The sequence below is a fragment of the Chanos chanos genome, chromosome 8 (assembly GCF_902362185.1).
Source record: "Chanos chanos chromosome 8, fChaCha1.1, whole genome shotgun sequence".
Lineage (NCBI taxonomy): Eukaryota > Metazoa > Chordata > Actinopteri > Gonorynchiformes > Chanidae > Chanos > Chanos chanos.
The window spans coordinates 8,733,750-8,805,021 of NC_044502.1; the positions used below are offsets into that span (position 1 = coordinate 8,733,750).

The 71,272-nt window shown below is 39.6% G+C and overlaps 3 protein-coding genes across 4 annotated transcripts; all 3 read left to right on the forward strand.

The window, feature by feature from the left end:
• The first annotated feature begins 17,827 nt into the window (after nt 1–17,827).
• cacng5a (calcium channel, voltage-dependent, gamma subunit 5a) lies at nt 17,828–24,976 on the forward strand. 2 transcript variants are annotated; one of them, XM_030782553.1, is made up of 6 exons: nt 17,828–18,023; nt 19,082–19,123; nt 21,678–21,764; nt 23,777–23,917; nt 24,126–24,271; nt 24,719–24,976. In XM_030782553.1, the coding sequence occupies exons 1-6, from the start codon at nt 17,828–17,830 to the stop codon at nt 24,974–24,976; spliced, it is 870 nt and encodes a 289-aa protein (XP_030638413.1). The 2 variants fall into 2 exon arrangements, with proteins under 2 accessions (XP_030638413.1, XP_030638414.1); XM_030782554.1 differs by lacking the exon at nt 19,082–19,123.
• A 7,838-nt stretch (nt 24,977–32,814) lies between these two features.
• On the forward strand, nt 32,815–38,956 carry cacng4a (calcium channel, voltage-dependent, gamma subunit 4a). The gene is made up of 4 exons (XM_030782128.1): nt 32,815–33,037; nt 37,277–37,360; nt 38,148–38,288; nt 38,421–38,956. Exons 1-4 carry the CDS (start codon nt 32,815–32,817, stop codon nt 38,954–38,956), a joined length of 984 nt encoding a protein of 327 aa, XP_030637988.1.
• Nucleotides 38,957–43,702: 4,746 nt separating this feature from the next.
• Nucleotides 43,703–51,658, forward strand: cacng1a (calcium channel, voltage-dependent, gamma subunit 1a). The gene is made up of 4 exons (XM_030782129.1): nt 43,703–43,937; nt 48,575–48,649; nt 50,899–51,036; nt 51,426–51,658. Exons 1-4 carry the CDS (start codon nt 43,703–43,705, stop codon nt 51,656–51,658), a joined length of 681 nt encoding a protein of 226 aa, XP_030637989.1.
• Nucleotides 51,659–71,272: the final 19,614 nt, after the last annotated feature.

Genomic DNA, 71,272 nt, shown 5'->3' on the forward strand with positions numbered 1-71,272 from the left:
TAATCACAGTCCGCATTAGTCCATCTGCTCACTGTTAGGAATATTAGCATCCGGACATTGTAATGACACTACGTCGCAGTGAAGCATAAGTTCCATAAAACACTTCCATGCATAAATACACACACACACACACACACTCGACGTAGCATAATGTACCTCTCAAATGCTGCACTCAAGTTCATAAACGCTAAAACACACACACTCTCTCTCTCTCTCTCTCTCTCTCTCTCTCTCTCTCTCTCTCTCTCTCTCTGTCACACACACAAACACACACACACAAAAACTCTCAAATATAAATCCATTATTGGCCCATATAAACATAAAAAATGGTTTCTGCAGAAAAATAATTATTATAGGAAATTACAACTAGGATTCTTGTAATGGACATCCCTCTCCTTGCTGACGGTTTATAGAAAACACTCTAGAATGCAGGTTTTTTTTGTTTTGGGGTTTTGGTTTTTTTTTTTAAAGAGAGAGTGAGAGAGAGAGGTTGTGGAAACGAAATGAGGTGTTTCATATGCATTCAGCCACATTCTGTTGCATGCTTCATATAATGTAACATGACATCATAATATAATGTAACATGACATCCTAACAGTGTAAAACTGAGTATTACACTATTTCACAAAATCATGTGTTCTGTACTCGTTGAAATAACAATATTATTTTAGATTTATTTGCATAATTCTCTGCCTCAGATAATATCATGGATTTCTGTTTTCATTTGACATGAATCTTTCACTGTAATATGGTACAGTGTGTTAACAACTATGTAAATATTCATGAGTTAAAAAAAAAAAACAAAGAGTAAAACAACTTGCAGTTTTTATACCAATGATTGAATGTGCTTTTATTACATAATTTAAGTGAAAATATTTCCATGTACTGTCTAAGTAGCCCCTCAAAACGCATTTTTTTTGTTGTATGCAAACTTTGGAGCAGTTGGTTAATATTCTTCACAAGAGTTGAAATCAGTTTTAACATCATACTTAACCATCAGCAGGTTTATCAAATGTTTTATCAACGTTTCAGCAGTAACCTTTTTTTTTTTTTTTTTCCGCGTCTCTAAAGAAACATATCTGGAGTTTTTTTGCGGTGAAGTGTGAGCTAGTCGAACTCTCTTATCCTGCTGGCTGTTGTCTCGATGCATCTTGGCTCTTGTTTGTGTGCATGCGGTGATAGGAAAACAATGCACGTGGAAAGCGCTGTATTCAATGCTGCATGGGAACCAGCACATTATCGAGCTTAACCCATTCTTAGACTTACAGCATGGGCTCAGTGTGGAAAAAATGGGATTTGGAACATATCTTCTCCTCTAACGTTTTCGGTGGTGATCCCGGTTGGGCTTTTAATCTTATCTTTGTTTGTTTATGTACGTAGAGTATTGTTTTATTTTTTTTTCTTTCTTTTCCTGTGCTAAGATATGACCAGTATGTTGATGGAAATATTATTTATTAAAAAAAAAACAAACATCCAAGGTTGTGTATCATACAAGTACAATAGGACAATCAACGGGGACAGGATCAGTTTTTGTTTTGCTGTAGGAACTTTCTAGAATGTTTCTGTTGATTACGCAGAAATTTATGAACTCAATGTAACTGCCAGTACAGAGGAGTGCATTCTCTTCAGAGCATAAGAGTCATGTGTGTTTTATCTGTTATAGTACTATATCCAAAATCATCAATCTTTCCAGTGCTTTGTTCAAAACCTACTATGATATATCAATTTCTTTGCCATTGCTATGATGTAACTCATCTCTCATTGTCTTTTTAGGGGTTTTTTTTGGCCCTTCCTGTTCTCTTTCTTTAGTGCCAAGCCAGTAATAAACCGAACCCGACAATAGCAGTGTTGCACTAACTGTGGTCACAACGATGACCGTGTTTACACACACACACACACACATACACAGACACACACACAAACATTATTCTGTATGTCATAGACTATAGGAGCCACATTTAGCCAGTCTGTAATATTCATGTGTTTAGTATGTGAGGTTATTACAGGAGTCAAATAGTGTCCCTCGGCATTTCCACAGCCCAAGTGGTGTAGCTCGTCTTCTGAACTATTGCAGGTCTCGCTCGCTTTGCTTGTTCCCCTTTTTTCAATTGCTCCTCTTCTGCCTTACCATACCTGCCTTCCCTAGCATCCCAGTGCCTCTCTACATAGATGGATGAGTGAGCAAATGAGTGCATATGTATATCCGCGCGTGTGTGTATGTATGTGTGTGTGTGTGTGTGTGTGTATGGTGTATATGTGTGTGTGGGTGAGAGAAAGAGAGAGAGAGAGAAAGCGCACGTGTGTGTGTGTGTGTGAGAGAGAGAGAGAGAGAGAGAGAGAGAGAGAGAGAGAGAGAGAGAGAGATAGTGAAGGTACGTTTGTTCGCCGGTTCAGTGAAAGACTGCATGTGGAAAACAAACGCAGGAGTCGGCGTGTGTCTTTATGCCTCAGGCTCTCAGCCTTCCTCCACTGAACCCTGTGTCCCCCTCCAGCTCCTTCTCAGTGCCAGGCCAATCAATCTCTGTCTCCACGGACAAACACTTCTGCTCTCTCCTTTTCACATCCAATCATTTCACAGAGTTTTTGTCAGGCTATTTCTAATCAAAAAATCAATAAGACGCAGTTATATCTTCTCTCTATTTCAGCTGTCAGAAGATAAAAAAAAATAAATAAATAAATTGCCATACAAGCTAAATGGTTCGCAATTACTATCAGAGTTTATGCTCTATATTGTTTCGAATATAGAAAAGCAAAGTGCAGGTCTCCCAGGTGTGAACCAGAAGAATCCCTCCAATGACCATCTTAATCTTTTACATTGTTGTTGATCTATCTTTGTTAAGCGTATGAAAGTAGTTGCCGCTTCCTAAACATTTATTCGTTATTCTTTCTGTGAAGTGATCCTCCTTTGTGACTCTTTTTTTTCTGTTCTTTTCTCTTTCAAGTACAAAGAACTAGAATCATATGAATAGGACCAGCAGTTTTTTTTTTTTTTTGTTGCTGTTGTTGTTGTTGTCGTTGTTTTTCTCTCATATGTCGAGCATAGGATCAACAGATATGCCTTATCTCTCTCTCTCTCTCTCTCTCTCTCTCTCTCTCATCATTGTCCTGTTCAAATCAAAAAGAAAACTCCATCTCTGTCCTTGTATATAAATACTATAGATGTCCATAGCCTGTAAAAGAAGGAATATATTGTATTTTGTAATGGTGTATGTTAGTACTCCCCTGTTCTCTTAATTGAGTCTACGCTTATTTTACCTTGTAACCGCGTCATTTGTACCTCATGTATCATACTGCAAATAAAGTAAGAGAAAAAAAAGCCTTTTGCTCATTTCTCTCCTCATTAATAAATGATCACAATACATAATTAAAAGCGGCATTACTATATCACATTTGTATGTAGAGTGCTTTAGGGCTAAGTTAATAGCGAGATCCAGCAAACATCTATTGACTTTATCTTCTCGGGTTCTTGAAGACATCTCTGTACTGTGAGCATGGTGAGATCACTCACAAGATGGATTATTAAGGAATACTTGTCATAATAATGATGACTATTTGCTCCTGTGTAATACAATATCCTCATATATTTATAGCACTGTCATAGCACAGGAGTAATTATTACTCAAGAAAGTGGGTCAGTGTGAATCATATATGCGCCCAAGGTAGAGATTGTAATATGACATTCAAGTGAACTCACAATGACATTTATGAACAAAACACCACGACTACAGACCACTATCACAGCGCCCTTGTGGCACTCAGACCTTTGTGCTGCAGGGGTAAAATTGAAAAAAAAAAAAAAAAAAAAAAAAAGAGATGACTTGCTGTCATGTGTCACAAGTGAGAAGAGAATAGGATAAATGCATAAAAATGAGGGGCTGAATAATCCAGAGCGCTGGCTTTGAGCTCTGCAGGAGGCTTTCCATGGATACGGTGTGCATTCCGGTTCTAAGGCAGGAGAGGGTACAAGTTTCCGTAGGACTGCGGGGCCGCTGAAGATCTGCCCTTCCCTGTGGTGAGGCTGAGAAATGTACCAGAATTGTAACAACTGTAGAGACACTGTTCCTTTGTATAGACGGAATAAAGTTTACGCTTGCACCTAGGACCGTGTGTGTGTGTGTGTGTGTGTGTGTGTGTGTGTGCAAGTGTATGTGTATGTTCATGTGTGTGTGTGTGAGAGAGAGAGAGAGAGAGAGAGAAGGAGAACCAGTGTGTGTGATGCCTGTCAGTAATATCCTGCCTCTCTCTCTCAGTGGGCTCCATTGTGTGAGATGGTATTGATGGCATGGTACACGTGTGATGATGGAAGCTGTCAGAGTCTATCAGACTCGTCAAAGCTGAGCAAGCACAATGAGCTGCTTTAGCGTCTGTCAGAGTCTACCTGCAGCTAAAGCAGCTCCGCATGAGATGACCCCAAGCCCCTTCCTCCTAATCAAAGACTCACCACCCTTCTTCAAAATGTCCCATGAAGCCCCCACACACAAGCAAACACATGAAGCAGCTGCAGCGCTGACCCCGTAAAAATAAATAAACAAATAAGTAAATACATTTAAACACATATAATACTGGTCTGTCTTTACCCCTGCTTCTGAGCTTCACTTGTGCTCTTCAAGTAATTTCAGGGACGGAAAGAAACAAATTAACAGTGTGTGTGTGTGTTTGGGTTCATGTGTGTATCTCTCTGTATTCGCTCTTGGTGGTTGTGTTTTTTCGGGAGGCATTGATTTGAATCCCATGTGTGGCTTTCATCTGCCAGTGATCCTGTTATTCCCAGCATCCTTGACTTCTCCTTTTCACACTTCAGTTTAATCCAATTTAAACATGAAGAGGAACTCCCCCATTTATGTTTCAGGACAATTAACCAACGTGGGAGGTTCTGACCATGTGCATACTCAGTGGCACTCACACTCTGTACTACTGACTGAGACAAACCTGTCAGGCCAGATTAGTTGTGTTCGGTGTGCAAAACTACTGATTTTACAGGTGGCTGAAATAGTAGCTATTTGCTGGTTATAGCCACGGTTTAAGCTGTGACTTAAAACCACGCTTAACGAATCACTCACTGCAGGGGGTTAAGGAACTAGCAAGTCTTGTCATGTGTTCTATTTGTTGTTTTCTACCCACACAGTTTTCTTTCTCTCTCTCTCTCTCTCTCTCTCTCTCTCTTTCCTGGGTTTCACTTACATATGGAAGCTTAATATGCCCCACAGACATTTCAGTCAAGGACTGTCCTCAATGACAAGTTTTACTTCTCAGTTAAGAGTTTCACTCCCTTTTGGTTATAGGAAATCATCTACCAGAGTAACAATCCCTATTTGGTTCAGTGCAGTGGGGTTACAGTATTATGTCTCAGGATGGAAATGAAACACAGACCCAGGTGGTCTCCGTTGATTCCTGAATATTTCTTTCAGTTCACTGGTCAGATGGCTGCTATTCTTATAGTCTCTATACGCAATAATACACCCATGATTTTAACCGCTCTTTTCCCTGGCTAACGTCCTGCTCTGGGTTATCTTCCACTGCAACAGAACTAATTCCAAAGGTTGTGGACAAAACATCAAACGTGGCTTAAGATAAATCATTTGTCATTCTGATGTCAGTAGATTCCAACAATATATGAATAAGCTTATTTTGGAGTATAAACTGAAATGGCACGTCTTGAAAGGCGGTGCGCCTTTCCACGCTGGATGACTGACTTTGTGTGGCCCACCATTCGCCGTATGTGACCAAAATATCCAGCCAACCTGATTGTACCTTTGAAAACAACATTAAATGTTTAAACTGGCAGGAAGACAGAGGAAGGTTATGAAAATAAACTTTTCGATTCAAACGGTTTTCATGATCCCAGTGTCAAGCCCTTTCTCTTTTGTTTATGCACATTGTAGCATGATCTACCATATGTTCGTAAATAACTGAATAAATGACCATATGCTGTTGTGTCTTATGGTCTGGAGCTAAATACAGAAACTCGACCTGTCATTATATTGTCTGAAAAAAGGCCTTTCTATAGTGTTTATGCCCGAATTGTGAACTACACTAACATTTGTTGAAAGGATTATACTTTCTACTAGGCTATACAAACAAAGGAACTCAAAAAAATGCTAAAATTATGACCACGTTTTACAAATTTCTCGGTCATCTAGGTGTGGACTTGTTTATAACTGCTTTTCTCGTAAACTTGTCAAGCGCCTGTGATCTTGTGCAGTCTCTCACCATCATGGATTTCAGTCACGTGAAAGCTAAAAGTCCTGATAGGTCTCATGCATGGAGTAGCTTCCTGTACGCACAGCTCACTCACTATTGACTGCAGCACTCTGTTCAGTCATAGCAGGGACGTGCATTGAGCGATTCTCTTCACTATTTTCGTTTAAGTCTCCTGTTGAATTGCTAGACCAATCTAGTAACTCTGGAAATACTGGAGTCGCTCCAGAGAGAATTTGCAGTCGCGATCAGCAAGCATAGCAGTGAGCGCGCGTCGAGCGCGTATTATCCTGTTGCAAGACACCGCGCGCACTCGATTCGTTGCTTTCTCTTATTATCCACTCAGAAAGTGAAGACAAATATAAAAGCTTACTACAGGAAGAAGTGCAGGACGCGCTAAGCAAGTGATAGACTACCTTGAGACTTCCTCGTGAAGGTAAGAAAACAGACTTGTGTTCTCGAGTCACAAAATTGGAACTGAGCAACAGTAAAACTGTGGGTGGCCAACTCTCGGTTGTTATTATACACTGGAAGATGTTTGTGACTGTTATCTATGCTGGGAATCTTATGGTAGCGTGTGGTCGTCGGAATTAGTCCAAATACCCACACTCATTCTATGCAGTCTCTGTTGAATTTATTTAATTACTGACAGCGTAGTTCTTCTCGCACAAAGGAGCATTCCTTCATACTTTATTATATTGTACACTGAAATATGTATCAAGAGTGCGTATGAGGTTTTTTTGTTTGTTTGTTTGTTTGTTTTTTTGAGAATCTATGGTTCGTTACTACATATTTTATTTTGACAACAGCTCAAAATTAACTCTGGAACAAACATAGACAAATGGATGGGGACCTTACCAAGGTGGATTTTTAAGAGTGTGTTGTAGAGATTTGTAATATTGCAATATGTTAAGTAGTTAAGCGTGAGAACGTTAAAGGGCAATTCACATTATAGTATCGTTTGAATGTAGCCTATATAACGGCTACGTGTGTATCTCGAAGAAGGTATAGCAGGATATGACTATTTTTGATGGACGTGAATTTCAGTGTTTCTCAGTTGGCCTTTTTGTTTTCCCTGGTAGTTTTCAACCAAATTGTCCTAGAGAAATCTCACGTTAGGTGTGTTAGTGGTGGTTTGTTATAGCCATCGTAAAGCCGGGCATACTTGTAGGATCACGTTGTAGTGCAGGTTAGTAGTGCAATTGGTTACTTCACCACCTCGAGTAGTGTATTAGCGAAAGTGTTTCAGCTAAGGCTTTGTGTTGGAGTCGATTTTGTTTGTCTGTGTTCTTATCACATATATTTACTATTTGTGTGATGCTGTCATTCAGAGTGCGAAATATTTTAAGTCTCCACGCGACAGCATTCGGTCATGGTTACACACGCTTCCTCTTCTTCAGGACCATGGACAGCGATAGCTATCGCGGCTTTGACACACGTCTACTAATTTATGACCAGAGTTGTTGCCCTTACAAGATGTTTGGGACAGCGGGGCTTCTGTGGCGGGTCGGTTGAAACACTTAGATTTTTTCGATTACTGTGGGAGTTATAGTTTGTATGTCTACATGTCCACAGTCACGTCACCTATAGCTCCTGTGAAACCCTTACCAATTCAAAGATCTTTTTTTTTTTTAACTTTTGAATACAGGTATGTTTTCGCGTCACATTTGTAAATTCCTACGCCGGGAGTGTGCTTAAACTCCTATGTCCTGGTTTAATGTCTTTGAGTCCAAACACTTATACTTTTCTTCACCTTTCTCGTCAATGACAGATTGCGTAGGCTAGTTTTTTAAATTGCAAAATGGCTTGCAGTTGCTGTAAGCCAAACAAAGCCGTGCCACTTTGGGGAGGTGTCAGTTCAACACAGTGTCACAGTTGACCTGCAACCAGAAATTCCAGACAACATGTTTTGCCAGCTTTCACTTCACAGAAGCAGAAATAGAAACAGACGGATAGGAATGAGTGGCCAGGGACCTTCTTGGATGTGCGATCAGTGATGTGGGTTCATCAGAAGTGTAGACAGGAGCCATGACATCTTCCATGTGCCGTTCATGTTCGATGCGCTGTCTAATATCGATATATGACAAGCCAAGTAATTTTATTCAGCAAAATGTTTGGTAGATTTTCATTAGCAAATGCATTAATCACGGTCTACTAAAAGGGTTCCTTCAGACCGATACATGACAATTTGGTGAGGAATACTGATGTTTTTAATAAATGATAAACGCAGTTGTTAAGATGTTTCTCACGTGTCAGACAATAATAAAGCATCTGAGATTGATTTTGATCGATACTTATTACATATTTTAAATGTAATCAGAGCTGTCCGATGTTAGAATAATGTTTGCTCCATTTCACGCTACAATGTGTTGAATTGGTTCTGAAGTTTGTTTTGCAGTCATGCTCCGCATTTCTCTTACACCACATTTGGTCTAATTGTTAATCAGTGGTTTATCACTAACACATGGTCAAAGTGTGTGTAATGATAGCAGAGGTGTGTAAGCTGGCCTTATATTACCATTACTATCAATATTATTTTAACTATAATCTGATAGTAGTTTGAAAATTACACAGAAGCAAAAAGTGCCCTGCTCTCTAATACAGTCTTCTCAGTTCTATCTGATATCAGTTTAATTCAGCAATTGGTCTCTCTATCATTTTTCATCAGTATTTGTAACTGTATGAGAGTTAAATATTGTTTCAATCAAATACCATCATCACAGCAAGGTGACAGTCAGTGTATTTGGCACTCAAACCTGTGAATATTGTGATGCAAAGTCAGTTTGTCAGATCCACAAGTCCAGATGTGTGTTGTTCTGCAACTGTAATCCCGTTCAGTATTACAGCTGTCATTTACGTTAAACTTTTCTAACGTTCATCCTTACCCCTCTCCTAAAAATAACTCCCCCTCCTAAAAGTTACCCCCTCCCCACCTCCTCCCATGCATTAAGACCATGTCTCGACTATGTCTCAACTATGTCTCAACTATTTTGTATCTCGTTTTTGATTACTGCACGTATAGACACATAAGCTGAGACTGCATTAAAAGAGTTCTCGGTCCCTCTCCAACAACTCTCTCTCTGGTCCTCTGAAGAGTCTGGGCGTGGAACAGGCTTGTAAATCTTGGGTGGATACTTGACAGGCCCATATGCACATTTAATGCAGGGTAAACTAAGCATGCTCTATTTAAGGCTGGCCATGACTAAGCAGTTTGCTATACCGGGGGGGCAGCAACATTTTAACTAGGGAGCGTTTCAGTTCCCGTTCATCTGGGACACTTGTGTCGTCAGTGTGAAATGGCTGGGTTGTGGACTTTGCAAGGGGTCGTTGTAGGTTCACAGGAACACTGTTCTTTCCATTCATTGGCTCCGGGGAGGGATTGGTTTTCCAACTGATGTGATCGGTTACAGAACACTCTAAAATCCACTTTTATCAAAATAAAGTTGGAATTTCTCACAGTTTTGTAGAGAAATGCACTATACGTTTAGATTTTAATTGTGAGGGCTTTTTTTATTTTTGGTTAGTTTGTTTTGTTATCAAGTATGGCAATTATTCAGTCAAACAGATTTTCATTTTTAACACTGATAAGCATGCAGCAGCTGTGAGTCACCTCACCACACTGTGAGGAAACAAGGGCTGAATCATCCAGTTTGCACATGGGGTGGGGGTGTGTGTGTTAGAAGGGGGGGGCATTAGGTGTCCAGAGTGACAGCTAAACTGAAGCTTTTTCTGGGACACTTTTTTTTTTTTTTTTTTACCCCTGTGACAGTCAGAACACATATAATCACATTTTACACTGATTCACCACAAAAGTTCTGTTCTGCTACACTGCCTGTTACAATATGCATTTGGCATTCACCAAATGTCTCTGCGGTCAAAACCTTTAAAGCTACACACCTACTTCTCCTGCTCATGACTTCGTGTCTGTACTGTAGCCACTTCCTGTCAGAGACATAGGGACGCAATACATCGCACAGCAATGCCTGTATGCCGTATTCAGAATCTTGTTGTTTTTTTTTTCCAGAATGCCTTAAAAGGACTGGTTAGCTTTGGAACTATGAATACAATTTCATATTTTGAGCAAGCACATCAATGTACTTTCATAATAGGGTCAAAGAACTGAGTCATTGTTTCACCTACGCTTGGCATGTAAAAGGTATTTTTCTGAAGACTCTTGTAAACATACAAAAAAGTGAAATGATGGAAATGAGACATTATTCAGCGTGACAAAACCCCATCCCCAAACCTCAGAGCGGTCATAAATCCGATGACTAATGGGTTAATATCCGACACGGCGCGGTAAGCATAAAGCAATTTAATATTCGAGCCTCATTTATTCCTATGAAAGTGTAGCATTATCATTAAAGAGAAATTTGAAACCTGTGAGAGGGGTAATGAGAGAGCGAGTCTGTGAAGGGCCATCAAGGAGCCTTTCGATGCGACGTATCTGGACGTGAATGTCTGCGCTGGGCTTGGGAAACCAGCCATCAATTCACAAACACCCTGTTACCGAGCGAGGCCCCTCTTGTCTGAAGCCAATTCACGGTTATACACAGGGGTGCTTTCAAACTGTCAGCGCGCGCACCACACTCTGGCTTGAAGTCCTCTTCCCTTCGCTTTGAAATGACTGCGGTTCCTGGGGTAGAGTTAGGAGAGCACAAACGTCAATGTTCAGAAAGAAGTAATTGGCAGTTCTTTCTTCATATTTTTTTTTTCTCTTCCTCTCGCTTTAGGCTACTTTTTGATCCAAAAAAAAAAAAAGAAAAAAAGGTTGTCTTAGATGCCAAGAAAAAAACCTATCCAAACTAACTACGTACAGATTAGTTAGACAGCCATTGTGCTGAAGCTGTACAAAACTAGTGGAACTAGTAATGCTTTATCACAGCAAAGCCACTCAGTTTCTTATGATCACACAATATGTACGTAAAGCATGTAGCACGTGGAGTAACACTACTTGTGAGGGCTGCATTTCCGATGCGGCTCCATGCACGTAAGAAGAACAGTGATTTTCCCAGTCCTCGGCCATGACATTGAATATCATTCATTCTCTTTACCGTCAGGTTGCTTCCAGGTGTTTCACTGTTCAGGAGCAAAGTCGGTCACGGTGAACTGTAATACTCAAAATTACAGGCTGTGAAGCTCAGACAAAGGCCTTGAGCGAGACTTCAGTGTCAGGTCTCTGTGTTACTGAGATGGCGTTCCTGAGTTCACATGCCCCGAAGTCACGACACCACCCTTTCCACCGCTGCAGGCCAAGGCTAGTGTGGCGAAAGCTTTTTCCTGAGAGATCAAGTCAATGCCCCCCCCCCCCACCCAAAAAAAAAGGGAGGAAATCTATCAGTGATCGGTTATGACTAGTGATATAAAAAAAAATTGTCTTGTGTTGAATTTTCTCTGGGCTAGTGTTTTTGTTTTTGTTTTTTCTTTTTCATATTTAGCCAATGAAACTCACATAGTTGGCACAAAAGGAAGGAATCATCTCTTGATTTCAGATTTAGGGTTTTTTCGGTGTTCTTTTTTATTAGTTTGTTTTGTTGATTTTTTTTTAGACCAAATGATAGGCTTGTCTGTCTACAATCAGACGACTCCCTGTCTGCTCAGAGTGAACAGTTTTTAGGAGAGATCTTAAACTTCAATGTTTCCGAGCTCAATGATCCATTTCTATCACAATGAGCAGCAATAACAGCAGCAATAAAATCATGAGAGGGTTTGAATGTGGCTTGTAACCTATAATTTTTTATATGTTCTCTGTTTGGATATTTACACAGCATGTATCTGCATCTAAACGCGACGCTGCGGGCAATTTAAGTGGCGTAGTCTAAATGCAGCACCACAATGAAAGCAGCTTTTATTTATTTTATTTTTGTTTTTTGTTTTTTTGGGTTTTTTTCTGTGAACGGTGACCGTGTTCAGTGGGACAGTCTCTCTGCGTTTTGTAGGTCAGGGAGACTGCCTCTGACAGATGCATGTTAACAAAGCCTTCTGGCACACAGGCCATGAAGGTACTTGACAGGGGACAGGATCCAACACGCACGCACACACACACACACACACACACACACACAGGACTTGGAAGGCGGCGTCTAGCGTTCTCAGCTTCAGGAAGTGGGTCAATGACTCAACTCTAGTACTTCCTGAACCATGAGGGGCACCAAAACAACGCTGCAAAACATCAGGGTTTGCTTTTTGCTTTCTTCTCATCTCCTTAAAATCTGCCTCTAATCTTAATCGCCAATGGGAAGGGACACCTCTAAACATTTAGCCACATACAAAATGAAATGCAACATATTGTGGTTTTTTTCTGTTTTTTTCTTTTTTTTTTTTTTTTTTTTGCAGAATACAACGTATAGATTATTTGCACTCACGGCTGTATGAGGCACTTGCAATATACTGGAATATATTCAGCGTAGGACAAGTGCCCCACAGTGTAAAACCTGAGTATGGGTGGATATAGACTTTATCCAGTGTCTCACACATCCATTAAAACTCTACACATTTGTGCCTAGTTGACTCAGCAGCTCTGTTATCATTCACTGCAGACGATTGTGGTCTGGCAAACCAAGATAAATTAAAAATATGTATATAGAATGACATTGCACATTTAAAATTTCAGTGCAGAGTAATTCAGTAACCAGCGTTTTTGTCAGCAAGCTGCCCTCTGCACGGATTCTGACTTAGGTAAATGGACAGTTTTAAGTTGTGTGTGTGTGTGTGTGTGTGTGTGTGTGTGTTTTTCCATCATTGATGTGGTGGGATTAAAATGTCCAGTTGTGCAAGGTGGTTTTGCTTTAACGGACACTGCTGAGGCTGGACATGTACTATTGAGCTGACAGAGGAGTGACCCAGTTTTATCCCTGCTCCAGAACCCTGTTAGAGACATGCTCTGACCACTGCCTCTCCTGCCCTGCACCGGACAATGTTCCCGCCGGTCACACGCTGTGTCCTGCAAAATCACTGCAGGATTATACAGCAGTATCTGATAAGAAATGAATAGCAGGTCAAAGCTGATGTGTTACTTCATTTTGACGCCTCAATTAATGAACTACCATATACTGTTAAATGTTCATAACAGCATCAGGTGATGTCCTCGTAAGGTGTTACAAGGGGAAATATATCTGTATATACCAGGAGAAGCTGAAGGTAATATTCATTGAGTGTTTGGGTAATTGACCTACTAACCAGAGAGGTGTGGGTTCAAACCCTGAGTGTGACAGTTCATTGATGATGTTCCCCTGGGCAAGGCTCAGAGGTATGTGACCTCTGTCATGGAAAATAGTAAAAATAAACTGCTCATTATAAGACTGTAATCTAAATGAACAAGCTTTAAGCATGTACCATATGATAGAATATGGATTTGTCCTGCTAGAGTTTTTTTAATGCAATGCTTGAATTTACTGCTTGTATTTGTGTTAAAAATACCTCTAACGTAATCATTTTTATTTATTTAATATTTATGTATTTTTATATAAATCTTTTACATAAACGATATTAATATTGTTCACAGACATCTCCCATCAAGTGTTTTTAACCTCTATACGGATAGAGCAACAGAGGATATTTGCAAGCGCAGTCACTGAATGGAACATGGGTGTAAATAGACCAGCCAGCACCTTGTCAATGTTTTTAGCATCTCTGTGCCTTGTTTAATAGCCTTCACGAATCCAGATGTGCTTTTAAAACTTAATTAGGCATACTTATTAACACAGTCCTATTCAAAACCATTCTCTCCTCTTCCCTCCGTTAAACAATGCCGTCTGAATTAGTATTCAGCCTGTGCCGTGCAGAGCTAGTTCCAGCTCTTTATGTCTGTGAATGCTCACTAAGGATCAAACTGACACACTTTGATTCTAAAATGTTGGAGGCAGTCCAGACGTTTTTTTTTTTCTTTTTTCTATCATTTCCTTTGAATTCTTTTGAAAATTCTGTCACGGTTATGCAGATGCACGAACGCAACTTTATGAAATCTCAAAACTTATACTGCTAGAGTCGTAGGCTGTCTGGACCGCGAATGATTAATTGTGACTAAGAATTTTGTATTACTTGACTCAACTGTTTATTCAAAACACGATTTTATTTGCAAACCTTTTAGCATAGTCTAAATTCAACTGAGGCAGAATGAAATATTTAAGACTTTAAATATTTAAGACCTTTTTTTTTTTCGTATCTGTCTGTTAGAATAGCAGCATATGGAACGGAGACTTTCGGATCTTGGGGACAGAACTCATTAATTCACTGTCCAGTTACAGAAACAGATGGCATCGGGCCCACAGTCCATAAAGCATGCATACAGTAAGCAAATTCCAAGCTGATGACTCACACACATTTTTTATTACTGTTATTATTCATGGCAGCGCATTTGGATAAATTGCTGGTCGGGTTTTGATGGGGAAGAATAATAGGCACCTTGCTATTGTTCCGTCTCCCGTCATTCTTTCTCTGACATTTCACAAACTGCTTGTCACCTTTCTGGAGCAGTTAATTTTCCTATTCCACTGGGATGACAAACAAGCAGGTATATAAGGTGCAGTTTCAGAGAGGAAAGGTTCGAGAATGTGTTTTTCAGCTGCACGATGGAACAGATGAAATAGGTTAGTGAACACAACATGTTCCATAGCAATGAAACGTCAGTCATTTCTAGTACTTTTTTTAAAAAAAATTTTACAGTTATTATTTTTTTTTCTTTTTCCATTTCTCTTTAAAGAAAAGGAACCGTGGTATCCCTCGATGACCACGCTGTTTGATCCACGTTTAAGACAGAAAACCGAAAGGGCCAAGTACATGTGACTCATCTCTACGTTCACCGTGTTTAATATTACTGACCGTGCTAAAGTAGCCAACATGGACCGCCCTGAACCGCAACAGCAGTCCACACTGACCTGATATCTGTTTTGTAGGCTGTGTGAGTTTCAAGGTCTTTGTCATTTTCCGAAGTTCAGGCATTTTTTTTTCACATGTCTGAGGCCATTCACTTGTCTGGACTGCATGGCAAGCAGCCTATTCATCTACCATGGCATGTGTCCAATGCTGGCACACTGCATGCTCTCAGCTTTCTCTCTCACACACGCAGGCACGCACACACACACACACACACACACACACATACACACACAAATATATTCCATCTCCAGATTTTCTTCATGACTGAATTAACACCACAGTTTTGGAAATAAAGGTGCGCATTACGGAGCAGTAGCTGGATAAGCTTTTAAGACAGGAAGCTGTGTGTTTAAATGTTTAACAGGCACACGCTGCTCTGTTTGGGGAGAAGCTACTAAATCGTTTCAGACTGCTGCATGAGCAGATGAGAACATTGCTATTAGGCTGACTGGAGTCTACTCAGCGATGGCTTCAGAGTTATGTTCTGAAAATGCGCATGCTCGGTTTTAGACACTGGTGTCATGCTAGCTCTCCGTCACTAAACAGCAACTTAGGAGGGAATGTTTTCATTGACAAACACACAACATGAATATTGTGCATCGACCTACTTTAAAAATTGCATTATTATCATCAAGGATGTACATGTATTTTATATCACAGTGAAGTAGGGATGACATTTCATTCCAGTCTACCCTTTATTCTTTATTGTCAAATTGATTTAACTTCTTTTTTTTTATTTCATCCTCAGTAGTCCTTAAACTTGACAAACTTGACTTCAGCAGTTTTAGACATAACAGGTTTAATTCTTCATTTACAAAAGGATTTTATCTGACTGGAAGCTCTTTGTGTTTCTTGTACTTGCTCATCAATGTGGCTTGTGCTCACTTTGCAGAGAAAAGATCAATTGTTTCTCAAGGTTTTACATTTAGCTTTACTCTGTGACCAGATATTTCTTCCTATGGATTGCATGGAGCAGTTTCAACTGGGTATCCGAGTATCTAACTTTGTATGGAAATTGGAGGAAGTTTTACATTTAAACTAATGCACTATGTATAAAATAGAGGTGCATGCATGTTCACCGTTTACATAAGCAGTATTTAACACCTCCATTTTTGTGGTGACCATTCTCTGGGGGGGCCACTCAGCATCTTCATCTCCCCCGTATATTCCATCTGCCGCGATGAGACAAAACCGGAAAAAAAAAAAGAAAAAGAAAAAAGATTGCGTTATGTAAAATACCTCCCTCGCAAAACCCGCAGTCCTGCAACAATCTGCCAAGTCCACTTCTCATCCTCCTTTGAATGAAATGATCTGTAATGCATAAACACTTAATCTGATTTTACATGAACAGCATTCCAAAGCCTATCTGGGGCTTGATTAGCCCTGGACGTTTTTCAAAAATGCCCATTTTCACGACAAATGAGCAATTCAATAATGAGATGTGATTGGGGCGGGGGGGGGGGGGGGGTTCTCCTGGGCATGTCTCGTAGCCTGACAGTGAAATGTGCTTAGCCAGGGGACAGAGGGAAAGCAATCGACCAAGCAGCTGCAAAGTTCAGCTAAAGTCAGTGTAATGATTATGGTCTCACACACAGTCATTTCATTTCATTTCATTTATTTATTTATCTATCTTCAGTCAGTAATTACGAGTTATATGGTTGAGGTCACATAAACCTTGTGTTTCTTTATGCTGCCATGAACTACCAAATCATATGGGCAGATATTAAAGGACCTTAATGAATATGACCCAGATATTGCTATGCAATGACCCAGATAGTTATAGTTATATATATATACAGTATGTATATAAGGCTTAGTCGCCCTCAGGAAAACAGTCAGTGACACATTTATTGTTGATATATGTCATTGGTCATCCATGTTTTTGTGTGTACTCTGCTGAAACATCACAAGCCTACATAAGGAGGTCTGAATCCACATGAATCTGATTCTATAATGGGGGCGTATGGAAAAGTTTTACTCATACATTAAACGTGACAACTTAGTGTCTCAGTTTAGAGTTACTTTTTTTTTTTGTTTGTCAATGTCATTCCTGTATATTCTTATCTTAATTTACAACCCGTTAATGTTTTCAAGCCGTATGTGTTAACCTTTAGACGAAATTTTTTTCATTGTGGAAATGGTTATTTGAAATTTATTCCAGTTTTGCCTAACTGATGTGAAAAGCTATTCTGGGGTATTCTTTTTAAAGCAGTGCTGAGTTCATGTTGTTTGACCTTTTAGTTGCATTTAAAGGTGGTTCAGGACAACATAAGAACAGCTGGGACAGAGTAATTTCCTCATTTTAAGTAACAGAAGCTGCTTTTTCCTCAAGTAAATGGAGTTATACAGCCGCTAAATCTGTTAACGGTTTACATAACTAAATTGCCTGTGCCACTAGTTCAGAGTGTGTTTGACTTCGTGGACTTACGGTCTGTAGTCCAGATTCTTTAAGAATAGCTTTTAAAACCAAGGACAAGGTTGTTTGGAAGACAAGAGTTTCCAGCCCTCCATGCCTATGAAATGATTGAAAATTCTTTTTTTCAATGACCCATAGGCTGGTCCCTGAACTATACCTATCATTAACGTCCTGTCTAACAGTTGTACAGAAGAGAGCTCTATGCGTAGTGAAAAAATATACAGTATATATATATATATATATATATATATATATAAGAGATTTAATATCCTTATATGATCTCTCCTTACAGTTCCTGTGTCTTCAGCCAGCGCCCCCTGCTGGAGTGGAGGTGGGATGAGCCTTTGCGGCAGGAAGGCGCTGACACTGCTCAGCAGCGTGTTTGCTGTATGCAGCCTGGGACTCCTGGGCATTGCTGTCAGCACTGACTATTGGCTCTACCTGGAGGAGGGTGTCATTCTCCCCCTGAACCAGAGCACGGAGATGCGCATGTCCCTCCACTCCGGCCTCTGGAGGGTGTGCTTCCTCGCCGGTGAGCATACGCTGGTCCGCGCACGAAGGCGCGTTTGTGTCGGAGTGTGTGTGAAAATCTGATGTGCTGATCCGATGTGTGTGCGTGTGTGTGTGTGTGTGTGTGTGTGTATGTGTGTGTGTGCGTGTATGTGTGTGTGTGTGTGCGTGTGTGTGTGCATGCGCGCGTGTGTGTGGGAGTGAGAGAGAGTGTGACAAAGAGAGAGAGTTAGAGAGAGAGACAGAATGTTATAAGTGTGTTTCTCTTATCCGTAGTACAATGTGTCAGTATAACACTCCAGGAAAATTAATGACAACAAATTAGTTTAAAACATTGATTCAGCCCTCAACATTTCACAAGAAAAAAGTACATCTTCTAAATGACAGTGAATCACATTTAATCGTTATATATATATCGAATGTTGTAAATCTGTTTTCACTTTGCATAAGGAATTTTAATAGCAGCAGACGACCTTCCCACTGTGTCTCTTCCTCACCATCCTCTGTTGATCTGATTAACTTTAAAATATCTGTGCTCACGTGATTGCCATAGTTACCCTGTCGTCCGCTCCCTCTCTTTTTCAGTGAAAGAAAAGGGAATGCTTCCACATCTTTCATGCATATTCCTGGTCTCCATCTCAGCCACCTTTTCACCCACTGAAGCCAAACCAGTGTCGATCAACCCAAAGTCTCCTCCATCTGCTCCCTTCCTGTTTCTTTCACTTTAATCTCCTCAGCTATTTCTGGTCTCCCTACTCTGGTGCCTTTGCTTTAACACTGCATTTACACCCTCTCTCGCTTGACAAGAGAGCACATTTCTCTTCTTTTTGGCAAGCACTGTACACAGCAACCTGTTCCACCAACACAGTGGTTTCTCCTGGATCCTGCATGAGTAGTTTGGCCTTTGTAACTATAACGCACAGCTCTTCACCTGTGTCTGAAAGCATGCTGGGAGTTGTAGTCCCTCATCTCTCTGAAGCCATGCTGGGAAGTACAGCCGTCCATCTGTTTTAGAGGAAAATTGGGAGTTGTAGTTGCAGCAGGTAAACTCTAATGATGACTCCTCCTCTTTTCTCTCAGACTCAACCCCGCCAGAGCGAGTCTTGCCCACCGGCAAACCAGGTATTTTTATTTGTCTCTTTTTTTTTGTTTTCCCCTAGCAACCAGGAGACTGGATAAAACAGGATATTGCATCACACGTTGGGACTGACAAACCACATGTCCCCAAAAGTGTAGAAAATCATCCTTTACACCGAGCGAAAATGTGAAAGGTCACATGAAAGGTTAAGGCCATGCAAAGCTCGAACACAGATGGCCATGGCTTGCCACTGACTCCATTTCTGATATGCTGTTGCTAAGAGGAAAGGCAGAGCTGAAAGAGAAGAGGGAATATGAAACTAAGATACAACAGTTGTGTAAACGAAAAATAAAGATATAAATGATTAGGGGAGTCGACTAGTATTCTTCAAACGCTTTATTGTTGGGTTTGGATACCCAACGCTGATGTTAGTGACCTTTGTCTGTCATTATCAGTGCTAAATTCTAATTCTTAGGTTAAAAAAAAAGAAAGAAAAAGAAACCCCTACCAATTCTTTAAACATGACATTACTCAGAGGATTATATAACAGCACTGAGAGCTCACTTCCATATAAGGTCAAATGGTTCTGTATGGATCTGAATGTACTGAATGGCCTTATTGCCTGACAGCACAGGCGAGAGAGTTTGACCCAGAAACTCTGCCGTGCTGGGACAGTGGCAGCTGGGTGAACTTCCCGGCTTTTTGCGGAGACCCAATAACGGTTGTGAGGTTAAATTCCGCTCCTCCAATCTAAAGCCTGGTCGTTACGGAGGTCAAAGTTCAAATTAGATCTGCACATAAAGGCGATTTTTTTTTTTTTTTTTCCCTACCAGTCGGGCTTAAAGCAGATGGGTTACAAATGGTTTATCAGTGTAGAACGGTGAGGTAAGGGGTCATGTGTGCTAATTCAGTATTGACTGCTCCAGTGGGGTATTTCACTGAGGTCTGGTGTGATAAACACATCACTGTTCGAACCATATAGCTTTGAATGGCGAATAAATCAAATACCATTACGCTATTTAGATTATCTAAAAGTTGGTTGGCGAGTGTCCAGCAAAAGAGGGATTTACAAAGCGGGCTGTTACATCTGTGCCACACACACTGTTGTTTACAGAGCTTACATTTGACAGGAACAGCTTGTTAAATTTGACACGGCACACAACACGTAATCATTTAAAACGAGATGTGGATGCTTAATGTTAAACATGTACATATAATATTTTGTACGTAATGACTTTCTCCGGGAAAATGGACGTCATAGCCTTTATTCGTGGGGCCAGCAGCCAAGCACCACACTGTGAAATACTTTAATTAGAGTTTGTGCATTTAGTATTTATTTTGCCGTACTCTGTGCATGAATGGCAATGTGCAGTTAATGCGTCGACCTGACGTAGACAGAGGACGAGTGCAAACAGACTAATGGACAGCGAAAAGTTTAAAAAAAAAGAGCCGCTGTCTTGAGTTTATGGCAAGAGTTTCTGGACTGATGGGTTGGACATAATTTTCTAGTATAATAGAAATAGAGATTGAATAATCAGTTTTGCCCACTCTCTCTTGGTCTGAATTATATATGTATAAATATGCACATTATCAAAAGGGAACATTGCAGATGGGGTCTAATTTATTTCCCACCTTCGCTTGTTTATCCCTCTGCTTCATGTTATTTGTATTGCATCGGTTGTTGGACAGGGCTATTAAATGTCTGTTTTTGAACATTGCGTTATTTTGTTGGCCATATCTCTGAAAGCCTTTTTCTGTTTAAGTGTAACTTTTTTGGATTATTTCAGCATTCTGTCACTGTTATTCACATTAATCCAAAAATACAGGCGGCTTTGCTCATTGGTTTCTCCATCCGAAAAAAAAAAAACGTTCACAAATAATTCTAGGCATTAGGGTAACTACAACAGGATATGCCAAACAAAGCTTTTTTTTTTTTTTTTTTTTTTTTTTAATTTCATCTCGCATCCTAATGAATCTAAGTCATGCACCGTATTAGGTTTGAATTGTGTTTAATGGCTCCTCTTTGCTTGAGGGTCCTTGAGCCGCCCATAGCGTGCAGTATTAAGTGGATTATGGGGGATGCTTAGCTCCAGTACGGTGGGTTAAGATCCTGTGGCACTTCATAATGGCCCTCGATTAATTAAATTAGATTGTTGGAGAGTTATGAAAGCTGTAGTCTCAATCTATTGGAGCAGCCTCAGCTGCCCTAATTCACAGGAGAGAGAGAGAGAGAGAAGCCAGGAAGGAGGGAGACAGAGGGAGAAAAAAAAAAGAAAACAACTGAAATTTATTCACGACACGGTATCACACCGTCTTTCTCTCTTTCAGCAACAGAAGTGTAACGCTGTGACCGTCTCACCGTGCCAACGCACGATGTTTCGAAAAAAGCTTGTTTCGACACGTTTTGGTTTTCAACATCCATTATTTTTTTTCCCATAATTATTGCTCTTGGAGCGTCACCGTGTCACTCATAAATACCGTCGTCACACGTCACAGCGTAACTGACCGGCGCTGTGTTTCAGGGGAGGAGTAAACAGGTGGTATGTGTGTGTGTGTGTGAGATGTAAACTGCTGTAACTGACCGGCGCTGTGTTTCAGGGGAGGAGAAAGGACGCTGTTTCACCATCGAGTACGTCATGCCCATGAACATCCAGATGACCTCCGAGTCTACAGTCAGTGTGCTGAGTAAGTCTCAACATCTCTCAACACTGTTAGAGTCCTCAACACGCTGTGTGTAAGATCCGATCAGTGCTCACTTCACAGTGGCTTTGTTCAGGCATTCACCATTACCGACTACCAGCCGCGGTCTAGGTCAGTGATTATAACTGAAGTTCACTAGTTGCCTGCAACACTGAGGTGGGGCCACACAGGCTTTTGTCTAATAAAACACTTTATGTCATATTATCGTGGTTAGGTGGTTGTTTTTCCATTCGGTGATATAACGGAGCCCGTCTGTGGGGATCAGATTCATTTGAATAGGTGGCACCGTTTGATCGCTGGGCTGGAACAGCAGAAGATTTCTGTCTCTCTCTCTCTTTCTCTCTCTCTCTCTCTCTCTCTTTCTCGCTCTCTCTCTCTCTCTCTCTCTCTCTCTCGAGCCAAATTGCTGAGCTCCTCAGCAACACATGAATAAAAAACATCTGTTTTCAAATCTTCTACTTCACTGCCTTCGGTACCCGTGGGTGGAAATTTTTGTCATTATGGTGACACAAATCCTCCAGACAATAGAACTGATTTAGCAAAAATACCGGCAGTTATTTCATTGTGTAATACTAATGGAACAGCATATGCTCTGAACACGTAACCTAGAGAATGAGGGGTCAGGAATGTCCAGTTATAGTGTTTTATGTATGGAAGCATAGATTACACCCTGTAGCTATAGTGGATGTAGGATGTCTGATCAATTTCAGCCTGACACATATGTATTATCTACACATTTCACTCTATAGAAAGCAACTGTCAACCTTTCAGTAGCTGGTGATTTTCCGCTCCAGCAAAATTACAAACATATACACATCCATGTGTATGTATCTGTATATATATATATACGTGTGTGAGAGAGTGTGTGAGCGTGTGTGTGTGTATGTGCACATATGTGTGTGTGTGTGCGCGCGCATGTGTGTATGTCTGCGTGGTTGGTATTGACTCATAGGCCTGTGGTCTCTGAGGGAACGTCACTGTTGTTTTATGTTAAACTCACTCTTTGACAGAGGGTCTTTGGTGGTCTCTCCATGTCCGTGTGACCGACAAGCATAGGTCAAATACATATTTAAAGTAATTGAATCATTGGCCCCAGTAACGGTGCTCTTAAACGATAATTCCATTGATTTCATCCTGCATTAACTTATCCAATTTATCCAGTAAGGGTAAAGAAATAGGGAAAGAGACCATTACTTAAATGTATCTGACCTTGGTCCATAAATGATCGGACTTAATCACACCGTCATAAATGTTGATTCATTAGAGCCGTGTTCTTAGTCATGGCTAAGATGTCTAAGACCTCAGCATCTTTGCTCTCATTAGAGTCACCAACCGGAATCAAGGTCATCAGGACTTCCTTTAGCAAGTATGACAGTAAACTAAAAACAAAAAAAAACCCAAAAAAAAACAGGACAAGTAAATAAATAAACCTAAATGGCTGTGAGCCAGGTTTGTGGCGCTAATTTCACAAACACTGCATGACGTCAGAGAGGGCCGTTTGAAGACACATGGATTTTCAGTGGAGTTCTAATCAGCGTGTGTATTGACATCCAATGACACTTCTGTATTTTTGTCGACCCAGCGCTCAGTCACATTTGACCCTTTCATGCAGCTCTTTTCAACACACAGGGAATCAACAGCTTAGTCGGTTTGAGGTTTTGAGATATGTTTTTAATTGTTTAATCTGAAATGACCACTAGGGGGCATATGGAGGCAGAACATGCACTCCACACAAACCTCGTCACACATAACATCATTAGAACTTAATTCTGGTAGTTTGTACTATGTTGACTCTTAACTTCTTAACTGCAACATTTCTGATGTTAGATTTAAAACTCCAAAATATCCAGAAAACCGCTTAACCGCTGTATCTGCTTTGTTTTGATGATTTTACTCTATATTTAGTAATAAATGAGTGGAAGAAGGACGTCAGTTGATCAATAAAATTGAATACCTAGTGATGAAACCCACCTCTTCTCTGTCTTTGTGTACTCTAGAGATGATTCGCTCAGCTACTCCGTTTCCATTGGTCAGTCTCTTCTTCATGTTCATCGGTTTTGTCCTGAACAACATTGGCCACATTCGTCCTCACCGCACAATCCTGGCTTTCGTTTCTGGAATCTTCTTCATCTTGTCAGGTACCACATCCAACTATCATTAGAGGTTAAACACTTTGCATTACTTAAACTCACAGGCAACATTTGTCACATGCATTTCAGTTTTGTTAAAACTAGTATAGCCTACTTCAGAAAGTATACTAAATTTCTCTGACATAAAAATTATGCATTTCTCTCTCTCTCTCTCTCTTGCTGTGTGTGTGTGTGTGTGTGTGTGTGTGTGTTCCAGGTCTCTCTCTGGTGGTGGGCCTGGTCTTGTATATATCCAGTATTAATGATGAAATGCTGAACAGAACTAAGACCAATGAGGCTTATTTCAGCTATAAATATGGCTGGTCCTTTGCTTTTGCTGCTATCTCCTTCCTGCTCACAGAGGTAATCTGTCCTTACCCCGCTGTCATACACGCAGTCTCCACTTTCATACACTGAAACCTTTTATTGAAACTTTCAAACAATCATGCTCTTTTATCATACCTTTGAAAAGGAAGGATTTGTCTTTTTTCTCTTCCACGCAAAAACAAAAGTCCCTGATGTCAAATGGTTACAGGAATCTTTTAGCATTAGTGCACTTAATCCCTTAACTTTAGTTAGCCCTTTCCAAATAAAGTGAGCAGTTATTTAAAGATGGATTTTTGGTGCATATCGTATTACAGTAAAGGTAGGATTTTCTAGAGGATTGGATTTACCTTTCATCCTGGGATTAGTTTCACTTTTATTCCTGGATTAAAGATTAAGATTAAAACTGACCCTGTTTCACCGGAACTGAACGTCAGTCGTTCTATTCTTTGAGCAACATTCGACTTATGATGTTCCCCTTTACAGGCAGCTGGTGTGATGTCTGTGTACCTGTTCATGAAACGCTATACGGCGGAGGAGATGTATCGGCCCCACCCCGGCTTCTACCGGCCACGCCTCAGCAACTGCTCCGACTACTCCGGTCAGTTTCTCCATCCAGATGCCTGGACCCGCGGCCGAAGCCCCTCTGACATCTCCAGCGAAGCTTCTCTCCAGATGAACTCCAACTATCCGGCCCTCCTCAAGTGTCCCGAGTACGACCAGATGTCCTCATCCCCCTGTTGAAAAGCCAAACGCACACGCAAACACACACACACACACACACACGCAACTGTGGAAACGTGCATTCTGGAGAGAATCTGGTACGGTGTCTTAAGTTACAGCAAACAGACGATTCAGGATTATTACCAGAGCACATGAGGCTTTAAGGGGTTTAGAGGGTGGACGAGCCGTTGTCATGTGTCTGACTGCCTGTTTCTTTAAGTCCCAATATAGTGCAGTTTTTTCTGAGTTTGACACATTGGGAATTGATTAGCCTTAACTTTCTGCCCCCGTTCCTCTGCATTGTGATAGTAAGCCATGCTGGTGTGTAGCACACACTCTAACACAACTCTGCCTTTTCTAGAACACGACCAGCTGGGATTTTGCCTCATACATCCTTTAGAAACTCAAATGACTATTTCATTCATTTCAAGTCACTTGTTGACCCTGTAAATCCCCAAATCGCCCCTTCTCCACGGTTTATGCATATGATAAATTCGACATCTCAGGATTTGGTGGCACCAAATCCTTTTTTTTTTGTTTTTTTCAGTACAATCACTTAGGTGATCTGGTTTAATATCAAAAGCTTTTTTTTTTTTTCTTCAAGTATATCCCCAAAGTCTGTCGCTGACATAAGTGTCTAATTTTTTTTTTTTTATCAGACATTTGGAGCGGAGACTAGAGAAATTACATTACAGAAAATGTACAGGCCAGTAAAAATGACAGCATGACATTTTTATCCTTTGCTCATAGAGATATTGAAAAGAACACCTTTTGATTTATCAACACCGTTATTTCATGTTTTGTTTTTTTTTCTCATGTTGCACTTTAACATTACCATAGAGATTAACCACAGACAGAAAATTAAGTTCTTCATGGCAGTATTTGTATAAGGGACAGGGGGTGTGTATCTATTCATTTAATTAATAAATGAATGGTATTGGAAACGAATGTGCTTGATCAGTTTTAGCAGCTAGCTGTATTATCATCTCTCATAACTAGATGGATACACAATGTAGTGCAATACATTTTTTTTCACTCTGAAAAACATTTAGTACATTTTAGTTTTTCTTAGCACTTTACGGTTATAGTTCAAGCGTTATGTATGTGCATATTTTGAGATGGCTTAGCTATTTGAAATGTGCATTTTTCTTGTATTTGTTTTGAAATGTAAGGAAGACAAAAGAGACACTTTATATAGCTATTAACCATGTACTGCAACAGACACCAATGTAAATTAAAATTAGTCATAATGATGCTATTCCAATTTTCTTAACAAATATCTGTGCATTCAAGATGATTTAGTTAGGTTAAGTATCAGTTAAGTCCTGTGCATTTAAAGACATCTATTACAAGATCTATATTTTTAAAGTTCTATAACACAGTATGGAAAATGACCTTTCCAGTTGTGTATCTACTATATCTGTGTTCTTGCTTCATTTCTTTTTCCATGTCTTTTTTATAGAACCATATTTTCAAGAAATATATATATATATATATATATATATATATATATATATAACATTTCTTAACATGTTTTTTTTCTTAAACAAAACAAATAATCCAATATAAATCAAATATTACAAGACCAACGAGAAAGCCATGGGACCAAAACATTATAAGTCAGTGTTTCCTTTAGTCCTAATCACAGTGCAACAGCAAGCATCAAGGTGAATTTATTACTGACCTTTATACAAAATACTAGTTTCAACGAGCATCGGATATTATGAAATGTTGGGAAAGCGTAATATCATGAGTGAACCATACTAGAAAATTGTCCTAAAAATAGACCAAAGCATGTGCAGTGAAAAGCAGACCTGAGACATGTATGTATTTGCTGTAGATAAATGACTAGTCATGTTCCAATACTTTTCAGTGCTTCCTTTCCTTTGTGATCTCCCGTTCTTGGCTACTAATCGAATTTTACTGCTTAAGAGACACCATACTACCATCCCTGTGATCCACTCATGTGATGTCTGTTTGGTTCTGCTTCAATACATTAAGTTTTTTCTCAGAGTTTTCCTTTTAAGTAAAGCATACAAAGTAAAGGAGCTATGGAAGACTATTGGAACAAGGGTCAGTTAATCGGATTGTTTTGAATTACATTTTCACCCAGATCTGGTACAAAAACCTCTGTAAAGCAATCGTTTCCCATTCACAAAACTCAGACATCGCCTGTGTTATGGTTTGGAAAGCCTTGTGGGATTCATTTTTAATTTACTGTTATTTTTTTTCCAATTTTCTTTGTACATATATTCAGCATAAACATGTATATATAATGAAGAGACTTTTATATAGGAGAAACGTATTATCTAATCTGTTTTAGTAATCTCTATTACTAAGCCACCAGTGTAGCAAAGGCAGATAAATACATGGTATGTCAGTTATACTGTATAGTTTCATTGCCTTTTTGCCTGTAAGCATATTCAGAATATGAGCTTTGCGTGTTATAACGTTCAGTACTTAAAGGAAATGTCGGAAAGTCGGAAAAATGTAAATACTGTCAAACTGTGGGTTTTTACCGTTGCTTTTTTCATGATTCATGTGCAATGTACAATAGATCTAAAATAAAGCTTTATCTTTGTGTTTGTTAAAGTACCCAGTCTGTTGTTTACTCCCTCTTTGCAGTTCATGTTAATTGACAGATCTTTCCACACGGAGTGAACAAGCTGGAGGTAGCCTATGCACATATTTTGTTGCATATTGTCAGGTAACTTGCAATTTGGCTCCCTCTAGTGGAAGGTTACGTGTAAGAGAGAAAACAATAATCTTTTCCAAATGTGATGACTGTTCACCAAAAACAGATTCACTAACAATTCACATATCATAATAGTTTGAGGATAATCAAGTCTGTTGAACAGTATTGTGGATTTCTCATAAAAGAAATTCTATAAAAGATTACTTTAAAAAAAAACCTTCTTCCTTCAAAGGAAATTGGAAAAGGGCAGAGAGAAAGGAAATTAAAGTAGAGGGGGCGAACAGGAGAAAATGGAAAACTCATAGCATCAGTGGAGCTCTAGTTCTAGCTCTTAGGCGTAGTTATAAGAGCTATAGTGTTGTCCTTATTGCCAAAAGAGCACTGCAACCGTGTACAACTGTTTGTGTCAGTGTTGAATTCAGTTTTCACTTTTGGAAAAAGTTCACCTCCCAGTTCTCAGACAGATGAAATTTTTTGACTTTTGGCAAACAGAGATCTTAAGCTAATCTTGTGCAGCCATATGTTGAACTTGTTTGTATGTAACCTCAGGCCCAAGGACCCAGCTGGGGCAGTCATTTGCTCTGCCCTGAACATACGACCAGAGCGAGAAGTTAAAGACATCAAATTAAGTTACAAATGTGGCGAGTACTGCATCAGAGAATGAAAGCGCTTCTGGAAATGGGTGAAGTTTTCAGTGAAAGAATTGCATATGGGGTACGTCATGCATTGTGACTTTGTTTAGAGTTGAGACGGGGCTTATGAAGTGTTCATTTGGAAATAATGATTTCACAATAGCATTACATCAGTTGTTTTGGGATTTTTGTTTGTTTGCTTTCTTGCTTATTTGTTTGTTTGTTTGTTTGGTCGGTTGGTTGCTTGCTTGCTTCATTAACTTGTGTTCTAAATTGAAAATCAGCACATTGTCATGCAGTGACCCGTATGTTCGGAAAGTTCTCGACTCAAAAAGTAGTTCTGTGAATATGCACACCTGTCACTGTCAGCGTCTCCCCCTCTAATCCCTAGCGGAGAGGTGGGAACATCAAACACCTCTTTACTTATTCATCAGCACCAGAAGGCTGAGGCGAACAAGCTGAAATCTCCCGACACACTGATGAGGGAACAGGATGGAATGTGACTGACTGATAGATCATTCACTTCAGCCTCGCCCCCGTAGGTGCAGAGTCATGGAAACGTACAAGGGGCCAACGATTTCATCAGGGAGGATGAAGTTCAAACTGAGCCATTTGCGAGTGCTGCTCTGCACGGCTACACAATACCACCCCCTGTTGGTGACTTCCTGACATTGAGATCCGATAAGTTCAAAAAGGATCCCTTGTTCACGCTACTGCGTATTGGTCATATACAAAGGACAATGGTACCTGAGGTTAAGAGACTCTGTTGTGTGACGTTGTCATCTGACATAATTACACTCCCCTCATCCTTGCCTTAGCTGTACATGTCTCTTTATTATCTCTGTTAGTCTCTAATGAGGTGTTATTAGACATGTTGAGCCTACTGACCAGCAGTGAGGGTTAGCTATGGATTTATCATAAGCATTGCCAAAGAAAACAGCATACAACAACGTCAACAGTTCTTGATCAAAAGATACGCTTTTTTTTTTTTATGTTTTTGACTGAGCTGTTGCACTGATCAAACCTTTTTTTTTCTTTTTTTTTGGTGGCGTTTTGTATTACTAAATTCATATTTCTATCAGGTAAAAGGGGGGGGAAAAGGATGTTTCAAGGTTTGACAGCTTGTTTGTCTGAAATATTTAAAACATTTTATCTTCCTTTTAATCAAGAGTTGCAATGAGCCTGATTAAACACTGGGGAATGGAGACTTGCCTTTGAAAAACTCCCAAAGTCAAAGTTTCCACCACACCCACTCAATAATTAATATCAACACGATGGTGATTAGAATTTTCTTTTTCTATATTTTGAGTTTTAGTTCAGAGTGAACACAAATAATTGGTGTCCTATTGATATTGATGTATTTTATTGATACTGACTGAAATTTACAACATCTGTGAACAACTGGCCAATTCATAATGCTGGAAACACGAAAACTAGTTCAATTTTAGCCATTAGTCAATGACACCATTCATGTGCATATTTTTACATGTAGATGTTCTGCACCATCTTGTTCAGTGTCTGCACTGAGACAATATTAGAGGACATTAATTAATGTGTGACCTCTGGGTGGATATATGGTTGGGGTGAGAAAATCATGGTCCAATATTCAAGAAATCCATCATGTCAAAAAAAAACAAAAAAAAACACCTCAGGCTAAGCTGAATCATTCATATGCATGACACATTCATGTTCTGAACCTCTCCTTTGGATATAAAATGCTTGCTGGTCATTAGAAGCTATAATATTATGAACTATTTACTTAATATTAGCCTTTTGCTGTTAAGGCAGGATAATGAGGTAGGATAATGATAATAAGTGGGAGATGACATTCAGTGACATTTAATCTCTTTTAACAGAGAGAAATTATCTGCTCTCCTGCTTGCCTCAGCTTGGCAGTGCTAGGCAGATTATTACACGCACTCTCTCTCTCTCTGTCTCTCTCTCTCTCTCTCTCTCTCTCTCTCTCTCTGTCTCTCTCTCTCTCTCTCTCTGTCTCTCTCTCTCTCTGTCTCTCTCTCTCTCTGTCTGTCTTTCTGCATTATGTGATTTCCATGTCAGTTTTCCCAGCTTGTTCCTAGTTCCATCTAAATGTTGTTATCTCATCAAACATCAAAGAGCACAGGAATGTTTGCTTTCTCTGTCTCTCTGCTTTAAATCCTCCAACTTCACACAGCAAGCTCCCTGCTCTAGCCAGACTGACTAATTCATCACGTCACATTTCACTATATCTATGATCTTAAAATAAATAAAAATATATATATATATAAAATCTTGTTTCACTTTTTCTTTTGCATGATGAAGGTTGTGGAGCATTCACAATGTAGTTTGATCAGTGTACTCAGTAAATTATCACAGTGCACAGGGGATCATTTCAAAAAGACATCCGTGCAATTTAGGTGTCAACCGTTAAACACCTGTGGATGACAGGCACTCTGTCAGAACTTATAGCTGGAACTAAGAATTTTTCACACTGTCTTCACTCTGTCTTATCTCTGTTTTTTTTTTTTTGCATCGCTTCATTATATTTGCATTAACCTTCAGCAAAAACAAAAACAAAAAAAAAGTTAAAGGGTTAAATCCTATGAGTAAAATCCAGAGCCCCTCCAAGAAGTCAATACTCTTTTTGCTATTGCGTGAGAGATGTACAGAGATGGTTCACTGTTTATTTCTGTACCCCCTCCCCCCCCCCCTAAAATATAGAATGATGAGACATCCTGGAGGAATGATTCTTCAGGCGACCAGTCTGCCAGGGCTCTTTAATGCCTCGTCTCTATTCGATCCCGGCAAACGGCTAAGTCTCACAGAGGCGCGGAAGTTATTCATGGTGCCACAGAAACAGGGGGCTACTGTGAAAAGGATGCGATTCAGTCCTCAGCCAAACACAGTGGGCTCTGTCTCTCTGCTGAAGAAAGAAGCTCCATGGGGCACTGAGTCACGTCATGGTGGGAAGCCAAAGAGGCACATAACTCCAAAATATATAATAACCACCCTCCACCCACCCCAAAAAATATTTTACATTAATGGTCCATTTGGTCATATGCACTTCGAAACTTTACTCATGACTATTGCATGAAAGTCTGTGTGTGTGTGTGTGTGTGTGTGTGTGTGTGTGTGTGTGTGTGTGTGTGTGTGTGTGTGTGTGAGTGAATGTGCACGCGCGCATGCGCGAGTGCATGCGCGTGTGCACAAGTAAATGTGTGTGCTTGTGTGTGTTTTCTCCCCTAAGTCACAGCTGGAGAGTTTTCTGAATGGATCACTGATTAGAATTCAGCCGAGACTGAGCTCTCCCTCATTGGTCTCTCTGTACTCAAAGCACTTATACACCATCACCAAACATTTATCTTAAATGAATATCTCTAAGACCATGATTCAAGTGAGGCATGAGGTTGTATCTAAGCATACTGTCAGTCAAGAAAATTATTTATTTTACTATCAAATTCATATTCAGTCTGTATTTGGAAAAGGCACTACAGAAAGTTCTGTGACCTCTCACAGTAAAGTGTTCTACCATTGCAAGGAATGTAACAGCAAGCAAATTTTGAGCCAATCAATTCTCTGCGAGCTGTGGTTTATTTACATGCCAGTTTACAGTGATAATGTCCACTCAGACATACCACATGACCATTTTTTTCTTTTTTTGAAAGGGACTCTCACAAGTTCAAATTCCACAAGCCCATCAAAAGCTTGTGAGGGCCCCTTATTCTCAGAATTCTCACTGCATGATCATTCAAAAATTAAAAATGTATGTGATGCATATGTTTTAGCATGTAGAGATTGGAGGCCTGAATTATGCCGAAAAGCACATGTACAAACTTTCACACGGAATTAAAAAATGTCATCCTTCCAAGATAATAATAATAATAATAATAATAATAATAATAATAATAATAATAATGCATCACACATTCTAGCGAGCAAGGAATTGCAGGTAATTGTCTCCACAGTCTTTCCGAACATGATCTTTGATTCACAGCACAACAATTTAAATAAATAATTTAATCAGACAAAGTTGTATTGCACTGCTTATGACTGTAAACAGTGAAAATGACCACGCAGTCTTTTGAGGGGGGGGGGGACTATTTTCTATTTTCCCTCTCTCGCTCATTCTTTCTTTCATTCTACTTCTTTATGTATGACAAAATATCAGTGATGCAGTCTATTGTCTTCTATTGGTTAGTAGAGCAGAAGGTGTGGTTTTACTGGACAAGGGATGTGGCGTTCTGTTCAGAATTAAGTCATCAGAATTTCAGAAGACAATTCATACTAACAAGAGGAGGCATCAATACCGATGAAGAGAAAAGAACGAATATTCGAATTAATTCACAGGAACCGAGGAACCAACAATGAAAACTTTGTTTGAATGCAGTCGACAGTCTCTTCAGCTGTAAGTTATTCGAACTCGATCAGTTGACGCGTAAAGCGCACGTTGCAAGATGTTGAAATGCGTAAAACGAAAAAATTAAACAAATAATTTGAACTTGGATTCCGTGCTCATCCATTCTGTAGACTAATTTGGTTGAGTATGATGCGACATGGCTTGGTGTGACCATGGGATTCAAATGTTACTGACCACGCTGGGAGCTTTCGCAGCATTTAGTTTGATGACAGTTGCGATTGGAACGGACTACTGGTTGTACTCCCGGGCATACATATGTAACGCTACAAATATAACCACCGACGAAAGTCTAATGCAACCCAAGAAAACTAAAGGAGATCTCACTCACTCTGGATTGTGGAGAATCTGTTGTATTGAAGGTAAAAGATTGTATTTATCTATTTTTTGAAAGTCACAGTGTATCATGAGATGAAATCTGTACTGTCTCAGTGGTACTGAAATTAGATTTGTACATTAATGGGCTTGGTTCAAGTCTCCGTAGAGGATAGGTGACTCACTGTGCAACAGTGTTACATACTCCTGGAGCGCCCGAGTGCGAACTTGTGATTTCGACGATTTTATTCATTTTCAGTATCAATGTTTTCACTCATGTTACAGTACTGGGACCTTTCATTTATCTGATGTTTAACTGATACAACAGTGTATCTCACTGTTTATACCTTCTTTTGTCTCACAGTATTTCGAGTTGTGAGAGGTTCAAAGCAAAGCAGAGCTCAAATGTGCGCGCACTCTCATCTTCAACGTGGTGTAGTTGATACTGTTGCTTGGCAACTACAGGTCTCAAATTGCTATGGAAACTTGCATAAGGTTTATTAATGGACAATTAAACTTTTTCTTTAGTCATAAAATCATAAAAATTTGTAACATGACTCGATAGGTAATTATACATCGCCCTTCAATTCTCGGAGCAATTAAAGCTGTTGAAAACACACGAAGAGCTGACACAAGACGCAACTATCTAGAACATATGACGTCGGTTCGAATTACAAACAAGAAGTTGAAAAAAAAAAAATCATGTGACATTGTGAGTCTAATGTGATGTATCAAACAGACTAGCGTAAGTAACGATGGTGACGTATAGGAAAATATTCATCCTTGAGTGGTCAAGCCATTTATGACCGTTAATAAATAGATAGGGTTAAACATTCATATGATTATTACAATACATGACAGTCAGCACTTGTTCTTTTACATGTGTAAAGTAAAATCAGCTAACATGCAGTTCACTGAATCACATTCTGCAGTACCACAGGCTGTTACACCCTTAGGCTTACATTGTTTGTTAGACTGCTCAGGCTAAACAGCTTTGCCATCAAATGAATGCAGTATGAAGTGTAACCAGAGTGCCAAGAGAAAACCTAGTTTGCAACACATTTAAGGAGTGAAGTGAAGCACTGGAGCATACTTCAAACTATGCCAGACTTGAAACATCAGTGAGACTGAATTAAACGCAAGGCTGCTGTCTGCCTTTGGGTGGCTCACAGCTCAAACAGCCTCAGGAAAAAGAGAGAGCGAGAGAGAGAGAGAGAGAGAGAGAGCGAGAGAGAGAGAGAGGGAGGTTGAGAGGTTACATTCAACAAAACATTCATCCAAGACGTTACATTCAACAAGATGTTATATTGCCCTTGGATAGGAAATATACATCTTAATATCCCCCTTGCTTGCAGCATTTATTGCCACTCCTATTATTCCTCAATATTTTATATATTTAAACAAGAAATACTTGTGTTAACAAACACAGAATTCCAGCGTTCTGTGTTTCTCGTCTGATTATACACGTCAATATAAAACAGCTGACTCCAGAAAAAGGAGATGCTTTTGGAGCTGATAAAGTATAGTTAATTAGAGTAGTTTCTCTTTTAAGTTCATCTCTCTTTACGTGATCTAAGAAGTTGACTTGTGATCTGGGCGGGGTGGAAAAATGGCCCAGTGGGACCAGAAGCGCATTTACCCCCCCACACACACACATACACACACACACACACACACACACACACACACACATACACACACACACACACGCACACACACACACACACACACACACACACACAAATACCTCCCCACCTCTAACTACTTTTTTTTTTTTTTTTTTTACATACTGAATAAGTCCTCATACTTTCTGCCTTAATATTATTAGTTAGTTCTTGAACACTGACACCCCATGCTCAGTGAATACCAAAAATACACCACAGTGCTTGGTCACATAGGCCCTCAATATATGAGTTCACAGCCTGGCTTCCTGTAATAACCACAAAACCAAAGATAATGTCTATCTACAATATTATGAAGAAAACGGGTTTACTTTATTCCTCAGTTTTACCTGAGATAACAGAATTTAATATTGAGAAACTACATAAGAGGACCACCCCCCTCCAGATTCAAATCCAAAGGGCAATTTCCATATCTGCTCTCCATCACTTATTTTTATTAACGTCTGCTTCACATAAATGTTCGTGCATATTTGAATGTCCAAAAGTGCTTCTCCTACACCATGCTAAATGTTTTAGAAGCCTAAACCTCGTGGTACTGCAGCAGTCAGAATGAAACTCAGTTATTCATCCTTGAAGAGGATGCCAATATTATATTCTCTCAAAAGTCTACAATATATATATATATATATATATATATATATAAATATATATATATGCGTGTGTGTGTGTGTGTTTTCTCTGCAACGATAACTGTACTCTTTTTCTGTAGAAGGTGCTCGCAGGCATGAGTGCAACAGAGCTTGATTTGATCTTCCCATGTATGAGCACAGACTCACACATTCCTTATCTGAAAAAAAAAGAGCCTGTATAAAGTCTCTTTCTCTGTTTTTTTTTTTTTGTCCTGTAGCTTTTGATTTCTCCTCAATTCAGTCATTGGCTGCTCTTTCTAAAACATGAAGCCTAATTAAAAGGATGATAGCGCTCCAAATCAGAGATATGTCAAGTCATATGTGTGACATTTGACGTCAAACCTTGGGTAAGCGCATACTTCTCAGAACAGCTGCTGAGAAGTCGTAAGTATATTCTGATGAGAACACAATGGAGGTATGGGTAGAGTGCATGTGAGGATAACCCTTTCTTAAAAGTGTTTCAAAAAGTCAAATACATTTACTTCAGTAATATAAAGATCCAACCCCCCACCCCCACCCCACCCACATTCTCTCAAAGTGTAAACATCCAATTACTTTTCATTATTTTACTGTGTTCTCAGAAATGGTGTAACCAGAACTACCTACTAATACTCAGTGAAGGCTTTTGAAAAAAAAAAAAAAAAAAGTATAATCATATAAACCTTAATTTAAAAAAAAGATAAAAGATTTCATTTGGGTGCTGCGTATATCGTAATCCTTGATGATCTATGCTGTTTCATCTCATGTTTTTTGAGATATTGCATTAGCGATCATTTGTTTAAGATGTGGTTGGATAATTACATAATTGCGAAGTTGTAAATAACAAATGTTGTGCAGTGGTCCTCCACAAATGAATCACCTTCCCATCTGACTTTGTGTTTGTATTATAAATAATTAAATGACTGTAAAGCAACAAAGATCCTAGTCTTGCTTTTACTTTTTTTTCCCCTAAATACAGTTTATTAGGCTATTAGTCTGTAACTGAATTAATGGCAGGGTCATTCCCAAGGGCCATTTCTGATTAGCAGCTCTGTGGAAATCAAGACACGCTCATTCATCTAATGATCCCATTTGTTTTTTTGGGATTTTTTTTTCAGTTTTAAAGAATGTTCAGTGAGCAATTATATATATAAGCGCTGAAGCAAAGTCATTGTATTAAATGAATTAGCAATGATTTCTCTTGATAGACGCTTACACAATAGTGGATGAAAGTTAAAAAGGGATTCTATATGTATCACACTAAAGGACTCTCCTGTGTTTCAAAGTAATTTACAAAGACATTTTAAAGTCAACATTTTATTGTTTTAGTAGATTTTGAAAGTGGTCAAATCATTGGTGCTCTAATTGTAGGGGCACCGTTCGGTACAGGTGTAGTCATGGCAACATGGGATGCCAAACGGGGAAAAACTGCAGGAGGTCATTTTGGATACTCACTGGAGCCCAGAGGTCAAGGACACTTCAATGGATAGTAGCTGAAAAACACGAAACAACGGCCTTTCAAGTTTCACTGAAATGAACTTGACTTGTGACCTGGTCTCAAAAGAAAATGATTTTTTAATTTGCTGCCAGAGTCAGAGTTGAACAATACATGATTTCTTGTCAGTCAGGCTCTTGACATATTAGCAGTGAGGAAAGTAATATGGGGTGATGAGTTATCTTTCACTCTTTTCCTTCATCTCTGTAGGTTTAAGTTTAAAGAGAGCCAAAGAAATCTTCATGCCCAAATCCACTTGTAAAACTGAACATGTTTCAGGCAGGACTAAAGCTGTACTGAGGACTGAAGGAAGCAAAACCTCACTTGAAATATTAATATGTTACTTTAGTATTCCCAGTATTTTGCATACACGCTGTTTAGTGCCCTGTATAAGTCAGAATTGATTTGAAAAGTAAAATGCATTGTAAGCAAGTTTTCTTTTTCTGTTTTTTTAAACTTGTTGATGATGTAACATTTGAAGTAATGACCTCTGCTCCACAGGTATCAACAGAGGCAGCTGTTATCGGATCAATCATTTCCCTCAAGACAATGACTATGACACAGACAGCTCAGAGTATATCCTGCGTGAGTTCATCCCTTCTGTGGCTGGAATTTCAGGAAAATATACATTTACATTTGAATTGTTGACTCACATGTACTACAGTGATTCAGTGTACCACAGCGATTCAGTGTACCACAGTGCACAGACTGTGATGTCACATTTCTATGACATCATTATGGTTTTTTTGAATGTACCACATGACATAAGTGACCTATTGTGACATTTGTAAATTTGTTTGTGATGATTTTGTTATTCAGTTCTTTGTTACAGTAAGGTGTCTTTGATTGTTCTGGGACATAACGCTTTGATATAGCATGGCGGTTCTTATACTGTATTGACACAAAGCCGTGTTACTACTAACTATAGCTGACGTTGAATTATGCTGGGGCTACTTTATGTCTGCTGTTAAAGGTCAAAGATGCAACCACGCATACTCAAACTGCTATGCAGAACTTACATTTAATAATATACTATTAGTTCGCCTGTTGCAAGATGTTGGTTGCTCCTCAACTCCACCTAGTTTCCTATAGAGTGAATTGTATTCTACAAAGCAATAGCACTAGATTATGCACTCTAATAGTTTTATAGTGGCAGCGAGGCATAATTTATCACAACAAGGACATTATAATATGCCAGTACTCTTAGGAATCCAAACATATCTAGAATCTTGTTGAGTAGTGGGAATGTGAAGACCAAGAACTGATTCAGTAGCCAAACAAAGATTCCAAACAGAGAAGTTTAGGGATGCGGAGATGTAGAGGAAAATTGCTTGTCACTGTCGTTGCTGTTGTTTTTTTTTTATTATTACAGGTATAGTACGTGCGTCCAGTCTCTTTCCCATCCTTAGCACCATTCTGCTGTTACTAGGAGGTCTCTGTGTGGGCGTGGGCCGCATCTACAGCAGAAAGAACAACATTCTCCTCAGTGCAGGCATTCTGTTTGTGGCAGCAGGTATAACATACAGACACACACACACACACACACACACACAAAGTGATTGAGACATCAAATTGCAGTCAGCTGTCACTGAGGACCAATACGCTGTGATTATTATGGAAATAATATCCTTCGTCCTCTCACTAGGTCTTAGCAACATCATAGGCATCATAGTTTATATCTCAAGCAACGCTGGTGACCCCAGTGACAAAAAGGACGAGGACAAGAAGAATCAGTACAGCTACGGCTGGTCCTTCTACTCGGGCGCCCTCTCCTTCATTGTGGCCGAAGCTATCGGCGTGTTAGCCGTCAACATCTACATCGAGAAGAACAAGGAGGTCCACTTCAAAGCCAGGCGGGAATTCATTAAGACGGCTCCGTCTTCCTCTTCCTCGCCGTACACGCGAATCCCCAGCTATCGGTATCGTCGAAGACGCTCCCGTTCCAGTTCCCGATCCACCGAGCCCTCCCGCGACGCCTCCCCCGTCGGCCTCAAGATGGCGGCCGCTTCGCTGCCGTTGGGAGACATATCCATGTACACGCTTGGCAGGGATCATCCGTTAAAGCCGGGCACGCTGGGTCCCTACAGCTCCGAACGGGATTCTCCGACCTTCCTCCAGGTCCACAACTGCTTCCCCAAGGACCTGAAGGATAACATTAACCGCAGGACCACACCGGTGTGAGAAGGCAGTTGTGGAATTTTGGAAAATATACTGTTGGGTGGTCGGTGTATGGTTTATTAGAGGGAGACATTTTCCACTGAGCATTTAACCCTGCATTAAGAAGAGAGAACACCCCCCCCCCAAATAAAAAAAAAAAAAAACCTTAATCACAATTGTAGCATCTTCCGTGAGCCAGATTAAGTTTAAGCAGCTTCTTGAATTCACAAGCACAGCAAAACAGTCTTGTAGCAATACTTTTGTGATGCACTGAATCCTGAAATGATATCCCATGTCTTGGTATTGCTAACATAAGATTTCCAAACCATTTTGTTCACAGTCTTTGGTATACTGCTCATATATTGTACTTTGGGGAAAGAAGATTGGTTATAGATGTTGAGAGGTGCTAATTTAACTGTTATGTAAGTGGGGCTTTTTTTCCCCTAATTATCCAATTGTTTTTGGGCTTGAAGGCAATTCTTCCACTTCTTTTTGTGTATCTGAAAAACAAGCCATGTTATGTTCACTACTCTGAATCACTGCCACTTGTTTTCATCTTTTCAAGTAAGAGAAAACAGAGAAATCAGCTACAATAGTCTGAAAACATGAAAATGTGAAGTTTGTCTCACATGCGTACAGAGCCTGTTACCACTATGGCCCGAATCAGCATCAGCACCCACAGATTTGCTCAGGGAAGTTGAGAATATTTGCTGTTGGACGCTTGGTTGACCAGGTGGGTATTCCGATGTTGACCTTCTGGATATTCCACAAAGCAGGATTTCTCTGTTAGAAATCTCTGTTAGATTTCTCTCGAGCCCAAAGTCCAAATTATTCAATAAGCATTACCTTCAGCTGCTCTCTGATCTCCCACTGGACAGTTTGGACCTTTGGCTCCGGTCATCTGGAGTTGTGGACTATTCTGCAGGTCTGTGTCAGTCTATTTGTGGTTACGTTTTACACTGACAGGATAATTCCCGAGGAGTCTAAGGTCCTTTTATAGATGTCACCCATTATTAATGATCTGTCTTAAAGCTTTGAGAAGGTTCCATGTCCACAGCCCTTGTTCCAAGCTGTCTGTCACACGTTTCTGAACTGTCTGTTCCAGTTGGCGTTCGTGGGATTCATGCAGCGCCCCTTGACAATAAGTTGTTCACTGTGTTAGAAGACAGTGGTGGAGGATAAGGCATTTAGTTAATGAACCAGGCTTGATTACCTTATAACACACACTGAGCTCAATCTGTGAAAGGACTGAATACATTACGACATCCACAGGGTGTTCAACTAATCAGCAGCAACATACGTGACGCATAGAACTGTTTCGAAGGCAAACTTCCCGAAATGCTCAAAGATTTTAATCTGGACTTCTCAGAATATCCGTGATTATTAAGAGGAAGAAAAAAAAAAAAGAAGCCTCATAATGATTATTGTTATGTGATTCTGATTCTGATTATGTTTCCGCTGAGGATGGTCCAGACCCATTGGGCTTGTAAATTATTCATGTTTACATCTAGCTCCATCAAAAGCCATATCTTACTGTTTTCATCAGTCAAACTTTGACAAAAATATGTTTCAGTGAAAGTAAAGCCATTCATCTCAGAACATGCGGGAAAGATTTTTTACTCTTCGAAAGACTCCCTCGTAGTTTCCATAGCACCTACTAATCTGGGGTCAAATTTATAACACTAGATTAATTGGCATGAGAATTTTTAAGAATGTATCCTGTTTTGTTTTAAATAATAGCCTACAAAAAAAAAGAAAAACGTTTGAAAAGCAAGGATTTAGAGGGAAAAAGTAAGAGGAAGACAGAGAGCATACCTTAGGAATTATAAAGGTATTCACACCTTAGGAATCATAAAGCTATGTAAAACTTGTATAGAAATTCATAGATAAATACAGAAATGCAAACACAGAAACAGAGAATAAACATATACAGAAACACTTGAATTTTGTATGTATTTGTAGTTGTCATGTCAATCCAAATATGGATTGTGAGAATGGCAGATGCATCTTCATTTTAATCTGTAACTTGTAGCATTCAGTGGTCACTGCCATCTTTATATGAAGACAAATGTGTATCTCTGTGGACCAGTTATGAGCTGAGCAATTTTATAGATTCCATGGGTGTAGCAGAAAAGAGGTCATAAAGGGCTAACTAGTGCCAGACGATCACTTTGGTCGCCGCGTGAGCAGTGTGTGTGTTTTGCCCTCTCTTTGCCTGAAATCAGCAGGCTACTGAGGGTGCTTTAGAATACGTAGAACATTCCAGAAAACACAAACAGCAATCAGCAGTAACTTCAGTGTCCTCTTATACATGCTGTGATCAAAACATGGGGATTGAAGCTAAGTTGTGTTTTTCCTCTTGAGAGCAGTCAAAGAAAAAAAAAAAAAAAAAGAAAATTCATTTTCAGTGCCTCCTTCTCTCACTCCTTCTCTCCTTCATTCTTTATTTCCTATGTGTTGGCCTTTAGTATGGACAAGTCTGTTTGGTGGAATGCTTCCTCACCTTCTTTGTTTACTGTGGAAATGAAAACGCGGCACATACGAAACCCGCCCGTCTGAAATTGCACAAAACCTTTCTTTCCTTTCTCTCTGATTTCACCCATAACTTGTTATTCATGTTGTATATAATTTTCTGAAAAAAAAAAAAAAAAAAAGAAAAAAGAAAAGTTAAGGGCAGTATTTATCTCTTATGTGAAAGACACACTTGCTTTGAATATGTTTAGGGCTGGATTCAAAGAAAAGCAAAAAGAACAACAACAACAATAAAAAAAAAAAAAGCAAACAAGCAAGCACACTAACAAATATACATAAAGTGGAAAAATTCCGATTGACTTTGAATTCTGAAATGCAGTTTAACTGTTATTCATATTGATATTACAGCAAAAAAAAAAAAAGAAGAAGAAGAAGAAGCCTATGTTTCACAGTGCAATGCTTTATGTGAATCTAACTCATTTTCAGTACATGAAATCCTCTAGGAGCAATGTGTCATTGATGTGTAATAGTATATTGTTACAGTATAATGGATTCAGTGGTATTATGTATAATAACCTGCTGCCTGCCATCATCCCATTTATCTCCTTAAGATTAAATATTACCGTTATTTTTCAGTTGTGAATTTGTTCAATGTTTTTTTTTTTTTTTGGTCATATCTCCCTGATTGTTGTTCATTGTAATAAATAAGAGAGCATGGTTTTCTCTCTTGCTCTTTCTTCAAATTGCTTTGTCTTAACTTTCTTTTATTTAATGAAGAATAAAATATATATATATATATATATATATATATATATATATAACTTACAGTCAAGGTCAGTCTATAGCCAGTATCTATATGTCAACAAAAGACAGATGAAATTTTGTGGTGTTGATTATACACAGCTGTTCAAGCTGTCTGTCTGCACAGGGTCCATAGGGCCTGTCACCCTCTCTGACCATGGCCAAGAAGGGCAGTCACATGTAAAGCACAGACTTTCTGAGAAACATGACTGATATCACAACCAGGTGAATGTATACAGCTGCTTACTAGTATAGTTCAGTACAGTGCAGTGCAGTACAGTACAGTACAGTACAGTATAGTATAGTATAGTTATTAAATATTGCTGTGTACCAGTTTCAGAAACTCTGACTTATCTGTAAACATGCAGAGTTCTGTACTAAAATAATCTCTTTAAGTATTAACATGCAACTGGGTCATTTTACCAAATCATACTTTAACTTTCCCATGCTTTGATGATGCAAAAATGTTGGATCAAAGTAGTGGAAAAGTTAGATCTGAATAACGAATGTTACCAGCATGCTAGTCTCAGTGAATCTGAGTGGTAATAGCACCTCAAGGCAAGCACATACCTATTCCTATTTTTACATGGTGGTCTTTGGATCATGGATCAATTCTTCTGTTCCTTTAGGCTCAGTGACATTCGGTGTTTGGTGGGGACTTCGACAGCAGCTGTGTTTATGCAGAGAAATTTGTTTATAAATAGTTTACGAGTATGTTTATGAACAACACCGCTATGGTTTAAAATAGAGTCGCGACAGAGTTTACATTGTCTTTAAAGTCGGTTTAATCTTGTTTTCTTGGCCATGTTCTTATCTTTCAGGGAGTGACATCTTTGGTAAGATAAGCAAAATGGGCTGTATTCCTTCTTGTATCCAAGGGCTTGTTTACTGGATACAAAAATATCACTATTGCATCTTGTGATATCTCTAAAAAGATAAATAAATATATAATGCATCCCTCTGAGCTGAGTTAAAGCCGCCGAGAAGTTTACATTTTTTGCACGTTGATACAATTTCTCTACTGGCCTTAACTTGGTATGGTTGAATTCACTCTCTCTCCAACACTCACCCGCACTCACACGCATACAGAAATGAAACCCAATAGGCAGACTCACTACACACATTTATGGAGCTCCAACTCCCCCCCTATAAACCTCACCGTGGTGAGGCAGCCCAACGGGTCATCAACTTTTCTGATGTTTCTCAACAGCTGCTGCCTGGATCTCAGGCCTTGTTCACTCAGGGGAGAGGACTGGGAGAAATAGGGCACAGCCATTTGGCCTCTTTTCCCTAACACCGATCACAGAGCTGTGGTGCACCAGTCTGAGTGAAGATCAGCAGGACGACTGGAGGTTCTGTCTGGTTAAAAACAACAAAAAAAAAAACCTAAATAAATCAAACTTAAACCCAGAAAACCCCTTGGCTGGAAGACAACAACAGAGAGATTTCCTTTCGTCCAAAAAGCCACTGTTGGTTAACGCATCCACTTTTGGCACCATGGAGAAGAAGACAAAAGTGAAGATAGCGTTCTTCATCATTCTGGTGGGAATGATATCCATGTTCACGGCCGTGGTGACGGACCACTGGGCCGTGCTGAGCCCACGGGTCGAACAGCTCAACACTACCTGTGAGGCTGCCCATTTTGGCCTCTGGAGACTCTGCAAAAAGACCATCTATATAGTGGAGGAAGAGGTAATTGGCAAAGGCTGTGGACCTATCAGCCTTCCTGGAGGTGAGTGTGGAAGTTGTGGTCTATTTTTCTCTGAATAGTCAGCTACGCGTAAATCTTTCTGTCAAAGTTTTGCCAGTCATCGGCCAGACTATCCTTGCGGTTGACACATTAGCATGACATAGCAGTTCACTTGTGCTAAACGCCAACTTCTGCTCAAGTTTGATCTGTCTTCAAGTCTGCAATGCTCTGTGTTCGAAACCTATGAAGGATAAAGCAATAACCTTCACCGATATCACACAGTCAAGTTTGCAAAGTTTTATAGATACATGTTTCAGTAAGTAAAATTTTCAGTGAGTGTTTTTTTTAACTTTTACTGAGTAAAAAAAAAAGACTCTAAAATCCTGCCACTTGGGTTTTTGCTTGTTTGTGTGTTTGTAAGTATGTGTTTGATGGTCAGCATATTATTTAGGTCAGAGTTAGCCAATGTGTAATGGACCTCAGGACATATTTGCAGCGTCCAGAATTTCCTCCCAGAGGAGCTATCTTTTGGATAAAACACTAAAACTGAAGCACAATATTCATCTGTGTTTAAAGGTCTTGCTAAAAATGAGTGTTATACACAGTCACATTTATAAAGCAACTCTACAACTGTGGTCTAAAGCTTGTCCATTTATGAATACAGATGTAGCGTTATGGCTAAATAAGCCATGGCATGAATGTACAATTGATTGGTAGAGCCATTTCAGACTATATCTATCCCTAACCCTTAGACATGAAACTTGTAATTGGGGCATGGCGTGTGCTTCAATTAGAAGCTCTATGACCAGCTCCACAAATACACCCTGGGCCTGCCGCTCCAAACGGATTTGGATTGAATCCCACTTGGCTCTCATGATGCCTTAATGCAATAGGATGAATGGTGTTGGCCGACAGCACTTGATTATAGACCTTAGCTGTCCTCCAAGCCACAATAGGCAAGGCTACTGTGTTTTGAGTTATTGGACTCATGAGTTTCAGTTTTGAGGATAAGCCCAGCTTTGAGGACAAACAGAGAAAGACCTGTCCACAAGAACACTAATATCTGCAATCAGTTAATTATGAAAATGAAAATTCCTGCTTAGTAGGAAGTAGGAACCTCCTACAGTTTTGACTGAAATGTAGCATAGATTTATTCAGTTAGGAGGGGATTAAACATAAATAGTACAGTGAAAAGTGGAAAAGGTTGATACTTATTTTGAGGGGCTATTAGTGTGTATTTATTCAAAATGTATGAGCATTAATTATGGTTTTTTGGTTGGATGAAATGAAAGGAAAATTTTAAAAATCACTGTTAAGATGGGTCTAATCAAAAAGTTTGCTTTTCTAAAACATCAGAGCCGAGACATAATGGGAGGTAGTTGGAGAGCATATCTTCAGATTAACGTTTCTCAGGTCCATTCATTCATTCATTCATTCATTCTTCAGCCTGACTGCCTGTATTCGCACTTATTGTCACTCATGTCACTCACTCTTTACGCTTCATCAATCCTCCTCTTCCTCCTCCTCCTCTTCAGTTCTTTCTGTACAGCAACTTTCAATGGAGCTGAGCTAATGCAAGGAAGTAAATGGGTTCTGCAAGACCTATCAAACAAGGATAACGTCAATTTCAACAAGCCCCACCCAAGTCTGACTTGTCTTTTGGGTATTTGTGGCCTAGGGCCACCTGTTTGTTTGGGGACCGCGAGACAACTATGAAATGCATGTGTGGAATGCAGCAGGAAAGGGGAAGACTAAACAGCTGTCACGAAAGAGGGGAGGGGAATTACCACATTAGTAAGCAGTTGTTTTAAAATCTGCTGAGCAGAAGCAATGGGAGCAGATTGAAAAGACCTTCTAGGAAACAAGTCTTGGCATTTATCTTGTTTGATTTCCTATTAAGGAGATAAGTCTGAAAGTAGTCAACTGGGTTCGCTCTGACTTAATAACGACCGTCAATGCAACTAATACCGAGCCATATCACACAGTTCCCTGACAAATCCATAAGTATGAGAGATGCACACAAGAAATAATAATAATGTAACAATAATGTAAGTTTATTTAGAGCCCAATATCACAATTTATAGTCAAAATTATATTATACATAAGTTCGAGAAAATAGGTAAGTCTGTAGTCTGGTTTTAAAGGTATGAACCTACAGTTGATGTGAATATGGTTTCTCATGTCAAATATGCGTGAAACTCACCCACAGAGATTAAACTGACCTGTTGAAGACATTTGACACATGACAGATGGCTTCACTGATGGTTGATAGACTTTCAAGCTGTGACTCATTTTGCTTGTGCAGAGTAATTTTGTTTTTGACGTGTTATGATGTGCAGACAAGCCAAAATGTGAAAATAGAAATATTATTCATCCCACATACAGGCCATGATCCAGGAAAGCCTTTAGTTTAGAGAAAGAAAAGCATGTGTTGTTTTAACGCAATTAATCATGAAGTGTAATACAGAATTAGCATCTTAGCGCATTTAAAACAGAGGTGTCTCCATGCTTCAAGTGAGTATCTGGACGTTAAAACAGTCAAAAAAAAAAAAAAAAAAAACAAGCTAAAAAATTAAAATGGGGAAGTTGTTTAGTTTGTTCAATTTTTGATGTTTATGTTACTTAGAAGAATGTGCTTGTTGGTATTCTAATAGTTTAATATATAAATGTTGAATAAAACATCACAAGGATGACATTTTGAGTGAATAGCTGGATTAACATGATGTAATGTTCTGCAAGAAACATCGCGCCTTGTGGAATATGTCTGATTCAAAGCAACGGTTAAAAGTAGGTACTGGAAACATAAAAACATGACCCTTAAATTCAGCTTACATAGCAAGTCACCTCGGTGCATATTACATAGGGAGAAAACATTTGCGAGCGAACATGCCAGCAAAGGAGAGAGATTTGAGAGTTTAAATATAAATGCACTGTCAATAATCCATTCCCCAATACCACACTAATGACTACAGTATGTAAACACAGACTGATGCTGCAGTGGGTCTTTATCTAATCCATTAGTGTTCCAGACTCATACTGCTATTAAATCTATACTATAAAATCGTAATCTGTACTTGACTTGTGGGTGAACGTGTGTGTGTGTGTGTGTGTGTATACGCTTACAAATCCGTCTGCTTATACATGAGTATGAGTAGAAGACTTTGTGGCTTTGTATGTTTGGGTGTATGCCTGGCTGCGTGACGGTGAGTGTAAAATTGCACTTGTGTGTGTGTGTGTGTAAGTAAGCTATGTCGCTATGCTGCACTACATGACAGCCAATGAAAGGCAAATATAGGCTATGAAAATAACCAGCTGTTCTGGGTGAGGGGGGAACCATGGCTTCAAGTGTACACTTGCTCTCAGACTGGCAGTGAGTGACAGGAACAGCTGTGGGAACATCACAAAGACCACAGCCCCTCTAGTGACGTAGTGCTGGTCCCAGATTACTCAACTGCCTGTACCCCCAAATCATTAATAGGTCCCAGAGGACACAAGGATAGGGTTCCCAAAATATTGAACCTTGGCCAACTGTGACATCAGTTTTTAATTCCAGCATGGCATCTACCTGACTTTATTGAGTAAATTCTGATTTTATCGATCCAAACTGACAGCTCTGGTTAGGTTTAAAACCGTACCTTGTGTTATAAGTTATAATATGTTAAGGATATTTGGGGACAGTCGTCTTTCATCCTTGAAAAACATTAATGTCCACGGTGTGCTGCCAAATTCGACAGGTGCTGCTTTGCTGAGCTCTTAGGGTTTGTTCCAATACATTCTACGCTTGCGTGTCTGACCGCCATCTTGCCAAAAGCTACATCCAGTTTTGTTTGCTATCAGTCTCATGTAACTCACAGTTTTCAGAGTCACTGTGGGAAAGAGTAACGGACACAAAGACAACGTTCACTCTTTTGCGCTCGTGCCCTTCAACGCTGCGGTAACAGAGCAGCGAAACCTCTCCAATCATGTATAAACTTGTTAGAAGCTGAGAGACCTCTTCAGCATTTGACTGACGGACATTGAAGATGCACGAGGGTCTCTCTAAGATGAATGATTTATTTTCTAGTCTTACTGAAGTGGCCGTTAAATTTTTCAGGAACGTAATAGGTTTCGTAGAAACATACATCACCGACCCTTAATGGTTAAGTACTTTGTCCAGATGATAATGGTTTTTGCGTACGTTTGTGTCTGCTTTCTATTACCTGTGAATTCAGACATCCTCTAACATTTGGTTGGGATCGTAGATGTAGTTACAGTTGAATGTAAATGTTTTCTAATCAAACACATGCTGTGCTGCTTTGACGCGATTTCTTTATCGCTTTCTTAGTCATGGGGAGAGTTCCACTGACCAAAGAACGTGAAACCAAAACTCCTCCGGAGACTTAGTGATTCAGATCAAATGATGCTTCTTACGCAATGAGAGCATTTGTGGTAACAGGATCTTCAGTTTGGCTCGTTTTCATTGATAAGATACATAACGTATATTCAACATTTGTGATATTTTGACCAAGCCAAGATGCAGAAATGTGAATTTATCCAGGGGAAATGAAAGATTTCCATGACGGTCTGTGGTAATTTTTGAAATTTTCCTTCTCTGTTCTCATAACCGATCTCTCTCTCTCTCTCTCTCTCTCTCTCTCTCTCTCTCTCTCTCTCTCTCTCTCTCTCTCTCTCTATTTCAGACATTAACTGCAGCTACTTTAGACACTTCACCCCAGGAGAAGATGCAGAGATTTTTGAAGTGAAAACACAGAAAGGTAAAGGCCTGCAAATTGTACACACGGTTTGATTAATATATATATATATATATATATATATATATATATATATATATATATATATATATATATGTGTGTGTGTGTGTGTGTGTGTGTGTGTGTGTGTGTACTGTATGTATATATATAGCTCTTGGCTTAATTTATATTAACAAATTTGTATGAATAAATTAAGCCAACAGCTAAATTTTTGCAATATGGAAATTTGCAGACTTCAGTTCAGAAATGTAGAGCCAGCCTTGCAATGGACAATGCTCATGGTTCAGCGGATGGTGATGGAAAAAAAAAAAAATCATGGATGGCAGAGCTGACGCCAGTTGTTGCAGTTCCGTTCTGTCGGCTTGATTATTCACATTCCCGCGTACACGCTACAGAGCAGCCCTCGCACCGCTCCGCGCACGTTCCATCTCATCTTAGCATGTTCTATTCCATGTGACGCTGACCAACGCTGAAACACAGACTAATGGGGTAACAGCTATAACTTAAGAGGATTGCTGTCAGACTAAATCATTGCTGTGAACATTCTGTGAGGGCTGGTGCATACACAGTGCACTAGTGCCCACAGCTATCTCACAGATACTCAAGACGTCTTTGAAAGGCACCATTAGTGTACACTGGCACCTTTTGTCTTGAACCATCACTGCTGTCCGTATAGCTCTGGACGTTTAAGTATCCTACAGCAGAAAAAAAAAAAAACATGAGGTAAATAGAGGAGATAAGATCAGACTGTTAATGATGGTCATTTGAATATATGTTGTCCTGTTGTATGTAGTGAAGAACATGGGTTCTCAACCTTTTTTTGTCAGCCTAAGTTATTGTCCTCAAGTATCCCCTTGAGATTTTTTTTTTTTTTTTGAACAACATGAAACTATGCAGTTGATGTTGATAAATACACACATGACCCTCTCAGCATATTGCCCATCTTGTAAAATATTATATTTGTTGCCTTTCTTATTCTTATTATTGACATTGTCATTTGTTAATAGAACTGAAATCAAAACAAGCATTAAAAACTCATTCAGAAGTGCATTTGTGCTGGGACACTTATCCTTATCCGGGTTAGTCACTAAACCACATACTTGGTGTAGAAAATGACTCCGCTAGCTTGTGGTCCAGGGGCCAGTCTTTGACAAACATACACCCATCTCATCTTTCACATCATGTTTTGGTTTGTGCTTTGGTTTAACTGATTCAAGAGCCAAATTAAATTTAGTTTGACATTAACGTTTCAATCACAGTCTCACAACCCCCCCCCCCCTCCACACACACACACACACACACTGCAATACTGCCACAAACCCCTTGAAGTTTGAGAACCCCCTGGCTGCGCGGGTTAGTGACTAACCCGGATAAGTTAACTCAGAGTAGGAAGTAAGTAGTAATTCTCCTAACAGAAGAGGTCTATGGCTTTATTTTGTTAGGAGAATGAAGCCATAGGGCTCTTCTGTTTGGAGTTTTACTGCTTACTCTGAGTGAACTTATCCGGGTTAGTCACTAAACCACGGACTTGATGTAGAAAATGACTCCGCTAGCTTGTAGTCTTTGTTTTGTTACCATGGTCTCAAGACAATGCATGTGTGTCACTTCCCACCAATGCCTTATCTAAGAGGCTATAAAGAGAAAGCTTGCACCCTGCTCAATCAAAAAAAAAAAAAAGAAAAGAAAAAAAGTGTGTCTGCAGCAATCATGCGAAAGATGTTTTTAAATTAGCCTTCAAGCAAATAGCAGGGAATCAGTGTGTGATTGCTTACAAGCAATGGGCTTTGAAGCATGCTGTTGGTTTGTCATTTTCAATTTTACCACTGATTTAACTCACACAAACAATAGATGGATCTATGAACTTATTTAAAATACAACCATTTTGGCATATTTACGCACAAGAAATATTTAGTACTATTCATTTAAAATGTAGTCTGACAATTAAAGTCTAAACCATTTCTAAAGGGGTTCCAAGTATCAGTTTACAGAAAGGGCCTCAGTAAAACAATTTGAACTGAGATGGAAACTGACACTAATCAGATGATTGGACACCATTGGAAACAAGTTTCATTTATTTCTTGTTGTTGATTTTGTTGTTATTATTGTTGTTGTTTATTTTTTAAGGACAATACGCATTAAGTAATATTTCTGATGTCACAAGTAGCCAGTTAGCCAAAAGTACATAAGCAACACATAAACAACTATGTGCCAGTTGTAGATCTTTGACTTTTATTTCTACCTTCCCTCCTCAGAGTACAACATCTCAGCTGCCGCCATTGCCATTTTTAGCCTTGCTTTTATGATCCTGGGCACGCTGTGTGTTCTCTTCTCATTTGGCAAGGGTAAGGACTACCTCTACAAACCTGCCGGAATGTTCTACGCATTTGCAGGTAAGGCCCCGGGAGCAGAAGCTAGTTTCTCAGAGTAAACAGATTACAAGAGGAGCCTTTGTATTGGAGATGTGTCAACAATTTGACAGTTTTCATTTGAAGGCCAATAAGTTCCAAACATTTACATGTATTTACTGATTTACATTCTGACTTATCACTTGTGTGTGTGTGTGTGTGTGTGTGTGTCACTTTTTCTCGCAACGCTTTACTCAAAAGCAGCACATTCATTATTAATATTTTTACTCCAACACCGTCACTTTCAAACTCTTGTGAGGTGGAGGCTTTGTTTACGTTGATATAGCTGTGATCATTTGATCTTTTCTCTTCCTTCTCTCTCTTCAACCCTCTCTCTTCCCACTCCTACACCACCCTCTTTTTTTTTTCTTCAGGCCTCTGTGCTATCATTTCCGTGGAGGTGATGCGGCAGTCTGTGAAGAGAATGATTGAGAGCGAAGATACCATCTGGATCGAGTACTATTACTCCTGGTCTTTTGCCTGCGCCTGCGCTGGGTTTGTCCTCCTCTTCCTCAGCGGCGTGGGTCTCCTGCTCATCGCCATGCCTCAGATGCCACAGAACCCCTGGGAGACCTGCATGGACGCCGAGCCCGAGCAGGTGGAGTGACCGGCTGAGCGACCGAGTGCCGCCGATCCGGTTCCTTTCTCAACCATCCCTCTCCTGCAGAACATAATGAGAACGAGTATCTAAAAGGGTTCACACGCGGTGGCCGTGAGTTCTGCTAGCAACACGAACACTCGTTTTTTGTTTTTTGGGGTTTTTTTTTTCAAAACACGCTCCGTTTACGTGACGGGATTGCGTTTTTGTTGTTGTTGTTGTTGTTGTTGTTGTTGTTTGTTTGTTTTTTTCTTGTCAATATACATTTCTATTTCGTGTTGCCAAACCTTCCATTTCCAATCCGAAATTATTCTCACACTTTCCAGTGCTAAGGTGCTCTCACACATGAAAATAATTCTACCCTGAGAACGGAGCGAAAGGTGTTATATCATGATTCAAATTTCAGACTTCGATATTTCAGGTAAAGCACGCATAGAGCAGTCATTCTCCTTAATGTTTTAGTTTTACTTTACTTACTGAAAGGACATGCGATGCATTCTACACATTTTATAACTGCAGACATGATCTGGAGCAACTGTTAAAAATAGACCACTGTGTTTGCTTGGGGAGGCAACAAAGCACAGGCCTGTTTATCTAGTGTGAAAACTGAGCAGAATGTTAATATCCTATCTGTCATAGCCATTGAGTGCCGGACCCAGACACTCTGGAAGGGATTCAGTGCTTGCAGGTGCAAACAAAATGGCATCAAGTGTTTAAAGAATTAAGGAAAAAAAAAGTGTCCCTGCACCAATTCTCAATCCCAGATATATGCACCATATTACACTGTTTTTTGTTTTGTTTTGTTTTGTTTTTTTAAATTAGCTGTTTTCATTCTAACGTCTCCAATTTTTGGGGGAACGCAGATACAATCCATAACCAAAATTAAACCTTTTTGAACTTGTGTTGTATGTGCCATGCTGCACGTAAGACTGTGTGACACTCATTGAACTTTTTCTGTCTACATACTACCCTTTCAAAAGGAGATAGGATTTTAGTTAGTTCGTTTTTGCTTTTTAATACAATCCCCTTGCCTCTGTACTCTGCAGCTGATGTGAGTAACTCTTATGTTACTATAGCACTGGTTTTGCATTATTTACAGAGATAGCTGTTTCAGTGTGATGTTTTGATACAGAACTGTGCCAGTCAATTTGCAAATGGTGTTGGAGATCTGTTCTTTTTCGTGTTCTGTTCCTAATGGTTAGGTAAGTGACCTAGTTGTATTGTACTGAAACATGTCACGCATTTTTTTGCCATAAAGCATACCTGTCCTAATTTATTTCTCTCAGGGATGCGAAGGGAATTATAAGTTCATTCTGACCGTATAAAATCCATCCTCTCTGAACAGTCCCACCTATCTGGCTTCAAGTTCCAGTGCCACGCTGGAGAAAAAAGACTTCAACTAAATAAATAAATAAGTATAACTTTGGAGGTGACAGTGCAGTACCTGGGTGGGGAGGTTTTGTCTCTCTGTATTCAATGATGATGATTATATCTGTTTTATATATCCGTTTATATTTTAATTTGCATCCCAAAGCAACTGCCTTTCAGACGTCTTGTCTTTCCGTCAGGTTGTGTATGTCGTGATGAAACCTTTGCTGTGGCGAGAATTTTTAATGAAAATAAACCTGCTGTCCATGTTTTGGCCAATCTTTCTCATCCGTGTTGCCTAATAGTTCTAATATCTCTCCATTTGACTTCATAAGAACACAAATGCAAGTAAATGCAAATGGAGCTGAGGTGTTTTCACATGTTAAACTTCCACCATGGCATGAAATTTAAGTATTAGCTGAAGTTATATGCTTCTAGTGGAGCGATTTGTTGGAATGTCTTGATCATAGGATGTAAACAGGACTGCTCAGACCCTTTGAAGTAGTACACACAGATGCAATTTTGGGAATTTTTTTTTTTTGCTGCTCATGTCAGTTTGAACGTTGTGTTGGATAAAAAGCATTGGCATTGGCACATCAACAATGAGAGAGAGAGAGAGAGAGAGAGAGAGAGAGAGAAGTTAGTCTTTGAAACACCAGTGATGTTGCAGCTGCCCAGTAAGTGCTGGCAGTGACTGAATGGGCCACCAGTATGAATCTTCATCTGTTTCACACGTGTTACAAGTGATTTTTGACATCAAGACCAGTATAACTCTGTATATACAACACAATCACATCTGTATAGCCCATATACTCCACCCAACACTCATCACACAGACAAAACGTTCTTTTTAAAACTGAACTTCAATTAGCACGCCACTGTAAGACTAAACTGTAAGACCACTTTCAGTTTTACATAACTTCACAGAGTACTTTTTTGACATACCAAAAGAATTCCACTGTTCTCACTGAAGGCAAGGCAAGCTTATATTTAAGTAATGGATTCAGCTGGTTAGAGTATGCTGAAAGCTTTGAAAAGTGTGCGCTATCACTTGCCCCTCTGGGACATGTACCTTACGTGAAATCACAGGGGGAGAAAGAGGGGTGTGAGGCATAAATGCCCCAATCTTCATCCTTTATGTTGCAGGACATGATAATAATGCTTGTAATCTCACATAAGGTCGTTTATTCATTTTAACTGTGGTTTTTAGTCAATATAATAGCAGCAACTGTTATATTAATAATAATAATAATGATAATAATATTTCTTTGCACGGAAGGGTTGTTAAACATGAGCGTGATATAAACTGTCATGAAGGGCGAAATGGCACGTTTTTGAAATATTTATATAACAATGAGGAACGGCAGTCAGATGATAAAGTTTTCCATTAGTTGTGCATAGAAGCAAATGATTATTGTTCCATTAGTTGTGTACGGAAGCAAACGAGCGTGGTTAGTGAAGACCGGACGAAAGCATTGTCCTGGAGGTCAATGAAAATATAGTGTGGACACCTGCCAACAAGAAATGACACAGCGCTCTTGGTTTAAATGAATGGTCACGGTTTCCATTGCCACTGTCATCATGAACGACAGCCATATGACGGACCCCGTTTCACCGATGAATTATTCACACCTCTGCTGGGAAAACAGACAGCATGTTTTAAATTGGATCTGGCATATCCATCTTTGACGAAAGAAAAACATCTAACTGCCACGAACTCTTAAGTGGCAAAGATAAAAACGGACTGGTGAAGGAACCATAAAAAGGCATACATTCATTCTCACACAAAACCCAAAACAAAAAAACAACATTTCATTTAAAGGATACTTTTTTTTTCGTTTTGTGTTTTTCAAATAAAAACGATTACTACTCGAGGTGGACATGGCTGATCACTGTAATCTCCCGCTGTTTGCTCTGAAAGTAGCACTCATTGAGATTTTGAGTATGAGTTTCAGTCTAATGTTGACTACAAAGGAGATCAAACAACTTGATGATGTCAGAGGATGTTGTTCCAGTTCTAGTTTGTTACATGAGCTTTTGTGATGCTTGCTGTGTATCGTACAGTCTGAAGAGACTGAATTGTTTGCTATTCCATGCAATTTACTCTTAACTTAGATAGAACATCAGTTGATAGTCCTTCATGCAACAAATTTCATGTGAACACAAACCAGCATGCAGCACTAACGAGCATGCAGTACCAGTCCACACCAATCAGCGTGCTACTTACAACAGTTCATTTGTATTAATTCAATATATGGATAGCTGACATGACTCCTCATTTTACAGTAATCAAATGATACGTACAGAAATGATTACAATTTATGTTCAGTTTCCCTTAAGTTAATAATGAAGGATCGTGTGTTTTTGTGGTTACTTTACCTTCAAGAGAAAATATGGGGGTTCTTCTTAGATTATTTTCCATTTAAACATGCAGAATATTCTGTAGTATTACTGTAATAGGCATGATGCTGGGAATGTGAAAATAAGCAATATAATTATGTGTGAAAATGCATTAAAAGACCAGTATCATTTCACAGGGGTCTTTCCTATTTTTCTGAATGATGTTCCTTGATATCACAGAAGTTATAAGAAACTGATCACAGTTTGTTATATTCTGTAATCAAAACTGTGACCCAAAATATATATTTCATAAATGAGACATTTCACGGACACCCACGGGGTTCTGTTCATCAGACAATCACCAGGAAATCTGTCAGATGTTCGAAATGGGGATGTGAGGGTCAAAGGGTCAGTCTTCATCTCCCATTGATTTGATAATTTCATACTTTCAGTTGAACCACCGACGTGTCCATTTCCTCTGTCCTGTAGTGTGATGCATATTGTAGAAAGATTTTAATGAAAATATTATTCAGTTATATAGAAAATGGTGAATGTACCTAGCTATTTGCAGATGAAAGGCTAACTAACTGCAGCAATGCCTAGAAATGGCCACAAAGCTGTAAATGTCATGTCATGTGACAGCGCCATCCTGTGGTGTGACATGACTTACCACATTGAAGTGCCTTTGAAAGATTATAGTTGCTCAATTATGTGACTACAAGTATATAGTTTTAATTGTTTTCTTTCATTTCTGAGGCTTCACGTTTCCCTTTTCAGTTTCATTGATGTATATGTTGGCTGTATATTGCCATTAAAATCTATATTAAAAGTGAATATTTCATCAGCTTGTTAGAATATGAGCAAAGAAAGCAAAGAGGTTCTGCGAGAGGATAAACCCAGATGAAATCAGGCAGGAGGAGACCTTAGAGAAAGAAGGAGAGAGCATTGTTTAGCATTGTTTATGTTCATTGTATTCATGGTTCACTATATTTATGTTCATTCTTATTACTTTTCACACAGATCAATAACATCTTTATGTTGGTATTTATTCATAATAAAGATCCCAAATTAAATTACATTGCTTCTTTATTCAACACATAAAATAAGTTCTGCTCTATGCTACTTCTACTCTGACGTGTTCTATCCTGTCATGCGACGTGACATCCTGCGGTGTGACACCAGTGGAATAGGAAATAAAAGTCCTTCAGTTGGTTTATTCACAAATAATTATTCAAAACACAACATTGCTTTCTCATATTAAGATGATGCATTTTCTACAGGTTTGTGAGGCAATATATATAGCATCATATGCTAGTATTTTTATAACTTTATGTATTGTGTGGATGGATCATTCTGTGGTTTAGAATGTACATTGTGGCAGTCAGTAATTTACAAGCAGTATATCTTTCGTAGACCATGTCACATGCATAGTGGTGTGCTTCAGAATGTTTTTGTAGCGTGTACAATAATATATTCATTATATGTATAAAGATATATAGACTATTGACTCTAATGTTTTGAAGTTATGCATATTGCAACATGTATTTTAAGACAAGCACTGGGACATGCATTTTAAAAAGCTTAGTCTGATACATATTTTACTTAGAAGAGGAGAATGGTTTTGGATGGGAACACTTAGAGGTTACACAACTACCAGTGTGTGTGTAGGGGGGGGGGGGGGGTCTGTCATTATGACCATAAGTCCAGAAGGCCTCCAGTGCATCGGCACAGATTTGAGTAATCAAACCACCATCCTCCGTCCAGCTTTCATTCATCTCTCCTTCCTTTCACCGAGCGCTGTATCTTTCCAATCACGTCCATTCACTACAAAGTCTGTGACATGCAGAGAACACAATCACGACAATAATGAGCGAGGACGAATCAAACATCTGAGCGACCAGTAGCGCGGAGCTCCACCAGCTTAGAATAACAATGAGTCAAAATCAGGGAATCTGGGGACCCTGGGGAAAGACTGGTATATGTCAGGTTGAAAAATGGCTGTCTGGGTTTTCTTGCCTTTTTTTTTTTTTTTTTTGGCCCCCTCTACCACCACCTGCCCATCTCTTCCACCACCACCACAACCACCAATCAAACCCAGCGATTCAACTGCTGAAGTCCTCTTGTGTCATAGGGGAGCGGGAGGAGAAGTTTTAGGAGGTACCACGAATCCATACCAGCTACCCACATGTGGATCTATGGTATGGTGGTTCAGTCATTCAGGTAAGTAAAAGAGTCGTTAATAACACAACAGCAAAAGCCCGTGTCAAAATACTTGCAGTGTTATTTAGAAGTCAGTTTTAAACTGCGATTAGTAGATATTTTTAAAGAAATGCCAACATGTTGCTTATTGCAGAAGAGCACAGTGAGTTTGGTTGTGTGTACAGATTCACTGATTTATGTCCTCTGACATGAAGCCAAAGCTTAAGGTACTGCATTTTCTTCTTTCTTGTACCACTCACATGCCTTCACCTAACGAAGTTCATTTTAAATAGTCTAGCGGCATATAATTATAGACACAAATAAACAGTCAGTGGCTGATTTTTTTTTTTAATCTCTGCTTTATCATGCTGTAAAGGCATGTCTGCTGTATATGGGTGTGTGTGTGGACCAGTGTGCTCAAATATTCTGCTTGTACTGGATAGAATCATTTGATGTTGTTTGGACCATGCCACCAATCAAGTTGCGTGATGGGTTTAAAAGGAATGCCCTTCGTTCCCATGGAGACGAGTTGTCTTTGAGAGCTTACCAGCATGGTGAAAACTATTCCAGGGCATAAAAACTATCTGTTGGTTTGCAGAAAAAGAACAATCGTCATTTTTAAGAGATGGACACATTCAAATAGCTTTACGTTCTTTGTTAAAAGACACCCATGTTTTCTAATGCTAACTGTTTTAAAGCTATTGCACCTGCAATTATTAGCAGGGAGGGGGGGACATTTGTTTTATTCTATTTTTAAACACCATAGCTATATCACTTAGCAATCAAGAATTGTCTTTCCTCTTTTTTCTTTCTGTTTCCAACAGTAATGGGAAAACAATGCACTGTTCAAAGTATATCAGATTCTCAAATCAGAGACACATAAAGCAGGCTGCTTCATTTATTTCATTTGCAGTTAGAGGGTGGAAACAACACATAAACAAGAGGGACCTTTGACAGGGTAAACAATGAAAGTTCCAGAACATTCAAACTCAACGGGACTCCTCCTCCACTGAGAAGGAAAAGAGAAAAAACTTAAAATTTTAACATTCTGAGTTCAACAATATCCTAATTAAAAAGGGGGAGGGGAGGGGGTTATTATTTGAATAAACTGAGAACTGAGTTTGACAAAGAGTTTGCTTTTTCTAATTATGCAAAAAAAATAGAATTCTGTGAGAAATCTGACCCCATGGTTTCATACAGCATGTGAAGACTGGTGAAGTAATTTGCTTCAAGCGCGTTATGCCCGTTTTCTGAAATATAACAGCAACATCAGAGAGTTATAATGTTCTCTCAGAGATGCTTCTGTGCTCTTTCTGTCAGTTTCTTTTTCAAAGGAGGTGTGATGAAGATGTAATTCCTAAAACCAATAATTGCAGATTAGTAATTATGTAATTACAAATTCCTAAAGGAGATTATAGGCAATATAACGAAATGTGAAATAAGCGTATAAAGGGTCGCACTAGCTAATTTCTTATCAAATTGTTGGAGAAAAAATGTGCAATTTGCTAAAAACATTAAGAAATTTCAAATATTTAGATTCATTTATCGGTATTTTGTGTTGTGGATAAATTCAAAAACAAGAAGACCATCCATTCTACTGTGGAGAGAAAAAAAAAAAAGATTTTTGATCTTTCCATCAAGGAGAAGTGTTTTTCAAGAACTTGTGTTTGACAGCAAAAACGTATGTCATCTGACAGAAATGTGTCACCTCACTGAAAACATGATGAGGAAAGTTCTAGAAAGAACATAAGTTTGTTTTTCCAACATTTGTCAGTATGCTAAGTACTCTGCTGCACTGGTAAGCTGTATGACGGCTGCCAAGTCATCCTTCCTGGTATTAATTGGTGGAAAGCAGGCTTAGAGCATAAGCAGAGGGGGGGGAAGGAGCTGATGTCGCATGGAGAAATCCAGCGTTGCTGTTTCCAGCAGGAGGTGCTTAATGAGGACAAACTGGTGTGTGTGGGGTGATCGCACCTTCCATACTTCTCACCCATCAGCATCGCCCAGTAACGTAACCGTCTCCAATCTCAGCAAACAAACGAAAATAATAAGTCATAAACTTCGCTGGTTTCTCTAGTTTCTAATCTGGCTCTCTTGGCTTGTGTGGGTGCCTTGACAAAAATTATGGATGACAGTGTTTTGTGGTTTGAATACAGACGGGGGAGGGGGGAGGTGGGGGGTTTTGAATGTTGATGATTTGAAAACACACAACCTCTCCTATAATGTCCAAAAAAAAAAAACCATCTCCTTGATGTTATACACTTTGAATGATCAATAAAATCTAACAACATAGCGCATTAAATCTCTAGTGGTGTATGCATGGTACAGTGGGTTTTTTTCTAGTTCATTTCCACAAACTGCATTAATCTGTCAAGACAGTTTTTGTCCATTCCAGAGTGACACTTCGTAGTAAACACAAAATACAAAAATAAGATCATCCCAGGGTATGAAGGACCATTTTAAGCATAAATCACATACAAATTTTTTTTTTAAAAAATGTGCAAATGTGCTTCTTAGAATAGGGTATTAACCAGTATGATCTTACCAATGAGTGTCTGGGTTCAGATCTATGTCAAATATTTCACTTGAAGGAAGGCTTACTTTTTGGCTTGTTGCTGATCAGAGACATGTCAGATCCATGCCCATATCTGGAAAAACTAACAAAAACACAGCGTTAGTTGCGTTCCACCAACCCTCTAATTGTGTAGACACCTCAATACATTAACTTGCCTGCAGCAGAAGCAGACATGCAATATTGATCATGCTGTTGTTCCAGTGGTTATGTTTGTGGTAGAATGATAGAGACAGTAATGTTCTTTGAAAAAATAATGAGGGCATGTCACCATGAAAGTTGGAGGCGGGTAAAGGGTAGAGGCTGCCAACGCTGCCAACACGGCTAGGACTAAGGTGACCGCCATTCAAATGTTTCAATGTCACTCTATCCCGAGAGTGGTTCCAATGTGAAAAAGGTTCCCTGTCCGCTCGTGGCATATTGTCCTTTGATACGATCTCAACGAGGACCAAGGGTAAATCAACCACAGAGCCAAGTCGGCTGGCACACCGAGACCACGGCAAAGGGGCCCTCAAAGTGACAGCGCAGCCAATCAGAAGCTTCTTCTCTTGGGTCTGCTTGAGACAAGCTATAGTACAGCTGTGGTACAGGTCATGAGAGAGATCTTAGCAACAGATGCTGAATGTTAAAAGTCGCAAAGATGGTTCCAGTGTTTTTCCCCCTCCTTTTATACTTATGCGATACATCTCCTCACAGGGGGCAACTGTCATTTCTCCTCTTGTAGAAGTGTGGAATTGACACCAGCTAATGGTGAGAAAAGGGAAAGAAAGAACTGCGAGGAAACAGAGAGAACCGTACTGACCTTTTCACAAAAGACTCTTTTCAGACAGAGTGGTGCATGGTCTGTTCTTAGAACAACTGTCTGCATGAGGAAAATCAAACACATGTCCATGCTTTTGTGTGTGTGTGTGTGTGTGTGTGTGTGTGTGTGTGCGTGCATGTGTGCCTGGCTACAAACACCGTGTTACACTGAAAATCCACCTCATTAAATTCCCACTGAACTAGGTTCATACTGGGGGCTGGCATCTGCAGTGATTTAGTTAACCTTTGCATTGAGAGGAAGAGGGAGAGACATTTCAACTCCAACAAACAAGAGAGCAAGAGAGAGAGAGAAAAAAAACCCCAACTATCAACTAATACAAGGAGAAAGCTTTACCATCCTCAAACTACTCCCTCAGGAAACAAGAGCTCACTGTGAAAACATATTAATGCAATTCCTGGAGCTCAAACCCTGCAGGGTTGTGTTTGTGTTTCAAGCTTTATTTTAATCAGAGAACAAATTATGTCGCGTACAAATAGGCACTGAATAGAATAAGTCTACTGCAATTAAGGTTAAGCTGGAAAATGTTATGATTCTTGAAAACAAGTATAAACATATTCGAAGAATGTAAAAATAAACATTAATAACGGTAAATTTCTGGGGGTTTTTTTATTTACCGCTGCAGGAGGGGGTTGAAATTTTTGGTAGATTGGGTTCTTTTTTTCATTGCTGCACAACATTGTACAGCAATAAGCACAACTTCATTACCGCTGATTGCTCTGAATAGAAGCAGCTGACTTGGACGTTTGCAAACACGAGCACACGAAAAACTACGCCTCATTTAATCGGCATATAAAAAAAAAATGACAAATTGACTAAATAAAGCAAAAAGAAAATCCATGTCAAAGTTGTTGTGGGATGTTATAAATAGTATGCGCTGAAAAGACACAACGTGGACGTACGACGCGCACAACGTGTCCAAGACCCAACGCGAAAGTACGAGAGCTATTTGTGTAGATATCGAGAAGTTACCACATCTCTGATTCGCAGCTTCCCCCAGGTTCGTCATCAGAAAATGTCTCCTCAGATGTTGCTCACCTTTGGTATGGTGTTGGTGCTATTTTTTCTGAGGAAACTGGAGTAGTAATGAATGAAATTAGGGACCAGAGGAGGGAGGATGGAGGGTGTGAGGCTTCTGAAGCCGTGGGACTTTCAGCTGACCTGGGGCCCTGCTGCCCCGATATGACACCCTGAAAACCGCCGCGGGATTTCACGGCGGCTGGAGATAACTTTCTCCCGCGACTCAATTTGTGAGAGGACCCAGCTGACAAGCTGGCCCGTCTCTCGCTTAGAGAGCTCAGAAAAGCGTTAAGAGTCTTCATTTGACAAATACATCAAGCCAAGAAAAGGCATCAAATGCATTGCGGCACGTCACAATGAATAAATCATATGACATGGAAAGAGCCGGGGAAAGGTAGCATGACAATTCAAACACAATGTATGGTTCACCAACCAAACATGGTCAGACTTTTACAGTCTATTTAACAGCAGCATGTAGTGCAGGCGAATGCTATAAAAGCTCAGAGGATGTGACCAAAACAGAAGAAAGGTTGTATGCATCTTATTTAAGGTGAACTCAGAGAGGCTTTCCAACAGGCGTAATTTAGTTCATTTAAAGGAGGCTTACATGTGAATCTGCATTTGTTTGTTGGGGTGTGTGTGTGTGCGCGTGCATGCTTGCGTGTGTGTGTTGTGCCATGTTCTTGTGTTCTTGTGTGGGCAAAACATTCTCATGAGGATATGAATTTCTGATGATGAAGTGACAGCCAATATTGCTGTTATTGTTAAAACAAAATATATTTTTGACTCTGATTAAGGTTAGTATTGTGGTTATGGTTACATTACAGATCTTTAATTGCAATAAAATGGAAGTGTGAAGCACATGGAGAGCCTTTGTGTGAGTGCAAGCGTGTGTGTGTGTGTGTGTGTGTGTTTGTGTGTGTGTGCATGCTTGTGAGTACATGCTCAGGTATTTGGCATAGAGTGAGTACATGCTCAGGTATGGAGTGCCTTCATGGAGTGCCTTCATGTTTGTCTGTGTGTGTCTGTGTGTGCATATGCAGTCCTGTTTGTCCCTGAGTGAATATATCTGATGTAAAACCCAAGTGCTCTCATTCTCTTTATTCAGTAGTGGGAAAATAATAATTAATCTGCATGTGAAACATTAAAGTAATACATGAAAGGTGCTCTCTTCAGGGGGGCGAAAAAACATATAGACACACACACATACACACATGTATATATAAGTGTGTGTGTGTGTGTGTGTGTGTGTGTGTGAGAGAGAGAGAGAGAGAGAGAGAGAGAGAGAGAGAGAAGGCTGAATAATTCATGCATTTGCATATTCACAGTGACATAGGTGTCCAATTCGCTGCCCAGAGGAAATAAGCTGTCAGGATCCCCTATGGAGGCAGAAATACTCTACCCTGCTGTGTACCACCAATATGAGATTCAGTAAATGAACACTAGTAACACACACACACACACACATGCACACACACACGCACATACACACGCACACATACACACACATGCACACACACACACACACACACACACGCAAAGTGTGGAAACCAAGAATCATTTCAATAACACGGCCAGAGCAACTTCTCATTATGCCAATTTCCTTTAGGAATAACAGAGCCCGTTCTCAGGAAACTAGATCCACACATCTAAGGGTGTCTATTTCTCGATCAGCTCTCAGTAACTGCATCCAGTTTATGGGGTGACATTTTCTCTCCAGCTTATCTTTCCTTTTCATCTGAATACCCACATACAAAGAATCAATTTAAACCGTTTACATCCACAATGCCAAAACAAACAACAAAAAACAACAATAAACAGGCCCGTTCATTATAAGTTATATATATATATATCATTCTGTCATTATATAATGTTTTGTTACAAAACCAAATATAACATAAAGTCTGGCATGTAAATCCAATTTATTCTATAATCGATTCCGTTAATTTGGCGGATCATGTATTTAGCGGTAATATATGATGGCATTTTCTGAATGAAGGCTCACAGCCTTGTTTTTCCATACATATAGGACAGATAATACTCACTATGGAGCACTGCCTGGGGGAAGCGTCTTTCATGTTCCCTCTGAAGAAAAAGACCAGAATATCCCCAACCCCCATGAGTCAACTTTAAAGTCTTGTCACTATAAACATGACATGGACAATGTAGCACTTGACAGAGAACAGCATTATGACACAAGTTACGTGTGCCATCTTCTTTTATATATGTGCATTTACATTTCTCTCTCTTTCTCTGTGTGTGTGTGTGTGTGTGTGTGTGTGTAGTGGTCAGGGTTAAGGGTGGGGGGGGGGGGGGGGGTAATCGATTAGCAGTGATATGGAAAAAAACCCCATTATTTTTAGCTTCTTCTTTTTTTTAACCCATCTTTGGTTAATATCAGCCTTTGACACAGCTGTTGTCACGTTTCCTCAGGCATTGTGCTCCAACCATCTCTCTTCTCTTCTCTGATTAAGACGCTGTCCCTCCTTTACCAACATCAGCCCCAGCAGTCAGACACAGTCCTGCAAAAAGTCACCCCGCATGGACTGAGGCCAGATGGAAAGAGAACAAAAAAAAAAAAGAAAAGGGAGAAAGAAAAACACACGTCTACTTAACATGATCACGTTATTCTGCATTCACTGTCATTACTAAGCCAGTGAAGGGGTGAACGCAGGGCGTGTATACAGCAGGGAAGCTTTGGCTGCTATAAAAAGCAAGGAAAGACGTGATATAATGAGAGAGTACAGTACAATCACTTGTGTGTGTGTGTGTGTGTGTGTGTGTGTGTGTGTGTGTGTGTGTGTGTGTGTGTGTGTGTGAGAGAGAGTGCATGCCTGTGTTGTCTGTAGGGGGGGGGGGGGGTTGTTGCAATGCATGAGAATGCCAAAGTTAACGATAGCTTGCATGCTGTAGTCTCAGAAGTGTTGAGAACTCTGACGGATCCAGCATTAGCTTTTTTTTCTTTTTTTTTTTTTTTGAGCCAGCACTTGATTGAGCTCTTAAACCGGCTGCCAAATCCTTAATGATTCCTTCAGAAGCAGTATAAGAAACTCGAAGCTATGAAATTTCGAAACCGTCCCTCTTCTGGATTCATAAGCTCTCCACCCTGTGGAGCGGTCAGCCGAGGGGAGGGAATCTTCTCCCAGGCCCTTCAATGAATTCTTGAGGTCCCTAAGGACCACCCTCAATTAGTAACTCAACTTAATTGGCTCTTCTTTTGGGGTGACCTCAGCCCAATCTCTCACACTGCAAACTCAGTGGGCCCCCATGTCTGCAATTGGTTGATGCACCCAGCTGTTTCCATGGAGACGCAGAGTTGCAGCTGGGATCGGTAGGGTGGGGCTGTTATGCTCAGTTTGTTATGTTCAGTGTTCTGTGCAGTGTTAAGTATGGCTTCTGCTGAGGTGCTGCTGTGAGGGAGGAGATCTTTACCCTTTCTTGAGGAGCGGTTCTTAACAAAGTCTCATGCTCCCAAAGCAACCTCCCTAAATTGAAACCCCGAAACTACTAATTCTTTTGTCTGCATTGAAGTCATCCATCCGGTAACTGTGTTTACCGTAATTACGTTAACTGATTTTTCATAAACAAAATTGTTCTCACGAGCTTAATCTCATCCTTAAGCAGTCTTTTGAGAACAGGGCTTATTCAACTCAACATCAGAACAATTGAACAAAATCGACCCTCTGCACATAATTAAATAACGCAACACAATGTTACGATCTCTGTTTGCTTGGAAGGGAAGTATGCCTCATTTTCTTGAGTGCACAGAACCAAGCAATGAAACAGAGAGATGAGCTCATGCGGATAGACCCGGGGGCAGGATGATGTCATGTCGTGGCCCTGGGCGGTGGAACGGGGATATGGGGGTGCTAGTGGTGTTGAGGGGGGATGAAACAGGCCTAGCAGGGAGGATCACCCTGCTGGGTCACTTCCTTCTTCACAGCTGGCGCTCAGACTGAGTGCTCCCCATCCTACAGCCTCACACTCACACATACACACACTCACACATACACATTCACGCAAACACACACACACACACACATACACACACACGCGCACATACACACGCGCACACATACACACATCCACGTACACATTCACACACACACACACACACACACACACACATCCACACACATATACACACATCCACACACACATTCACACAAACACACACGCACACATACACACACACACACACACATACACATGCGTGCGCGCGCACACACACACTCACACTAACACATGCACACACACACGTGCGCGTGCATACACACACACAGACACACACACACACACACACACATATACACACTGACATACATGGAGAGATCATGAAATGGAGAATGGGCATGCTGGTGGTCTTTAAGTTGTTATGATGTTAATTATAGCATAGAACATTATATGTATATTCAAAAAAGTTTTACTCAGTATCATTGAGCTTCTGAAATGATTCAACCAAACAGCTTTTCACATTTTTTTCGTCTGTACTGACTGAAACTAAAATCTATATGCAGACTGCCCAGAACGGTCTGGTAGTTGGTAGTTTGAGAACAATCTAGATCTCAACATTTGCCATTTAACTGTAATGAGCAACACGGCATTTGCGTGTGAAACAACTGGGTGCCATGTGTCTGTGCACTGCAAGTTGGCAGTGAGACTGAAGGAGTCACTCCTCTATTCTTAGCTGCACCTCATCAATTTCATTTTCATCCGCCGTTTTCCAGGTGAGTGTGACACGTTTGAGGATTGTTTAAGTGCTGTGAGGGTCCTTGCACCTGCCGTATTTTAAACTCTCTGAACGCTTAGATGCTCCCTCTCAGATGTTCCGTCCTCTGGTCTGTACGTTGTCACATGCATTGATCAAAAAAAACCATGACTGAAGGATACTGAACATGGAATATAGGATATGAAATTTGTGGGTAAAACCACTTTAAACACTGATTTCCTATTCCTAACTTAAACGTCCTGCATGAAGTTCAGAACCATTTGGGGCAGTTTTGCAAACGCGACCGGCAGCCTGCAAACAGCAAGAGAATACATTTGATCATTTTTCTGGATCACCATGAGCCACCAGCCAACGGATCCTCATTTCATCCTGCACAGTCTGAGGGACTAAGAGGACGGTTTTCACCTCCTCTTAGTTTTTTGGTTTAGTAGTTTGGCAGATGGACTAGACATCAGGAGACTGTGGTTTGGAGCACACAGGAGACAGCGTCACCGTTGTGAGTTCAAGAACCCTTTGTCTGGCCACAGGATCTCATTCGGTCTATTTCTCACTTCACATTTCTGTTCATATAAGGCAACACAAATGATAAAGCCTATGTGTGCCAAAGCCAAGTGTTAGCAGAATGTAAAAAAAAACAAAAAAAAAACAACAACACGTCCCTCGTTCCATGACAGTGTAGACTTGTGATGTGTAACATATCCAGGACGATGATTGGTGTAGATTGCTCTTTGTGTGGGGAAAAAAAAAACATGCATAATCAACAAAATTTAAAAAAAAAACTTTCAAAGACATAACAGTTAAATCCAGTGTGGATTTGGAACTGAATGCAGGTTCGATAATGTTGCCGCCCGTCTAAAGTTTAAACCAAAAATATGAAATCAGATTAGATGTAATGAGATATCACACACAGCTGTTGTTGGCTGTGTTTACAGTTCTCAATTGCAAAGAATCTGAGAAGATGGAAAGAGGGGTGGAAAAAGACACTGATTACCTACACCTCAGCATCCTCGATGATGTACCTGTAGGTTATTTCATTCTCCAAATCAGATTTGTTGGCAGGACCATAAAGACAAGAGCAGTTACTCATTAGTTCGTTTGCATAACGTTCATAGATATTGCTCTGTAGCTTTCCTGAGGCTTAGAAAAGACATTAGCAATCTATTTAGTCAAAGCGAAACAAGACATCTGTGTTGCAGTGCTATGCAGCTCTCTCATCTCGCATTCCATCTTGCTCACGTTTTAAAGAAGGTCAAACGATGGATGTCTTGGTGGGGCGGCTGCCTCCCACTGGCCTTCATCTTTCCCTGAAAGAACAGTTCTGACAGGCTCCGCAAGAGCAAGATACACAGTTACTATGGGCTACTTAACCTAGATATATCCTAAAGGTTAACAGCACGCCACGGACCATATCCGTGCTTAAAATCACATTCGCCGTTCGTTAAAATTAAGACGTTCGTACAGACGCTCAAACATGCAAAGTCAGGATTTGGCAAGTGTGGGTTTACTGTAGACGTTATATTTTCTGAAAAAGGCTTCGGCTGATTTAGCAGAAACAGAAGAAAAGAAAAGAGTGCATATGCTTTCACCGAGAATTAAGTCTGTGTGCGCAATCCGGTAACACAACTTGGTTTCTATGCCAACGATGAGAGGGTAATTTTAAAAGCATTAAAGTCAAAAATTCCAACTCATTCCCAGTCATCAGATTTACAATTCTGTGTGAAGACAAACTTTCTTTCTCTCTTACTTTTTTCTTTTTTTTTTTCATTTGACAAGACCGCTGCAGTGCAGCAGGTGTTATGTCACAACCAGCTCTTGCAAATTCCTCGCCTTGTAATACGAAGAAATTCACACCTACTTCAAATGAAAAAGTGAAACGCAAAGCAACTGAACATGAAATGTACTTCTTGTTGTGTAAACCTTTATTTTATTCTTTCTTTTTTTTTACCAAAGAGCAGCTCAACAGCTTGGTGCAAAATACAAACAGTATACTAGATAAAAAAATAAGAACAAGTAAAAAAATACCCAAGAAAGCATGTAATGCTTAACAAAGAAGTTCAATTTCCACAGCTTCAGACACAGAAAAGTAGAAGAAAAAAACTAGATGAACTTCAAAGTTACAAACTTTCTCTATTATGTTCTGCTATCTGTTTTAGTTTCTCTGATCTTCACCCCAGGAGACAAAATGTCTTTTGAGCCTTTTTATTCCAAAATATTCAAAAACCAGTGGTAATAAATGAACTTTTATTCAATGACTTTTCCAACCATTAGCGAACACAAGACCACCCCACAGATGAACTTGTTTCTCCCCCTGGAAAAGCTGGGAATAGACCAGTCACCTTTAATGAGCTTTGTATGTCAATCGCAGAGAACCAGTCATTAAGAGTCATAGTTTACCCTCAATCCTCGCAGCCCTGTGAATCAACAGTAATGCAAAAAAAACCATTCATTAATGAGAGAGAGAGTATGGCAAGCAACAGAGAGAGAGAGAGAGAGAGAGAGAGAGAGAGAGAGAGAGAGAAACAGACAGACAAAAAAGACAGACAGAGACAATTTAGCAACAAGCATAGAGCACAAGACAATGAGAGACTGGATTGAGAAGGGTGAGGCGGCAGGGGTGGGTAGGGGGGTTGGGGGGGGATGGGGGGTTGCTGAGATTCATAATTCACAGGAATTTTTTTTTTTTTTTTTTTTTGGAGACAAAAGGACAGATAATTAAAATCATCATCTTTAAAACCCCTGGGGTAACTTTATTACAGACTCGAACCGAATAATAAAAACAAAATAATGTATTCTTGTCACATTGCAAATGTGCTTTGGAGAAAACCACCTCGGTTTAGTGGTTACGGAAATGGCTTAAATGCCTTTAAATCCCAAGGTTTAGTTTTGTTGATGCATTGAAAATTCGAGATGAGAATAATTTTACTGAATCACTGTGAGAGGGTGAAATATCTGTGCCGAGTCTTGAAGGATCATTTTCTCAGAAGCCATAATTCTCGGATAAACTTTTTACAGATCAGATGAAAGTTGGTCAGACGCTCCAGGCCCAGACACTTTTATCCGGAAACATCTGTGATGAAGGCCTCAGGCACAGAGAGTTAGACAGAAGTTGGTTCATTTTCTTTAAGTTCAAAGCTGTTGACACCATGCCTTACCAATGTGCACCTTCCTTCAGATGATCAGTCTCCTGGTAGACCAGTATCACATGGAGTGATGTTTTACAGGGAAAAAAAAAATCTAAGATGTTCATGTTTCTTTGTTGTCCAACACAAAACGGAGTTTAAAGAATGTATCTCCATTATAGTCGTAGTGAATAAGAGCTATAAAAGATTACAGTAAAACAGTATTAAAAAAAGATTATTGTTTTGTTTTGCTTTGCTTTGCTTTGCTTTGTTTGTTTTACAGTCAATACAAAGTTAAAACATCAGTTATTCCAGTGAAAAAAAAAAAAGAACATACATGAAGACAATATAATTAATAATTGCAAGTTGCCTGTATTTCCAGCTTGCCAAAAGGTACCTTATGTAACAGTTTGAAGTCTTTGTTGAAAGTAAATAAGCCTAGGCATGTGATTAAAATCTAACTGATGGGCTCAGTGGAATACAGGTGTAATGGGGGAAAGATTCCTTTGACCAATGAGACTTTGCAAATCATGGGAGGATCTGTGTGAAATCGAATGACATTCACTTTACCTTTTTAGTACAGTGTACTGAGTAAGTGCACACAATAATTAATAATTACATTGTGTCTTTTCCATGTATATATATATGCATCTTCCTCTCCCGATTGTCTTCCTAGAATAGTAATTTGACATTACTTTAGCTCACATTTTTTTTACTTTTGCATATTCTTGTAAGATGTTAAACATTTAGTGAGGAATTATTGGCTATTTGTGAATGACTCAGGCCGCACTGTACCGCTGATAAAATGAGACTTGGCAATTCTAATTCTGGGGGGAAAAAAGCAAAGCCTTATTATGCTGTAGTGTGATTGTCTCTATCCGGGACTATTGGTTTTAACGGATGTGAGTGTTTATGAAAACACTTATCCAAAAAATGAGGCAGAATTCTTTTGGTCTTAGCCTGGATGAGTTGAATATGCTAAAACATGATCCCATGTTCCAGCGTGTGTAGTCATTGGGACCAAGGACCAGTACAAGCGGACTAATTTGTCTGGGAAGTAAGATTTTCTTTCATTTTGGACGGAAACCCACAAACTTTCCTCTCAAAAAACTATATATAATATATAAACTTATAGTTTCATCAAATCATATCAGCCTAGCACAATATCATCTACATAACTGTATGTGATGTGTGTAACTTCAGTGGTTTCACTATATGACATCATCTAGTGCATTGGTACGTATGTAATAACGCAGTATAAGAAAAGTTGCCTTGCTTAAAAACATTCTCACACATGTCAAAAGTCCATTTGATATTCTAGAGGACAGTCTTATTTTGTTCGTGAGATAGTTCTGTCTCTCAGTAGTGCCTGGGTCCGTAGGAGTGCTTTGAATTTGCTATTCGAGGTTTTTCTTTTTTTTTTTTTTTCTTTTTTCTTTACCTCAGCTTCCTGTTC

Coding starts and splice junctions, on each gene's coding strand:
- cacng5a (XM_030782553.1), top strand. CDS start 17,828: ATGAGCCTTTGCGGCAGGAAGGCGCTGACACTGCTCAGCAGCGTGTTT. Junction 18,024..19,081: donor GAGGGTGTGCTTCCTCGCCG/GTGAGCATACGC, acceptor CTTTTCTCTCAG/ACTCAACCCCGCCAGAGCGA. Junction 19,124..21,677: donor CTTGCCCACCGGCAAACCAG/GTATTTTTATTT, acceptor GCTGTGTTTCAG/GGGAGGAGAAAGGACGCTGT.
- cacng4a (XM_030782128.1), top strand. CDS start 32,815: ATGGCTTGGTGTGACCATGGGATTCAAATGTTACTGACCACGCTGGGA. Junction 33,038..37,276: donor GAGAATCTGTTGTATTGAAG/GTAAAAGATTGT, acceptor TCTGCTCCACAG/GTATCAACAGAGGCAGCTGT. Junction 37,361..38,147: donor CAGCTCAGAGTATATCCTGC/GTGAGTTCATCC, acceptor TTATTATTACAG/GTATAGTACGTGCGTCCAGT.
- cacng1a (XM_030782129.1), top strand. CDS start 43,703: ATGGAGAAGAAGACAAAAGTGAAGATAGCGTTCTTCATCATTCTGGTG. Junction 43,938..48,574: donor ACCTATCAGCCTTCCTGGAG/GTGAGTGTGGAA, acceptor TCTCTATTTCAG/ACATTAACTGCAGCTACTTT. Junction 51,037..51,425: donor AATGTTCTACGCATTTGCAG/GTAAGGCCCCGG, acceptor TTTTTTCTTCAG/GCCTCTGTGCTATCATTTCC.